Source organism: Drosophila tropicalis, unplaced genomic scaffold, assembly GCF_018151085.1.
Source record: "Drosophila tropicalis isolate 14030-0801.00 unplaced genomic scaffold, ASM1815108v1 contig_381, whole genome shotgun sequence".
Classification (NCBI taxonomy): domain Eukaryota; kingdom Metazoa; phylum Arthropoda; class Insecta; order Diptera; family Drosophilidae; genus Drosophila; species Drosophila tropicalis.
Window position 1 is genome coordinate 121,702 of NW_027172842.1, and position 72,089 is coordinate 193,790.

The following is a 72,089-nucleotide window of genomic DNA, read 5'->3' on the forward strand; positions in this document are numbered from 1 at the left end:
ACAATTAATTTCGTTTGACGTGGTATCATTATTTCCAAGCATACCAACGGATTTAGCATTAGACACAATCAGGAAAAAATGGACTAAAATACAGGAATACACAAAGATACCAAAAGCTTTATTTATGGAATTAGTAAAATTCTGCATCCAAGAGAATAGATATTTTACCTACAAGGACCAAACATTTATACAATTAAAAGGAATGCCGATGGGATCTCCGGCCTCACCTGTGATTGCGGACATCGTTATGGAAAATCTTCTGGACACCACAATGGATAAACTAACCAGACCACCAAGATTATTGACGAAATATGTAGACGATATTTTTTCAATTATACACCAAGATGACATCGATAAAACACTGGACACCCTAAATTCATTTGAGAGGAATATAAAATTCACTATGGAGCTGGAAGACAATGGAAAACTGGCGTATTTGGACTCTTTGGTCATCAGACGAGGAAACGAATTAAAACTAAAATGGTACAGGAAGCCAACAGCATCAGGACGAATCATCAATTTCAACTCAAAACACCCCAAGACGATTGTTTAAGAATAAACATCGTGTTCATCTGAAGCGGCTTCACCAAATCAGATGCACTAAAGAAAACATAATACAAATGTACTTTTGTCACAAACAAGTAATCTAGCATATAACTAGAATTACAATCAGCCACACACGTTGTGGAAAAAACACTTGTAATTCTAAACTAACCCAAAATATCACAACGGCAGGATGTCAAGTGGCCAAAGCCGTGCCCAAAATAATAATAATTTTTAACCCCCGAAATCTTGGGTTTGAGTCTCATTAGAATAAGATATTTTAAGAACAATTGTTACCTCCTAGAGCCTAAGATTCCCTATATAAACTCCATACTTTTGTTAATAAAATCAGTTCATATTTTGAATTCAACGAATGAAGATTGGGTTATTCTTCTCCTCCGGAATCCCTATTCATTTTGGTCCTTCGAGCCGGATAGATCATGTTTGGTCCTTCCAAAATAAGAAAGAACTCTGTAGTTTTCCCCCACCAGTGGTAAGAGACTCAGAGGTTCAATCAGCTCCTTAAGAGTTTGAGATCTAATGCAAGTGTAAATGCTTAGACCAGCTAAAGGTAGCAAAATAAATAACTCTTGTTTTCCCCACCAGTGGTAAGAGACAGAGTATAAAATTAAAGCAAAATATTGCTTAATAAATAAAAAGTGCGTGCGACCGAGTATATAAAGGCAGTTTGGCTAGTCGAGCAACTGCAACAATTTCGGCGGCGGTAAAAAAAAAAAGAGAACAATATAAAGTTCGTGTATGGCGTATTCGAAGCCCTAATATCGAAAAAAAAAAAAAAAAAGTGGCTGGCAGTGTATGTAGTTGCAAGTCGGCAACTACCAACAGCAGCAGAGCAACAAGATAGATAGTTGCAAAGAAGAGGCTGGAAAAGTGCCAGTATAAGAAAATCTGGTGCGAAAACCGGCACCGGTACCGCCTGAGCCCAAAGGCCCTGGACAACAGCAGCTGAGCGACGAAACAGTAAAAAATAAATCGGCGAACTCTACCCATTGGCGGACAAGCAGCAGCAAACAGGATCATCAGATAAGATATAAATTAAAATAGTCATAAGTACTTACATCAACCTACATATTTTAATATTATCATTATAAATTAAAACAAAAATGTTCCCTACCAAAATCGAAAAATTGTTAGCGAAGCAGCACGAGTTGCATAAAAGGGTAAAGAAGATAGAAGAAATAGACGCTAGTAAGTTCACTAGCAAAGTTCTTAATGAATTAAGAGACATACAGAAGCAATGGATTAGTTACAATAACCAAATGCTAGAGAGTGGAGCAACCGAACATATCTATTTTACAGATGGAAAATATGAGGAAGGCTTAAATATGATTAATAGATTAATAGCCAAAGGAGAATCAATCAGGCAGGGCACTGTTGATTCAGAAAACATTGAAGCAGATGCAACGATGTTAGAGGAGTTTGATGACAGCAGCGGAGAGTCGCGGGGAAACGCGACCTCCAGTAATGAGAATGCTAAGGTTAGCCAGGAGAAGTTGCAAGAAAAGGTTCGTCAGCTGCAGGAATATTTGGACATGGTGAGCAAAGACTTACGTACGATAGACAATAGAACAGGTGAAATGTATGTTAAAAAAATAAAATTCTTGTTCAGGAAGGTACAGATGTGCCAAGCTTATTCAGTTGAGTTTATAGGTAACGATACGTTTAAAGAGGTCATAGAAGAATTAGAGTTCGACCTTCAGAATACCTTGGTAGCATTAGAAGAAAAAATAAACGATCAGAAAAATTTGAAAGTTGAGAATGTTACCGTGAGAGGCGAACTACCGGTGTTGCCAAAGATTCAGGTACCCACATTTTCTGGAGAACCTAGAGAGTGGGACCTGTTTGTAGAATTATTTACGGAGTTAATTGAAAAAAGAGAAGATTTAAGTCTTGCTCTTAAGTTCAATTATTTGAAATCCGCGTTAAAGGGCGAAGCAAGGAGCATGGTAGCTCATCTATTGTCAGGTTCAGCTGACAATTATAGTGCCGCTTGGGAACTGTTAACCAAGCGGTATGAAAATAATCGGAGGGTGTTTTCCGAACAGTTAAATCGGATCGTTGATTTACCGATGATCAACAATGAATCCGCAAAGAGTGTAAAAGGAGTGATTGACATAATTAATGAGTCAATACACTTAATTAAAGTTAAAACAAATTTATCCGATGAAGTTGACTTAATATTTGCTCAACTTATACTTCGGAAATTTGATAGAGACGCTCTGCAATTATTCGAGAGTCAGATAAGAAAAACTAGGCAGATACAATTGCTATCGGATGTCATGGAATTCTTGGAACAAAGATATTGCTCGCTTAGTGCCGTGACAAAGGAAGAGAAAAAACCTTTACAAAAAACGTCGGTTGCAGGTTTCAATGATAGTTGTCCGATCTGCAAAGGCCCCTGGCATAACGCACTTCAGTGCTATAAGTTTAAGGCGCTAACACCTATAGAAAGGCTGGAAATAGCCAAAAACGTACAATTGTGCACACGATGCTTGAAGCATTCAAGCAACAAGAGATGCAATAATGTAATGGTCTGCTCATTTTGCAGCAGAGGACACCATACGTTACTCCATTATGAAGAAAATCAGGAGAGCGTTAATACCTGTGTAACGGCACAACGAAAATTGTTGGCCACAGCTCTAATACAAATTAAGAAAATAAGTGGAGGGTTTCAAACATTAAGAGCTTTGATTGATAGTGGTTGTCAGAGTACTATATTATCTGAAGAAGCCGCTCAAATATTAAAGTTACGTAAAATTAAACAATATACAGAGATAAGTGGCGTGTCCTTAATAAAAGCCAAAAAATCAAAATATAAAGTAAAAATAGATGTGAAGACGCGAAATCCACGGGATAAACTTCTTAAGGTTGAGGCAATTGTTTTGCCAAAGTTAATAAAAGCTCTTCCGTTAAAAATAGCAAATGTGGATATGTCAAAATGGCATTCCTACGTACTTGCTGACCCCACCTTTAATAAACCTGGTAGGGTTGACATGATAATAGGGGTAGACTTATATACCCAAATCTTAAAAGGGGGAGTTAGAAAGATAAATGGCTTACTAGGTCAAAATACTAAATTTGGTTGGATCGTCTCGGGATGCACCAAATCAAATATGAGTAAATCCATAGTGGCACCAACAATAGATGTCACAGTTTTTAAAAAGCGTTGGGAGAAGAAAAAAGGTAAATATGAAAATATTTACAACACAAGTCCTAACAAACTCAACAACAAAACAAAACAAGAAATAACCTTTCGGGCCCCGGCAGGACCTCACCTTAGGGGTAAGATAAAAGCTGAGGTAAAATAAATAATTTGTGAAAGTAAAAAGAAATAAGTTTGTGTTCCCCGGCAGGACCTCAGTTTGGAGGTCAAGTAAAATCTGGGGAAGAAAAAGTATATATCCCAAAGCCAGTAAAAAATGAGAATATTCAGTTGGCAAACGTTAAATTAAATAATGATCATTTAAAAAATAGTGTCATAATAAATGCAGGTAACAAATTGTCCGAACCTATAGTACAAAAAAGGCAGATATTGCAAAATGTTCATAAAGGGGCAACATTTAAACAGAATAAACGCTCAAAGGTCAGCTATCAGCGAAATGTCAAAACGGTGGAGCAAAAGCCGAGAGGTAGAAGTTGCTGGTCTTCAAAATCTCCACCGTATAAAAAGGCTAGAAGTCAACACAGTAATACAGATCGGGAGTGGGTAGATATCCCGAAACAAAAATGGTTAAGCATCGGGCGATATTAGTAAACAAATTTGGTAAATCATACAAAATAATAGGAAGTCAGTTTAGAAGAAGGATAACATTGATTTGCTAGGGTTAACTTTTCTCATGTAGCTCGTCATGCTTCTTAAACAACAATTATCTTATTATTGACAATATTAAAATTAACCTGTAAGACAACTACTATAAAAATAAATTCCAAAACGTCACATTTGGCGGCCCTTTGCAGAATGTTTAAGAATAAACATCGTGTTCATCTGAAGCGGCTTCACCAAATCAGATGCACTAAAGAAAACATAATACAACTGTACTTTTGTCACAAACAAGTAATCTAGCATATGACTAGAATTACAATCAGCCACACACATTGTAGAAAAACACTTGTAATTCTAAACTAAGCCAAAATATCACAACGGCAGGATGTCAAGTGGCCGAAGCCGTGCCCAAAATAATAATAATTTTCAACCCCCGAAATCTTGGGTTTGAGTCTCATTAGAATAAGATATTTTAAGAACAATTGTTACCTCCTAGAGCCTAAGATTCCCTATATAAACTCCATACTTTTGTTAATAAAATCAGTTCATATTTTGAATTCAACGAATGAAGATTGGGTTATTCTTCTCCTCCGGAATCCCTATTCATTTTGGTCCTTCGAGAAAAAGGAACTCTGTAGTTTTCCCCCACCAGTGGTAAGAGACTCAGAGGTTCAATCAGCTCCTTAAGAGTTTGAGATCTAATGCAAGTGTAAATGCTTAGACCAGCTAAAGGTAGCAAAATAAATAACTCTTGTTTTCCTCCACCAGTGGTAAGAGACAGAGTATAAAATTAAAGCAAAATATTATTGCTTAATAAATAAAAAATGCGTGCGTCTGAATTTAAAGGCAGTTTGGCTAGTGGAGCAACTGTAGTAATTTCGGCAAACGGAGTGTTTTGGTGTTTGGCGTTTTCGAAGCCGTAATATCGAAAGTATAACAAATATATTGAGTGTGTATGAACACTAATATCGTTGCAAACTCTGTATGTAGTTGCAAGTAGGCAACAAAGATCAGCAGCAGAGCAATGAAACAAGTTGCAATTAGGCAACAAAGGATAGCAGAAGAGCAATGAAATAGTTGCAAGGAGGCAGCACGTTAGCAGCAGAGCAACAACATAGTTGCAGAGACGAAAAGGATGGTGCCAGGTGGCCGCAGGAGCAGATCGGAGTGGCGAGCGGAGTCCGAACGAGCTTAAGAAGAGGCGAGCGGAGGCAAAGCATGGTTTTTTAACAATTTAAAGGTCGATTAAATCAAAAACTAACTACATACTATAAAAATAAACTCCAAAACGCCACATTTGGCGGCCCTTTGCAGAATGTTTAAGAATAAACATCGTGTTCATCTGAAGCGGCTTCACCAAATCAGATGCACTAAAGAAAACATTATACAAATGTACTTTTGTCACAAACAAGTAATCTAGCATATAACTAGAATTACAATCAGCCACACACGTTGTGGAAAAAACACTTGTAATTCTAAACTAACCCAAAATATCACAACGGCAGGATGTCAAGTGGCCAAAGCCGTGCCCAAAATAATAATAATTTTCAACCCCCGAAATCTTGGGTTTGAGTCTCATTAGAATAAGATATTTTAAGAACAATTGTTACCTCCTAGAGCCTAAGATTCCCTATATAAACTCCATACTTTTGTTAATAAAATCAGTTCATATTTTGAATTCAACGAATGAAGATTGGGTTATTCTTCTCCTCCGGAATCCCTATTCAACGATGATAATAAATACAGCAAGGAGCTGTATCCAACGGATGCTGAACATTTCGGATAAAATATACCATGAAGAAACGAAGATGGAAATAATAAATATTTTAAAGGACAATGATTTTCCGGATAACGTAATCAGGACATTATTTAAAAAACATAAATCCACCATTGACAAAACTAAGAATGAAAAAACATATATATCGGTCACTTATGTACCAAAATTATCGGAAAGACTATCACATTCGGATTGTTATGACAAAGATAGAATAAAAATAGCACATAAACCGGACAATACCCTCAAACATGTATTCAACAAAACAAAATCCAAAATAGAGATGACTAATAGAAGCAATGTGATATACAAAATCCCATGCAATGGACAAGGAAACATACCGTGCAATAAGATATACATAGGGACGACAAAATCAAAATTAAAAACTAGGATTTCCCAACACAAATCGGACTATAAAATGAGGCATTACACAGACACACCAAAAACAGCACTAATGACACACTGTCCAACTAGTGGCCATGCACCGAATTTCGAAGAGACGACAATATTAGATGAAGAGCGGCACTATAACAAAAGGTTCACGATGGAGATGCTATATATCATCAATACACCGAGCGCCACACGACTTAACTTTAAGACTGATACTGACAACTGCGCTCACATATACAGACATTTACTTGACAAGAATTAGTTCGTAACTCCACGTCAAACGGTGCTGACGTGTTAAATAATGTATGTTACAAAAGATTTTGTTGAATGTCACATAATTGTTAAATGTTCTTGTATTTTATTGTAGTTGCCCTGAGACGGTTGCCGCTGCGCAACCGAAATATATCGGAAAATAAATAAAAATAAATAAAACAATGTTTCATTTTTATTTGGAAAAAATGACCTAAAGCCTGATCAAAAAAAAAAAAAAAAAAATTTTATATAACAACACAAAGGTCGCTAAAACTACCACAATGATATTTATAATTAGTTAATTTTCTGATTTTTTTTTTTTTTTTTTGGCAATCTAATGTGAATAAGGACGTTTGTTTTGAGATTTTCCACTAGCGCTGAAGGGAAAATCAGGGTGGGTAGAGAGCGCGGCTGTAAAAACACCTATGCAGCCAACACTAGGACTATTTTCTTCTATTCTTTTCTCTCTATTCTATATCGAGTTTCAGCACAGGGACTTTATTTAAAGTTGCTGACGTGTGATTGGGTGAAACACATTTATCAAAGAACCACCCCAGCCGATTGTCTTGCTAGCCGCATTAAGAGTCCCGCAGATGAATCGTGTTAACATCAAGATAGGCTTCACACAATAACGTATAGTTGTCGATTGCAATGGTTGGTGAGCCTTTGTGGTTTTCTATTTATGAATATTTAGTTGTCCATCAACTGCATTGAGTCTTTATACGGTTTATGAGCTACTGTGAGGAACATATATTTGACAATAATGTTCCACCCAACAACATTGAAATAACCAAAAAGAACGCAATTTAAAACCAAGGATACATGGTGTCCGGCAACATGTTGCCAAAGATCATGCTACGCAACATTTCGTTACGATACAACAAGTTCGATCGGACCACATACGATCCAACCAGCAATTTCGTCACAGCGGGAAGATGCGTGGGAGGCACAGAACAGAAAAATCAACGGCTGGAGAGCATACGCACAAGAGAGAGGGCTGCGATGCTCCAATCACAAGAGGGCATGTACCGATTAAGAAAGAGTATGCATGAACATTTGAGAATTCAGCAATACAGGTCAGCACACCGACACTATGCGTGTGCCGATTGAGAACGGGTACCGGTGGATGGAGCTCGCTCTACGAGGCTGAACAAGCAGAGAGACACAAAAGTCCAATGTGAGGGCGAAGCATGTCCAATGTGGGGGGCTGTGTGCATATTAAGTAAAGCCAATATCGTCGATCAAGTTCGATGGGCAAAGGGGAGTGTGTGTAAGCCGAAGAAAGGGGGAATTGGGTATTGGGGAAGCTCTGTCTAAGAGGCGAATAACGTTTTGATGACGTAGACAAATGATTTTAGTTAATGTTGAAATAAATTAACTGAAACCAAATGAACGAAAATCAATATGTTGTTCACATAAAGTAAACGGCCATATAGAAGAGCAATCATGCCCAAAATTAAGAGAACAATCCCACAAGGAGAAGGACATCGAAGAAAACAGCGTCGCCTAGCAACGAGAGAGGACATGCGACCAGAGCAATATACTAGAAAACGATGGAAGCCCGCATAGCAATAGAGGCGCTATTTGGGCAGAGCGGAAGAACAAGGACAGGAATTTAATGGGCGCACAGCAGCCAGAAAGTCGATGCGGCTGTGCAAAGGACTTGTACGGGACTTTCACCACGCATAGCAACAGCGTGGATGAAAGCGATGGGCCGATGGAAATTGACCGGCTGTTTAGCGGTATCACACCAAGTGATTCTGGAGGCCCAGGAGGCCTATATAAGGCGAGCAGCAAGTCAGGACATTGATGAAGTCGTCGAGTCAAGATCAACAACAAGCGAAGCAACAAATCTCTTTTGGCCTTACGAGTAACCTTAAGAATATTTGGCGCATAGCAATCTACGAGTGCGAGCAAGTCATCAAGTTATAAGGCCTTACGAGTAACCTTATAGACTCATTAAACAACCACAAAAATCTAAATATAACTACAAGTACACAGCCAATACAAAACATCAACCCGAATCAGTGTAAAATCATATCTAAACATTTAACCAAAAGTCTAAAGCAGTTATATACATGAATTATTGTGTCGTGATTTATATAAACATTTAACCAAAAACCCAAAACATAGAAATAAACTCCAACATACATTTATATATATTTTGTTATGGAAAGAAGAGATAAGCCGATTAAAAGACAAGTTCACAAAAATGTCCAAGCAAAAACCAGGAACAAGCGCAGCACAGACAGGCGAGAATGGTGAGAGCAAGGAGGCCGAGGCGTTTCATAAAATAAACATGGCTACTCTAACGATTCCCCCATTCGTACCACCAAGATGGGGAAGTGAAGGAGCACTGGACAAAACTATAGAGAAAAATAACCAAAGACGACAAACAATTGAACACACAAAAATGGCGCAAAACACAGCAAACAGGTATGCCAAGGTGGCTAAACAAGTAAGAGAGTGGACGTTTAAGTTCGATGGCAACTCGAAACCTCTGGAATTTCTGGAACAAATAGAGTGGTCAGCGGACATGTACGGCATAGAACTGGATATGATACCAAGGGCGATGCCAGAATTGCTAAAGGACAGAGCTCTAAAATGGTATGTTGCGAACAATAAACAATGACCGTCATGGAAAGAATTTGCAGAATGCTTCAAGAGATATTTTCTGCCAAAGGGATTTTTTACCAAACTGGCCGATCAGGTCAAGGCACGCAAACAAGGTAACTACGAATGCTTTAAGGACTACATGGTAGAAATGCAGACAATGATGAGGTTTCTAAAAATCCCACAATTTGAGCAACTAGAAGTAATTCTGGAAAATTGGTGTGCACCAGACTTGTGAATATTTGTTCGGCCACACAACATCACAAATCTGGAGGCGCTGATGCAACTAGCGGAAGAACATGAAATGCTGGAGCAGGAAAGAGCCGAATTCCACTACGAAGAGTTCACAACAGCCAAGTAAATCACAGAGGGATAAACAACTACGGACCACAAGAAATACAATGCAGAAGATGTCAGGATACCAGTACGCAAAACCAGAATCGAGCACATAACAACATACGAGATGGAAGAGTCATGAATCCGAACCAGGCATGCCAGAGGTGCGGTGAGGCAGGACACTGGGCCAGCGAATGCAACAATAACCAACTAATTTTCTGCTGGCAATGCGGAAAAATCGGAACAAGAACGAAAGAATGCTGTTGGAGATCGGGAAACGGGCTTCGGTTCCAGCCTATGAGGTAAGAACAGGAACCAAACCAACCAGCACCTCAAAATTGATAGGCCAGGTAATAAGGGAGGAGGACCAACTGTCAGCAATGATAGAAGTAGCAGGAATAACAACATAACATTTCTCATCATGCCAGACGGAATAGATGCCTTAATCTTAGGATGGAATTTCTTAAGGCTGATGAACACCGAAATAGCATGCGGAGGCCACAGGATAAAAATTCCAACGGTAAAGAGAATGCAGGGCAGGATAACCGAACGCATATCAATCATGGTGACTCAGAAGGAAGCGCAAGCAGAAATACACACGTTTCTAGAACACGAAATGATGGAGTTGGCGAAAATCAAGGGACCGTCAAAAGTGGGGATACACAGGATCACAATGAAGGACGACATCCCGATAAAACAACGATATTATCCGAAAAACCCCAAGAAGCAAGCGGATATCAATGCGAAAGTCGATGAGTTGCTGAATCTAGGATGCATAGAACCATCACAAAGCCCATACAGTAATGGTAAAGAAAAAGCAAACGGGCAAATGGAGATTATGTGTGGATTTTAGACAAATCAACGCGAAGTCTATAAAGGATGCATATCCGATGCCACGTATCGACTATATACTAAATCAATTGCGTCAGGCAAGGTTCATAAGCAGCTTGGACTTAAAAGACGGGTATTGGTATCTACACTCAGCTTCAGCAACGTTTCAACGAGCACTAGACCAAGTGATTGGCCCAGAGATGATGCCGAACGCATTTGCATTCCAGGTCGACATAGTAATCGTGAGCAAAACAATAGAAGATCACAAACAACACCTGAAAGAAGTATTCAGAAGACTAAAAGAGGCAAGCCTATGAATAAACTCAGAGAAGTGCCAGTTCTTCAGAAAGGAATTAAAGTTTCTGGGGCACGTAGTGACAGAAAATGGTATAGCCACGGACCCGGACAAAGTAGCAGCAATAGCCCAGCTAAAACCGCCAACATGTGTGAAAGAACTACGCCAATATTTGGGTGTACCGTCATGGTACAGAAAAAAACAAGGTGGCACTGAAATAAAGACCATCAGGAAGCATTCAACGCAGTGAAAGAAAAGCTGACGAATGGAATAGTGTTAGCATGCCCGGACTTCACAAAACTGTTTGTTCTACAGACAGACGCAAGCAACATGGGACTAGGAGCAATCCTCATACAGAACACCGAAGAAGGCGAGAGGGTCCTATCATATCTGTCTAGAGAACTAAATTCGTAGGAGAAAAATTATTCGGCAACTGAAAAAGAGTGTCTGGCGCTATCGCCAACCATACTATTATGGGCCGTACGAAAACTGAAGGCTGAACAGCATAGATAGTCCCACAGGCAGAATAGCAAGATGGGCATTGAAACGACAGCAGTACGACTTTAAAAATATCATATCGGAAAGGCAAGCTGAACATAGTAGCAGACGCCCTGTCGAGGCAACCAATGGAGAGATGCAACCGCATAACAGACAACGGCGCTAGACTACGACAAGCCAATAAGGAGTGTGAATGGATTCAGGACTTTAAAATATTATATCGGAAAGGCAAGATGAACATAGTAGCAGACGCCCTGTCGAGGCAACCAATGGAGAGATGCAACCGCATAACAGACAACGGCGCTAGACTACGACAAGCCAATAAGGAGTGTGAATGGATTCAGGATATGATGGAAAAAATCAAGCAACAGCCACAGGAATATCCAGACTATATGATAGAAAACAGCCAACTATACAGAAACATACCACACAGAGCAGGACAAGAGGAAGTGGTGGCATGGAAAATGTGTGTGCCAAAGAGTCTACGACAACAAATAATGGAGGAAAACCACTCGTCAGCGACGGCCGGGCATACGGGCAGTCGGCGAACAATTGCTAGGACCGCCGCAAGATACTACTGGCCGGGAATGCAAAGAGACATCAGAATCTTCGTCGGGATTCCCTAATCAACAACAAGCGGCAGGAAAATAGCTAACACAAGTACCGGAGGAACCATGGGCAACAATATGCGCGGACTTCGTTGGGCCATTGCCCAGATCAAAACACGGAAATTTTATGCTGCTGGTGATTATAGACCGTTTCTCGAAATGGACAGAAATCATACCCATGAGCAAGGCAACGGCGGAGAACTTAGTAAAGGCCTTCAGAGAAGGGATTTTAACAAGATTCGGGACACCAAAAATAGTTATAACGGATAATGGAGTCCAATTCACGAGCAGGATCTTCAAGAAGATGCTAGAAGGATGGGGAAGCAGCCACCAATTAACAGCGCCATATACGCCTCAGGAAAACCCAACCGAACGAGTAAATAGAACTGTCAAAAAAATGATTGCCCAATATGCAGGAGACAACCAACGGAATTGAGACGAGTGCTGGACAGAAATTACATTGGCGATAAACACACGCCAATCTCAAGCAACTGGATTCACGCCCGCATATGTGGTGCAAGGCCGAGAACCAAGAATGCCGGGAGCCATATATGACAGCGTCACAAATGGCACAGGAAAAGAGAATGCAACAACAGAGGAAAAAGTTAACCAGATGAAAGAACTTTTCGAACTCATCAGAAGGAGAGAGACTGCGGCACAAGATCAGGCACGTCATTATAATTTGAGACGGCGCACAGTGGGGCCTTCTGGCATTTAGCATTGCAAAAATCATAGCGTTTAAACCAATAAATCGATTTCAAAAATGTAAAAAGCATATGATAAAGAATACCATAAGCTTCAAAATGAATGTTTGTCAAAAGTGCTGGGTGTTCGTGGTGCTGTAATATTCAAGGTCAAAGTCAGAAAATATTTCCAAGTATGTTTTTCCTTTAAAAATGGATCGAAACCCGATTTTTTTCAATCACAAATGGAATTTTTCATTGTTTTAGACGACTATGTAACATTTTTTAATGTTTTAATTTGATTTTTTAACATAATTACAAAAAGAAAAAAAATTTTTTTGTAATTTTTTTTAGGTTAATTTTGAAAATTTGCTATTGATTTCTGATTTTCTTCAAAATAATTTTCAATATTTACATCAGTATCTAATAAACTCAACATTTCGGGACTATAGTTGCTATTTTCCAAATCCTTTCGTGATCGCACGTGTCTCAGTGATGCAATAAGTGGGTCCGAAGAGGCTGCTAGCATGTTAAAAAGGTCTTCATTTTGTCTAACACGATAAGTTTTTAATGTATTAGTGTATCTGAACCTTTTGTAGTCCTTGTTTTTACATTCCTGTGCTTCTTCGGATAGCTCTCCAAGTGGTAAACACTGATATTCTATTAAATCCTTTCCGTGAGCCAAAATCCTATGTACCGTTGGGGTAAGTTTTTTTTGCGGATACAATTCAGTCAAAAGATGAGCAGTCTTTGAAGTATATTCGGCAAATTTTTCACCATTTACCATTTCCTTGCAATTTATAACATTTAAGATAACAGCCAACCGTTTAATGATCTCTTGACTAACCCCTGTTATAAAAGATGTCACTTCATCATTTTCAAAAAATCTCCTTGAAAGATTTCCATCATTCGTGTTTCGGTATTACCCTTTTTGTATTAATTAGGTAAACAACTTAATATTTACATCCAATTAGGTAAACGGAAATAAAAACGACCAACCCACAAATAGGACAAACTTTTCATCAACTTAAATAACAAGTCTTGTCAATAATAAGTCTTGTCATTTTTTCCAAAGCAGGTAATTAGCAATTTATCATTGTAGAAAGGCATATATGTAAGGTAGTATTTGCAAAACAGCATTACGCAATGTTATCATTTAAATACAAAGAAGCTACAGGCCAATACGCATGCGCTCTTCTTCTTCCTTAAACCTGCAGCGCATTTTTTTAGGCGAGGTTGCCTTAGTTTTATGGCTTACGCATCGCTGTCGCAGGTCTCCGCATATTGGGACTATATACATCTGATAGGTAAATATTTCACCTACCTAGTGTATGTAGTCCGGTATTGATACTCGTTGAGTCTTGCTAGTTTTATTCCATCAAAGTTCAAAAAATGCCAATATTTAGTACATTTTTTAAACGCTTCTAGTTCAATAACTATTTAAGTAATTATTAAAATTTATGAAACATGCTATTAATAAAGAACATACTTTTCAGATAAAACCAAAAAATCCAAGATAGATTGTTGAAATCGCCCAATATTCAGTTTTAAAGTTGCGATTTTTTTTAAAAATTATCATTTTTTCCTTTTCACTAAAAATGTCTCAACTTTGGGCGCCTCTAGCACCCATAAATCTCAACCGATTTAAAAAATTTTTCGGATTCATAATCTCTGAAGTATTTCCTATCGATTGCATATATAATTTTTGCCAAACGCGATCATGAAAAAACGTATTTTTGCAACGCTATCCGAGCAGAGGCCCAACTGTGCGGCGCGAATGGAGACTGGCAATTGGATCTACGGTATGAGCAAAGGAGCATCACCTGTCAAACGCAGCAGAAGGACTTGCTGCAAAATTAGCACCCAAATTTGGAGGGCCATACACGGTTCAAGGGTTCATATCCCCAGTCATATGCAAGCTACGACATGAAATCACAGGAAAAATTAAACAAGCACACATTAGCCAGCTAAAACAACAACCAGAGGATTTAAATACAGAACAGCCGGCAACAGGTGTCCAACAACGAGAAACATATTCAAGCAACAATGTACCAAACACCAAGCAACATGTACCCAACAACGAGAAACATATCATGTACTCAACAACGAGAAACATATCCAAGCAACAATGCAGCAAACACCAAGCAACATGTACCCAACAACGAGAACGGAGCCAAGCAACAATGTTGCAAACAACACGCAACATAGAATGCCGACCAAACACAATATCGTAAACAACGATATTCAATCAACATATCGTTTTTTTTTTTGTGCTGAAGGAAATGATAAAGAAAAGAGCGAGGATGAAACAACGGGATTAAGGAGCTACAAATACAACAACAAATGGACAACATGTTAGTGGTAGTGAGTTGACCACCAAGACTCTCCCTCTGCCGAACACAAAGCGCAATACATGGAAGCAAGCGGGGAAATCAGAGCCAGGAAAACGGTACTGGGAAAGTGTACCAAAAATGCGAGGTTCCCATGAACTCAAACAGCACCGGCCCAATTACTAAGATTGAAACAGTCGCCGAGTAATCGTCACATAAAGACAAAAATCATAATAAATATTTAACAAGCAAAATGAACCATCTCAACGGAAATAATGGCCAGGATGAAGACGAGGCGTGGCACCACGGGTACGAGTGGCATGTGGTGGCCGGCACGGTGGCTACGGCTACGTTTCCGAGGAGGAGTCCGATGACGAGGGGCCGGTTGAGCTGGAGCCGGTCATTGTCATTTCCTCGGATGAAGATGAGGATGAGCACGAATGGAGTACAGGGAGACAGCGGCTACAGCAGCGAGGAGAGTGCCACTGACTCGGTCATTGAAAACCGAAAGCAGGGGGGCACTCGACGAGCTGCTGTGACGGGAGGTGGATGAGGTCATCGAGCAGGCGGAGCGAGAGGCACGGTAATTCGCTCCAGAAGAAGGTGGGAAGTGTGAGGAACATATATTTGACAATAATGTTCCACACAACAACATGGAAATAACCAAAAAGAACGCAATGTAAAACCAAGGATACATGGTGCCTGGCAACATGTTGCCAAAGATCATGCTTCGCAATATGTTGCTGCAATTAAAACACGCAACATTTCGTTATGATACAACAAGTTCGATCGGACCACATACGATCAAACCAGCAATTTCGTCACAGCGGGAAGATGCGTGGGAGGCAGAGAACAGAAAAATCAACGGCTGAAGAGCATACGCACTTTTTCCTTAATTCACGAAGTCTCTGATTACTTTCTTCCTGATCCTGATCAACAACAAGCGAAGCAACAAATCTCTTTTGGCCTTACGAGTAACCTTAAAAATATTTGGCGCATAGCAATCTACGAGTGCGAGCAAGTCATCGAGTTATAAGGCCTTACGAGTAACCTTATAGACTCATTAAACAACCACAAAAATCTAAATAAAATTACAAAAAGTACACAGCCAATACAAAACATCAACCCGAATCAGTGTAAAATCATATCTAAACATTTAACCAAAAGTCTAAAGCAGTTATATACATGAATTATTGTGTCGTGATTTATATAAACATTTAACCAAAAACCCAAAACATAGAAATAAACTCCAACATACATTTATATATATGTACATAAATTATTGTGTCGTGATTTCACTGGGGCACAAATTAAAATTTGTTGTGCCGAACCTCGCCCTAAAGATTGAAATTATCCTGAAGGACGAAAAAGGATCGTTACACTACTTTTAGCCCGGAGCAGAAAAATTATGAACATTTTGAGGATCGGACCACTATATCATATATGTAGTTATGGATGAAACATAGATGAAAAAAATTGGAGTGTCTCTCTGAAATTTACTAATATAATAGTTTTGGATACAAAATAGTGAGCTGCATGAATGATAGGAAAAAAAATCAAAGAAGCTAACATCGGCTATGCAAAAGTTAATATACCCTTGCAGTCCTTGGCAATAATATTTTTACATTTTGAAATTTCTTTCCCTGCAACTCAGTTCATCAATATACATATGTACATACAAACAAAGCCTCCCTGCAGTTCGTGTCTGCGGAGACTCTCCGTCGAGTTTCCGGGGACATGTCCGATGTCTTGGGGGACATAGCGGCGACACGCTCATTTAAGTTGCGGCGACATTTAACATTAGATGGCCTAGCAATAAGGACAATCGGGACAACTGAGCGACATAGTCGACGGTATGTCCGCGGATGGTTTTTCGAAAATGTATTGAGGGACATTTGCAAAGAAATTTCCTCTGAACGTCGACGGTACGTCGGCAGGTCTTCTTTGCGTTCGTGTCAGAGGACGTTTCATCGACATTTGCTTTGAATGTCGACTGTTGATCGACGGATCTTCTTTGCATGCGCGTCAGAGGACGTTCCATCGACAATTGCGTTAAATGTCGACCGTTGGTCGGTGGGACTTTTTTAATGCGCTTCAGAGGACGTTCCATCGACAATTACATTAAATGTCGATAGTGTTGTCCATACAAAAATAAAATACAAAATACAAAATTTTCTTTTTATTAATTTATTCATTTATTAAATTTTTATTTAACAGCAAGGGTATAACAATAAACATAAACAATAAATTATGTATCTTCTAATGCCGCTGGCTGTACTCCTTGAGACATCTGCAACATAAAAAATTAAAATTTGTCACTTCTATTTTTAAAATTTAGAAACTTTATTTGAATTATTTTGAAATGCATGCAAACTTACCTTTATAAATTTTTAATAATTTAAATATTTTCGCTGTAATCTTTCACACTGAAATCTTTGACAACTGTCTTGTACGCAAATTTAAATCAAATGCAAAGAGAAACGAAAATTACAAAGCGACGCGTGCCGAAATGGTAAATAAAAACAACAATGCAATGTCCCGTTTGAACTTTGTTCTTTTTGTCTTCCTTTTTGTCGCGTGCCGAAAACACAGAGTATGCTTGGCCATAACCGACGATGCATGTAAAATTATGTGAAATTTACATATGTTTCACATCAAAAAAACATGCTTATTTAATGATCAATTTATGTATAAGTAACAAGTTATTGACAAATTATGTATGTATATATAAAAATAATATGTATATGGTAATAATGTTCAAATTTTTCCCTCATCCATAAGTAACAAGGGTATGGAAAAGCCGTCATAAAAATAAATATTATTTGATGCTGCATTTTTCCTATTCTTGGCTTTTTTTTTTTGTGGCAATTTTTTTCAAGAAATTGTGTTTGCTCAACTCTTTTCGGTAGCCGAAGTGTTTCGATGACGACATTGGATAGTTCGGGCACCGTCGGCTGGTCTTTGCATGTCGACGCCGGCAGAATTTAATTCTGCCGACTTCGGTATAGTCGACGATGCGGCGACATTGTCGACCGGGGACATTTGGTACTGGAGGGCTACTACGTCATCATCAACGCTACATAAACTGTATGTGTATGCGTGCGTTGTTTTGCTTAGGGAATGAGGGAAAAAGAATTTGTGTAGTATGAAGAAAAAATTGTTTTGTTTGTATAATGATGAATTGAGTTGCAGAAAACAAATTTTGAACATGTAAAATTATTAATGTCAAGGACTGCATGGGTATATAAACTTCGGCATAGCCGAATTTAACTTCTTTGATATTTTTTTCCATTTCCAGCAGGTTCGCAGATTCTCTTATACATAATTGTTTTGTGCAAAAGCGCCCTCTGCCTAATTTTGTTAATGGCGTTTTCGTAAAAGAATAAATGTAGAATTGGATTAATTCCGGTTATTTATCGCAATATTTTTTAAGAATGTGTTTTCCTTATTTAGTCCTATTTTATTAACAATATTTCTTTGTGTTAAGAATACATATATTTATTTATTATTATAATGGCCTTGGTGATAAAATTAGGTGTGCGATGTGATCGAGGCGAGAGTACGATTGCGAGATAGTGCTGCAAAAATATCGCAGCAGTATCGATATTTCCGAAATTTGGAATTATATCGATTCGGGTTTCTTAAGATCGATATATCGAAAAACGACGTTGCTCTCCAAACTCTGGCAAAGAAATATTTATGCATTCCGGCAACATCTGCCGAAAGTGAGCGAATGTTCAGCAAAGCTGGATTAACCGCCAATTCCAAACGTGCTTCCTTAAAGCCAGGAAAAAGAAAAAGCAACGGGTTTTGTCTTAATTTTCTTTGTGATCATTATTTCTAATCAAACTGAAATGAAGGCAATAATATTTTATTATTTTAACCGTTTTGGTTTATTTAAGTTTGTAAAAAATGATCTCAGTCAATCTGCCATGAAGGCAATTATATTTGATATTTTTGTTAAACATTTTAACCGTTAAGGTTAGTATAAGTTGTTTATAATTAATTATCTTTTATAATTAATTATATTCTTTTAATATAAATGAATTCAATATATACGGTTAATATATTTGTTCTGTTTTTGTACTCCTGCATCCATTTAGGAATAGTAGTACGTCATAAAAATAAACCATTTTCTAAAAAAATTATAAGTAAAAAAATGTCGATATATCGATAATATCGATTTTTTCTCTCAGAATATCGTAAATATCGATACTTCAAAATATCGATTATTTTGCAGCACTATTGCGAGTGCCTTTGGATCGACACTTCTGCTTTATTTTTCAATGAGTGAGTCGACCAGATAGGTACGGCCGCTGCGTGTCGTTCTGTCTCGCTCACTAGGCACTACACGATTGCCATGATTATGCCCGCCTGACATTTCCTACATAAATTAACTGTCAAACAACCATTTTTAGCGATCGCTTAATGCAAATGCAAAAAAAATTAAAGTTTATTTTTAGAAATGTTTTATTTTAAATCAATGACATAACAACTGCAATGTAAACTTGTATTTATTTTCTGAAAAATAGATTTGTAAGTATCGATGGCAAAAGATTTAAAATTCCGATGAACAGCTAGATGTCTGTCTCGTTTGGTGGTTGCCGGAAGAAGAAGGAAGCCACGCTCCAGTGTGCCCTTAGGTCGCATACCGATATATGCCTTAATACTTAACCATCGATACTTAAAATGCTAACAATCGATACTTAGAAATATTAACAATCAATACTTAGAAATACCAACAATCGATACTTAGAAATACTGACATCGAGATATGTGTAAACATTTAACATAATTCCCATAGCTTTAATTTGGAGGCCTCTAGTACCCCGTCATACGGCAGTTGGGTGATCTGGGAGCCATCCACATCCCGGATAACATATCGGTCATTCGGAAGTTTTTTGTGAACAACGTATCCGTCACGTAGCTCGAAATTTGCTATTTCACATTTCTCTAGATCATCTCGGAATTTAACAATCTCCGGGTCACGGTTCTGAGTTAACTGCAGTTGGAAGTCGAGATTTAAATCTGTAACCTTCCTATTCGGTTTCTCGTTGCGCGCCATAATTTTTATATAATCGGTTCTCCTATCACAGCGACGATAAAGCTATCGATAACCAAAAGAAGGCGGTAGGTGAATTGCAGCAGATTCGAGATCCTCTGGTTCCGTAGCTCTTTTCGGGGTGGGGGGGTTGTTTGCTGAATCTCTACCTTTAATTATAAAATTTAATTTTATTAGGATCTCTACTGAAACTAACTTTAAATGAAAATAGAAGGACTAGCAGAAAATACTTACGAAAACAGTAGGGAATTCATGTTAATAAAAAAAGACAAAAGAAATGATGGTGTATCCTGTTGTTCACAAGCTAGCGGTTACTGAGGTCTAGATGTAGATGGACCTTATCAGTTCTATACCCTCCCAACCATGAATCTTTATTGGCATTTGTAAAGATTCCCAAAAACTGATCGATATCAACTCATGTACCCATATCACTAGGAATATTAATTAGAAAGCTTAAGCAATCATATTCAAATTCATTATAATTTCAGATAGAAGCATTTCTTGTTGTACACAATAAATTTTAAAGAAATATTTACAGACTAATTTTAAACAGCTGGTCTGGTATGACTCAACATTTTGAGATTCCGAACTTTCAGACTTGCAAAACAATGGAACGCAAAGTTAATTAAACTATTGAATAAGAGGGGCTAAAACTAGCAGTATAAAAGAGAGCTTACTAGTTACACATTATTAATTATTGTAGAAGATTATAGAATAGAAAAAAAAATATAGAAGGAATATTAAATGAATTCAGTTAACATCTTTTCTTGTAATTATTCATCTTATTTCAAGTTCTCTTTTATCTTTTTTTTTTTTTTTTTAAATTCTTTAAAGTTATTTTAAATTTTCAAGTCGCACTAATTCACTTATTGCTTTTGATTGCTCTTCAAGTCAAACATTATTTACGAAAATCATTTTTTTTTTTTTTAATTTAACTATCTGGTTGATCACAAAACGCTGAAACAGAAATTACATCAACAAATCAGAGTATCAATTGACTACCATCCTCCATAGTTCGCAAAAACTTGGTTGAAAGTCGCCGAATTGATACTGCTTAATACACTAGGCACTTACCCCATAGTTTATTCGCTGAAAGGCCTTCCATCGATGCACTGGGGAGGGTGTTTATATGATGATTTCTCCTTCGCGCTTTATGACCACCATTAAACTCCGTTCACTCACTTTGCTTTTACATTTACTCTATTTTACGTTACTCTCGACTTGAATTATTTAATATAACCTTAACGAGACTTTAATTGATTCAATATTTGACTTATTTACATTATCTTTCTTTTTTTTTTTTTTTTTTTTTGTTTAACTTGATTAGGAATTAAAATTTAATAATAAGATCAGAAATGAAAATATCAGGACTTAAAGATTTCGTTCAAAACGAGGTTAATTTAAAAAAAATTTGTAGGAGCTTTCGAGGTGGTCACATGTGTTAGGTAGGCCACTGCCTTTAAAACCTTGCCGTACAAAAAATCCGGTTCACCGAAGGTTAGGACACCTTTCGGGAAATGAGACACTTTGGCCGCACCGTAAGCCTTAACTTAGAAACGTTGTGGCACTGCCGGTGTTATGTTGGCGGTGTCTTTTCAATGTCCGAATGCCAATTCCAGAAGGCAACGACAACCGAAAATTCGGATGCACGTGCTCCGGCACCAGAAATGGGTATTTGAAAACTCGCCGGTTTTCCAGAAAATAATCTTCCCAAACGAAAGCTATCAGGAATATTGGCCAGAAAAAGTAAAGTTTCCAATCTAGGATATAGAGTAAGATGCAGATGGCGGCGGGGTAAAAATTCTAATTAACCTACATACCTGCTATGATGTATAACCAAAGATTTGGACTACAGCTTTTTTTTTTTACACACTTTTCTCTTTAGAATTAAAAATGAAAATGAAGCCTAGCAAAAAAATGAAGCGCGTTGCCACCTCAAGAAAAACGATAGATCATTTATCGCTATCCCCATATTATGCGTTTATCGATCGATCGATACCAATATTTTTATTTATTGATTGATCGCTATTGGCAAAGTGGCGCGTAAAGTCGTTAAGTTTAAAAATTTGAAAGTTTAAATTAGCGCACGCTACACCACCCGATAATATGCAACGTTAGGCAGCATATTAGTGGGAATTAGTTCCGTATATCCTTGGCGTGAAATGTTCCTACTTCTCTACCTTGCATATTTTCTAACAAATAAAAGCAGTTTCCGAGCTTCTTTTTGATTCGACATTTTATGAATTTAGGGGCTAATTTAGCATTGAAGTTTTGAGAGAATTTGCTTAACGCGAAATTTCTGCGAAAAACTTCTTGGCCTTCTTTAAAAGAGACAGACTTACTGCGAAGATTAGACTGTGCTACATTTCGATCATATGCTTTCTTAATGTTTTCTCTTATATCCTGTCGCAAAAGGTTTAACTGGTCAGTCTGATTGAGCGGTGTTATGGGCTCTTGTAACAACTTTAATTCCTTTAAAAGTTTATAATCTGATCCATGAGTAACCATGTCCAGTCCGAACAAAGCTTTAAAGGGTGAGCAACCTAAAGATTGATGCAACGAGGATCGCAATGCACAAGATATACTCGTTAAATGTTGATCCCAAAGCGTTTGATCCTGATTTTTTAAATACGAACGGATCGCAGCTAACAGAGAACGATCAACACGCTCAGCTGCGTTGCTTTGCGGAGAATATAAAGCGGTATACTGATGTTTTATGCCTAGTTCAGTAAGAAAAGAATTAAACGAATTTGCCTTAAATTGAACACCATTATCACTAACGATGATTTCCGGTACTCCAAAACAATGAAATATCTGTTTTAACAAAAATTCTTGTATATCCTCCGTGCGAAACTTATTCAGAGGTTGTAACCAATGATATTTACTGAAATGGTCAAGAACAATTAATAAACCGACAAATCCATTTTTGCTACGAGGGTAAGGACCAAGTAAATCGATATACAAACGTTGAAAAGGTCTACAAGTTGGAATATGCTGTCCCATAGGTGGTCTAAGCGTATAATTTGGTGCTTTGGACTCCTTACAAGTGTCACATTAACGAATATAGTCCCGCACATCCTTTACCATACCAGGCCAAAAAAGAGTTCTACGTATCTTGTCAACAGTTTTCTGCATACCTGAATGTGAAGAGGTGTGGCTATCGTGAGCTTGTTTTAGAACATGAACTCTGAGTTTATCCGGCACCCATAGTTTCCAAGAAAGCTTCTCTTGATAAGAATCTCCATTGGCATGTTCGGTTCGAATATACAAATGTTTATTTACAATTTTGATATCTGGGAATTTGTCTGGATTTTCAGTGATTTTCTTCTTCAGATACATATAACTATCGTCCAAAAATGCTTCAGAGTCAAGATCTATTATCGGACCCATTTCTATCGCCTCTATCGAAAGGTTGGGCAATCTTGATAACGCGTCAGGAATCAAGTGTTCTTTTCCTTTTCTATGCGACATATTAAACTTAAATTGTTGTAAGCGAAAAATCCATCGAGCTAATCTCCCAGAAACATTTTGTTGACGCATTAGCCACAATAAACTAGAGTGATCAGTAACTACTTCAAATTCTTGCAATTCCAAATAACACCTAAATTTTTCTATAGCCAGTATAACGGCTAAACATTCGCGTTCAGTAACACTATAGTTGCGTTGGGCACGACTTAACTTTTTAGACATGAAAGCAATAGGCTTCTCTTCCTCTGCGTCTGATAATTGGACAAGTACAGCGCCAATACCATAATCGCTGGCATCACAATGTAAGAAAAATTTCTTATTAAAGTCCGGGTTTTGTAGAATAGGGGCAGAAGTTAATAGATCCTTCAACTTATTCATAGAAGCTTAAGCTTCCGGAGTCCAAACAAAATTTCTTTTTGTTGACAACAGTTCCGTTATAGGATAAGTGAGATCGGCAAAATTCGGTATAAAACGGCGATACCAACCGCAAACTCCAAGAAATCCTCTAGTTTGTTTCAAATTCCTAGGTGGTGGCCAATTTTTAATACATTCAATCTTTGACGGATCGGTGCAGATACCTTTACTGTCTATTACATATCCTAAATAACTAATGCTTGCGACACAAAACTGACTTTTCTCTATGTTAATGGACAGATTAGCTTTCCGAAATTGCTCCGCAATTCTTGCTAACACCGAAAGATGAGATGAGAAATCCTCTGAAATTATACACAGATCATCTAAATAGCAAAATACACAATGGCGAAGGTCAGCAGGGACTACTTCATCCATTAAACGACTCATAGTAGATGTGGCATTACAAAGGCCGAAAGGCATAACTGTGAATTGATATAACGGTCTTCCTGGTACTGTAAATGCAGTTAGAGGTTTGGATGCTTCCGTTAATTCTATTTGCCAATAGGCATCCTTTAAATCGATTTTGGAAATAATATTTGCCTTGGGTAATCTTGAAAAAATACTGTCAATGCTGGGCAAAGGATAAGCATCCTTAATTGTGACTGCATTTAACTTGCGAGCGTCTAAGCACAGTCGCACTTTATTGGGCTTTATTACTGGTCGAATAGGAGAGCTCCAGGCGCTAACAGCTGGTTCGATAACTCCTAGTTGAATCATACGATCAATTTCTGTGTATACTAATTTTTCAACAGCGGGACTAATAGCGTAAAAACGTTGTTTTACCGGTTTGGCTTCGCCAATCTCGATATGATGTTTTATTAAGGACGTACGTCCGAGATGATGACTTGCATTGGGAAACATTTGCTTGACGGCTTCAAGCTGTCTAATTTGGGAATACGTGAGAGAATAAGAACTAGGGTCAGTCTTTAACTTTTTTTCAGAACCAATCTCGATCGAACTAATTATAGACGGTGCAAGTTCGAAAATTCTCCAAAAATCATGACCTAATATTAATCTTTTCTTCAACGTAGGAATTACAAATAATTTTAACATTCTTTCCAATCTACCGTACCGTACTATTACTTCTAACATACCAATCACATTTTGGCCGTTTCCGTCCACTGTGCGCACTTGACCTTTAGTTTTTACAAATTGGGGAAAATGTGAAAAATCTGTTTGTGCTAAATCCGAGCCTATACAACTAATGCTGGCACCGGTATCCAATAAACCTAATTCTGTGAACGTAAGAAATGAGACTTCTGCATAGCTCCTATTATCGTTGTCGTTTCTAAAAATTGTTGCAACAAAAAGTTTCTTGGTTTGTCTTGCGTGATCATAATATTTCCTTAGTCTTAACGTGCGTTTAGACAAGGGTTGGTCAGATCTGAAAATTCTGTCTTTAACAGTAAGGTAATGTTGTAAACGCTCAGGATATGACAAAAATCTTAGTGGGAGTTTTTGAGACTTTCGTACGTTTACTTTGTGATTCACAATGTTGATACTTTGTTGAACGTTTTCCGAGTTTGATGTAACTATTGCGGGAGCATCTGACGTTCTCTGGATGCACCCTTCGGTCGGTTTTCCGCTAGCCTTTTTATACAATCTTGACATTGAGGCTTGTAAACATTGGCCGCGCCGCAACCGTAACAAAAAATTGTGCGTTCCTCTAGACAGTTTTGCCAGGTGTGACCGGCTTCGCGACAATTCCAACAAACGAACTTCCCTTGCACAGCGGCAACTTCATATTCCTCGTCTGGGTCTGGAACTATTTTATTATCTTCGGTTTCCCCCTTCTTGAATTTCAAAAATTTGTCTGCGTCCATTCGCTTTGGTGTTAGAAATTACTTTTACTTGAGGGCTGAGCTCTTGTGTTAGATTTTCTTGCATCTGTACTAATCTACGAAGGTGACCTATTGATGCGATGGATTGATATAGTAACTTTTGTCGTATCTCTGGCAACAGGTTATTTTGTAAAATTTTCATCAGCTCCTCTTCCTTAAACTTTATACCGAACTTGTCAATCAAATAAGCTACCTCATCGTAAAAACAAACAAAAGATTCTCCAGCTTTTTGCTTTCTAGCACGAATCATTTCTTTGCTCATAAAATCTGATCGATAGTCTTTATATTGCTGACCAATAGCTGAACAAAACTCGCTCCATACTATTCGAGGGACTTGCTTATGATATCTCCAATACCACTCGCGGGCTTTTCCTCCAAATAATATTTGAATATGTTTACACGCCCCAATAAAATCACTATCAAGAGTTTCCTCCGTTAGGGCTTTTACTCTATAAATAAATTCTTCTACTCCTAGACCTTCCGTAGATCCGTCCATTTCTGCATTACATTTGCAATTTTTGCATTTTGAACAGTTGTAGGGCAGGGCGAACTTATCAGAGATCGGGTTTGGACCGTGTCTAATGGGACTTTTCGCTGGCCTAAATTCATAGGTAACGACGATACTACACGAGAAACTGTTTGTTCTATCATATTTTGTATGACCGTATAATCGATCTCTCGATTAGGACGAGTATTATTACCACGATTTGGTCTTGCTCTTCGCTGATTAGGCATGGTTCTAGGTAGTTGCGGTTCTGGTTGATTACTACTGTGACTGGCATCTAAGCATGATGCTGGTGCTTCGCTAACTGATATAGCTGGTTCGTTGAGCTGTTCTGCTCTGTCTCTTGGGACTTGACTTAGCTGTTTCGTAAAATTACGAGTCCATGCTCGAGAAGTGCTGGGTGCCAATGACAAATGTTTTTCCTTCGCTTTTGGTGAACAGTTGCCTACTACGAGCTTTATACTAGACACATTTATCTCACTCTCACAAATTGGGCAATGCTTTTCCTTTTCTAGTAGAGCTTCCAAACAGGATTTATGAAAAATGTGTTTACAGGGAGTACAGAAACATGTTTGCGTGTTGTCCAAAACCAAGGAACAAATTTTGCATATGTCTTCTGCTGGAGTGTCCGTATTTTCGGGACTCTGATGAACTGGAGACATTCTTTTTTTTTTTTTTTTTTTAATTATTTTCCTAAAAGTGACATGACTGGATACATGATTTGAAATCGTAACTAGCTAAATGAACCTAAAGAATATTGGTAACTTTATTATTTTTGTTTTGGGCTATTGCATCTACAAAATTGTTTCTTTTAGTCAGGCTTTGGCCTTTTGAATTTTCTGATCGGCAAGGCTATACTATCTGTATTACCAAGATCCAGACACCAGAACATTAAATCATCCAAGTCTTACTATAAAACAATTTGTTCGTGTTCTCTTCGATTTCTTTAGATGTTCAGCTGTCGTAACATGATCTAAAATCCATTCAGTACTGATATCGAAACATCCAATATACAATAATCTAAATTGTTAAGAAAAGTTTGAACGACTTTACTAAACGAGTGCTAAATTATCGAGGACCTTAACTAAACGAGCAATTTGTGATACAGGGTATTGAAATTCTTGTTTACATTCATTTTTTACATTCAACATCGGCTTCGCCAAGCAGACTTAAACCGTGCAGGTTCATTTATCCGCGTAAGTTAAACCATAATAAAGTCTAACAAAATCGACGAAAAATTTGAAACCTCATGTTTTGATCTTAAGACTTTCCTGATATACTTGAACTCAACACTTTATATTACTTATGGTAGAACTACATACTTCTAAGGTGGTCTGCTGTCAAAATAACCACATGCCGTAACTTAAAAAAACTTCTTGTCTATATCTAATATTGTCAAGAAGTTGAGTATGCTTTTATCCTGCCCCACACGTTGGGCGCCAAAAATTTTATGTAACCTTCCTATTCGGTTTCTCGTTGCGCGCCATAATTTTTATATAATCGGTTCTCCTATCACAGCGACGATAAAGCTATCGATAACCAAAAGAAGGCGGAAGGTGAATTGCAGCAGATTCGAGATCCTCTGGTTCCGTAGCTCTTTTCGGGGTGGGGGGTTGTTTGCTGAATCTCTACCTTTAATTATAAAATTTAATTTTATTAGGATCTCTACTGAAACTAACTTTAAATGAAAATAGAAGGACTAGCAGAAAATACTTACGAAAACAGTAGGGAATTCATGTTAATAAAAAAAGACAAAAGAAATGATGGTGTATCCTGTTGTTCACAAGCTAGCGGTTACTGAGGTCTAGATGTAGATGGACCTTATCAGTTCTATACCCTCCCAACCATGAATCTTTATTGGCATTTGTAAAGATTCCCAAAAACTGATCAATATCAACTCATGTACCCATATCACTAGGAATATTAATTAGAAAGCTTAAGCAATCATATTCAAATTCATTATAATTTCAGATAGAAGCATTTCTTGTTGTACACAATAAATTTTAAAGAAATATTTACAGACTAATTTTAAACAGCTGGTCTGGTATGACTCAACATTTTGAGATTCCGAACTTTCAGACTTGCAAAACAATGGAACGCAAAGTTAATTAAACTATTGAATAAGAGGGGCTAAAACTAGCAGTATAAAAGAGAGCTTACTAGTTACACATTATTAATTATTGTAGAAGATTATAGAATAGAAAAAAAAATATAGAAGGAATATTAAATGAATTCAGTTAACATTTTTTCTTGTAATTATTCATCTTATTTCAAGTTCTCTTTTATCTTTTTTTTTTTTTTTTTAAATTCTTTAAAGTTATTTTAAATTTTCAAGTCGCACTAATTCACTTATTGCTTTTGATTGCTCTTCAAGTCAAACATTATTTACGAAAATCATTTTTTTTTTTTTTAATTTAACTATCTGGTTGATCACAAAACGCTGAAACAGAAATTACATCAACAAATCAGAGTATCAATTGACTACCATCCTCCATAGTTCGCAAAAACTTGGTTGAAAGTCGCCGAATTGATACTGCTTAATACACTAGGCACTTACCCCATAGTTTATTCGCTGAAAGGCCTTCCATCGATGCACTGGGGAGGGTGTTTATATGATGATTTCTCCTTCGCGCTTTATGACCACCATTAAACTCCGTTCACTCACTTTGCTTTTACATTTACTCTATTTTACGTTACTCTCGACTTGTGTTGGCTAACGGCTGCGCCCTTGCGGAGCCCCAAACTGCTCGTCTTATATGATGCTGCCTTCGGATGATTTCCACCGAGGCGGCTTCGAGGCACTTGCGATTGGCAAGAAATGAGATGACCAGGTTGACTTCAATCGGTTGCTTTATTTTCTTAACCTAAAACTATAGTACAATTGTCGGCGGGCACAGAAGGTGCAACCGCATCGACCGAGATTAATTTCAAGAGTAAAAATCACGTGCAGCAAATCACGCTGTCTTTTACAAAATTCAAAGTTCTGGAAATTTCCATAGAAGAAATAAGAAAGAAAAGAATTGAAGTAACGGATCTCCAAGTTTGTCACTTCAAAGTAACTTGTGCTGTTCTTGGTCTCTCTCTCTCTCTCTTCGTTCGTTTTCTCTTTTTAGCAAAGAGAGTCTGGCTTCAGTTGCAGCTTAAACATTCTCCCCCCTTTGATGATGACGATCTTCATCATCAAATTCACGTCTGGAAGACTCCTGCGAAAAGAAATCTGAAACGAGAAAGTAACAATTTAACGCTTAGGTGTAGGAATGGTGTCATTCTCTATCCAATTCTCCTGAATAGGCAATGGACAGAGTTTGGCTACCGGTCGTTTCATGAGTCCTTTGACTGTCTTCAAAGTCACCACTCTCACTAGTCCATCGGGTCCTGCATGTGTCTCCATAACCCGACCTAGAGGCCATTGATGAGAAGGGAAACGTTCGTCCCTGATGAGCACTATGCATCCAACTGTTAGATTTTCCTTGGTCTGCAGCCATTTTGGTCTCCTTTGTAATCGTGATAAATATTCCGAGTTCCATCTTCTCCAAAACTGTTGTGCATAATATTGACAATTCTTCCATCGATCAATCAGAGTAACTTTAGCCAATTCCGGAGCAGGAGGTGCTAAAGGCGCTTCACCCATCAGAAAGTGACCGGGTGTTAATACCATTAAATCGTCAGGATCATTTGATAGGGGACATAACGGTCTTGAATTTAAGCAAGACTCAATCTGTGCCAACACAGTTGCCATTTCCTCGAATGTTAAAACTTGTTCTCCGAGAGTTCTCTTCAGATGATACTTCATGGACTTCACTCCAGCCTCCCACAATCCACCAAAGTGTGGCGCTGATGGTGGGTTGAAATGCCAGTTGATTCCTTTTCTCAATAATGTTGGCGCAATATGTTTCGTAATGTACGAACAATATGCCAGTTTGTCCACTTGCAATTTTTTGTTGGCTCCAATAAAATTAGTACCGCAGTCACTATAAACGTCTGTGCATAGGCCACGTCTGCCAATGAAACGGTTAAATGCTCCTATAAACGCATCTGAGGTCAGATCTCCAACTGGTTCCAAATGAATGGCCTTTGTCACTAGACAAACGAACACAGCAATATATCCCTTCTGGGATACACGTCCTCTTCCTTTGCAGGGCGAAATATTTACGGGTCCAGCGTAGTCCACTCCAACGGATGAGAATGCTCTAGAAGGGCGTACCCGTACTGCTGGTAACATTCCCATTTTCTGACCTGCAAATTGAGGCTTCATCTTGAAACATGTGATACATTTATGAATTCCAAACCGAACTGCATTGCGTCCATTAACAATCCAGAATTTCTTTCTTATAAAATTCAGCGTTAGTGAGGTTCCACCATGCAAGGTGCAAATATGACTGTAAAATATGACGAGATCTGTGAAAGGATGTTTATACGGTAATATATAAGGATATTTTTCATTTATGGGCAACAGGGAATCTCGGAGCCTGCCTCCGAGACGTAAAACACGTTCGTTCGAATCAAAATACGGATTAAGAGACAGGAGTACGCTGTCCTTCGCTATTACCCTGCCTTCCGATAGCGCCTTCCATTCAGAGTTAAAACAATCCTTCTGCACCATCCTAATCAATTCACGTAGGCCCTCTTCTAATTCCACAATTGAGAGTCCAGATCCTCTTCGTTCTGCCACAGATGTTCGACAATTATATACGAAACGTTTTATATATGATATAATCCAGACGAGTCGTGTATACGATGAATACTTCCTGATAAATGCTACACTTGGCATTTCTTCCACTGATATCTTATGGCACGTCACCCTTTTGACTTCAGTGTCAACAACCGACAGCGAATCCTGATCAATAGCATTACAAGGCCATTCGATGTCCGATCCTTGTAGCCATGATGGCCCATGCCACCATAATTCACATGATGCCAACTTGGTTGCACTCGTGCCACGGCTTAGATAATCTGCAGGGTTATCTTTCGAGGCGACGTGTCTCCATTGCCTTTCGTCTGAGATTTCCAGGATTTTGTTTATTCGATTGGACACAAATACCTTCCAGTTGGCAGCTCCACCACGGATCCAACTGATGGTTATCATAGAATCTGACCAAAAAATAGTGTTCGAATAATTAATGTTAATTCTTAGATTCTCTTTTAGATACTTATACATTTTGGCTGCTTCAAGCGCAGCACATAACTCTGCGATAGGTATGGTTAGTTGTTGTTTAGTTGGCGATACTCTCCCCTTTGACAATAGCAACTCTGTGTGATACTTATCCTCTCCAATTGGGAAGCGCAAGTAAGCCGTAGCTCCATATGCTCGTGACGAGGCGTCACAAAACAGGTGCAATTCAGCCACACCACCCGGTAGCCCCCATGTAACATGCCGTGGTATTCGTATAGTTACTATGTTTGGTAACTCTTTTACGAATTTCTCCCATTCTCTCTTAATAGTGTCCGGTAGTGTGCTATCCCAGCCAATTTTCTCCTTCCACAGTTGCTGCATGAGAATTTTGGCAGTAATCATTATCGGACTAAGCCATCCCATGGGATCAAACAGTCGTGCAATTGCTGATAGTATTGTCCTCTTTGTCGGTGAGCTCATTGGTGGAACGACATGCAAAGCAAAACGGAACTCATCTTCTTTGGGACTCCAGTATAGACCTAACGTGCGAATAGTATCATTACCTTCCATGTGTAACAATCCGCTTGATTCTCGGTGCTCAACTGGTATGTTCTCTAATAGCTTTGTGCAATTACTCGCCCACTTCCGTAGTTTGAATGTACCCCTACGAAGCATTCCAATCACTTGGTTCTTGACATCCTCCGTTTCTGCAATACTGTCGCCACCAGACAGTATGTCATCTACATACATTTGATGATTTATAACATCCACCGCCAGTGGATACTTCTCGCATTCATCCATAGCTAATTGTTTCATAACGCTCATGGCTAAATAAGGTGCGGAGCTCGTTCCAAACATCACCGTTGTGCAGGCATATTCTTCCACATAATCACTTGTGTCCGGATTCCATAGAATACGCTGGTACTGCGCGTCGTCGGGTGGAATATTAATACATCTGTACATTTTTTCAACATCCGCCATAAATACCCATTTTAGCCCTCGCCAATTGAGAATGATTCCTTGAAGATGTACGTGCAATTTTGGACCTATTGCTAGAATCTCATTAAGCGATTTTCCATTACTCGTCTTGCTCGATCCATCGAAGACAACTCGTACCTTCGTAGTTGATGACGATTCCTTTATGACTGGGTGATGCGGTAGGTAGCAATGATCGACTCCCCCAATGCAGGATTGCCCGTCTTACTAGCCCGTGACGTTACACGTTCCATTTGACCCAGCTCCAGATACTCATTTATCGTGCCAACATAAGCGTTCTTCAAACTCGCATCGTTACGCAACCGTCTGTCCAGAGAATGTAATCGTTTTAACGCGCTCTTATATGATTCTCCAATTACCATTGATTCGTCCAAGTATGTTAGAAAAGGAAGACGAACAACATATTTCCCAGACGGCATTCGGCTATGTGTCTTAACGAAGAAATCTTCGCACCAGTTATCCTCTACTGAAACCCCACGTGGCTCCTCGTCGAATTGTTCTAGCTCCCAAAACTTACATAACAATTGTTCAAGTATCTCATCAGCTTCCTTCCTTCGTACCGTTATGGTGTAGGACGATCTCCTACCAGCTTCTTGATTCGTTTTTCCTGATACAATATATCCCAAATGCGTATTTTGCGCCAGAGGCATACCACGTATTCCTCGATGCACTTCTCCCAACATCAGCTCATCGTAAACGTCATTTCCCAACAAAATATCAACTCCTTGTGGACTGAAGAAGTTAGGGTCGGCCAACGGTAAGCCCTTCAGATGAGTCCACTCTTCAAACGGCAGTCGTTTGATTGGCATGCGCTTACTCACTAGAGGTATTACTGACGCGAGCAGCTTGTATTTCGCATGTGGGTTGTAGATTGATCTTATGACTAGCTCCACCTCTGCTGCCGCATCTGTAATTTTTGTATCTGCTAATCCAGTAATCGTGATGTGAGCCTGTTTGCGCCGTAAACGTAGCTGCTGAGCTGCATTCTCTGAAATGAACGAAACTTGTGAACCTTGATCCAAAAACGCTCTAAACTGTAAGGGATAGCCTTCTATCGACTCTACCCACACCATTGCTGTTGGTAATAAAACCTCGTCTTTGTGCCTTACCGCAGTTTCTGTTGTACTCTTTCCAATTAAAGCATTCGCAGATGCTGTTGGGATAACTCCCTTCCTTAGTGTGCCAAGCGGCCTCTCGCATCCTGATTTGTCTACATGAAGTAGTGTATGATGCCGTCCTTGACATTTTTCACAATTTACCGCACTGTCACATGCATCTATTCGGTGATTTGGTCTAAGGCATCGAAAACACAGTCGATGCCTCACTACACACGCCTTTCGTTCCGATAGCCTCATCTCCTGGAATATCCTGCATACTCCGATAAGGTGTGCATCCCCTTGACACACAATGCATAGGTCTGTCTCTCGAGTAACAAATGAAGCCTTTGTGTAGTTCTGGTTAGCTCGTAACCCATGTACACCTGGCTTTGCATTCCGATGTCTATCCCGTGATAGAGTTCCCTCGATATTACCTGCTGACGCCGTAATCATTGTTCTGTACTGTGTTTCAAGATACTGACTGAGCTCCTCAAAGCTCGGCAGATTCTGCGTTGAAGATATTGACCGCTCCCAATCCACTCTTAATTGATTCGGTAATCTCTTCATCATGTAGTACACTAAAATTTCAGACTGTTGTCGCACATCCACACCAGTCTTCTCCAATGAATTCACACATGAGCGGGAAGTTTGCACAAATCTTCTCAAACTTTCCGCATCTCCATATTTTATTGGTAATTGCTGATCGAACACATCCATGTAATGTAAAAATAACACTCGTTTGTTATCATACAAATTTATCAACATTCTCCAAGCCACTTCATAATTCGCCGCTATTAGCGTTAGATGTTCAATATCCTTAGCTGCGTCTCCAACCAACGAATCCTTCAAATAATGAAAACGATGTAAGTCCGTCAGCTTGTCGCAGTGGTGTACTCTTGTTAAAAACACCTCTTTAAACGCCGGCCACTCAATAAATTTCCCGCTGAAGGTAGGCAGTTTAACTGTTGGGAGTTTCACTTCCTCCAAACATGGTCCCATTTGTTCATGCACCGTCTGATGCAAACAAGACTCATCAAATGCAGTCGACGACGGGATTCTCCGATCCTTATGTCTCTGCAACTCATTTCGAATCTCAGCTACTCCCATTATGTAGGTTTCTTCAAAATAGTCTCTGATGTCTTTGTCAAAATATCTGCCCTTTATTTCCGCATTATCTCGTTCTTGAATCAGTTGGTGATGATTGCGCTGAAAATCTGCGTGAAGGGGAGGCAATCGAGTCCAATCTGGCTTCCAGATGACTCTCGGTATGTCCCGACTCCTCCGATTTATACCGCGCCAATGACTTCTCCAGCGAAGTGAGCAATGTGATTTGCTCCGTAGCCAACGGTAACAGTTTTTCAGCCATAATGAACACCTACCCAAACACATCAACGTTAAATTGTACTCACCCGAATCAGTCTATCCACTGGCAATCACACTCTAAATCCAATCGCCAAGATCATTCCTCCCGGGTTTCGGCACCAAAAATATGTTGGCTAACGGCTGCGCCCTTGCGGAGCCCCAAACTGCTCGTCTTACATATATGATGCGGCCTTCGGATGATTTCCACCGAGGCGGCTTCGAGGCACTTGCGATTGGCAAGAAATGAGATGACCAGGTTGACTTCAATCGGTCGCTTTATTTTCTTAACCTAAAACTATAGTACAATTGTCGGCGGGCACAGAAGGTGCAACCGCATCGACCGAGATTAATTTCAAGAGTAAAAATCACGTGCAGCAAATCACGCTGTCTTTTACAAAATTCAAAGTTCTGGAAATTTCCATAGAAGAAATAAGAAAGAAAAGAATTGAAGTAACGGATCTCCAAGTTGTCACTTCAAAGTAACTTGTGCTGTTCTTGGTCTCTCTCTCTCTCTCTTCGTTCGTTTTCTCTTTTTAGCAAAGAGAGTCTGGCTTCAGTTGCAGCTTAAACAACTTGAATTATTTAATATAACCTTAACGAGACTTTAATTGATTCAATATTTGACTTATTTACATTCTCTTTTTTTTTTTTTTTTTTTTTTGTTTAACTTGATTAGGAATTAAAATTTAATAATAAGATCAGAAATGAAAATATCAGGACTTAAAGATTTCGTTCAAAACGAGGTTAATTTAAAAAAAAATTTGTAGGAGCTTTCGAGGTGGTCACATGGGTTAGGTAGGCCACTGCCTTTAAAACCTTGCCGTACAAAAAATCCGGTTCACCGAAGGTTAGGACACCTTTCGGGAAATGAGACACTTTGGCCGCACCGTAAGCCTTAACTTAGAAACGTTGTGGCACTGCCGGTGTTATGTTGGCGGTGTCTTTTCAATGTCCGAATGCCAATTCCAGAAGGCAACGACAACCGAAAATTCGGATGCACGTGCTCCGGCACCAGAAATGGGTATTTGAAAACTCGCCGGTTTTCCAGAAAATAATCTTCCCAAACGAAAGCTATCAGGAATATTGGCCAGAAAAAGTAAGGTTTCCAATCTAGGATATAGAGTAAGATGCAGATGGCGGCCGGGTAAAAATTCTAATTAACCTACATACCTGCTATGATTTATAACCAAAGATTTGGACTACAGCTTTTTTTTTTTTTACACACTTTTCTCCTCAGAATTAAAAATGAAAATGAAGCCTAGCAAAAAAATGAAGCGCGTTGCCACCTCAAGAAAAACGATAGATCATTTATCGCTATCCCCATATTATGCGTTTATCGATCGATCGATACCAATATTTTTATTTATTTATTGATCGCTATTGGCAAAGTGGCGCGTCAAGTCGTTAAGTTTAAAAATTTGAAAGTTTAAATTAGCGCACGCTACAAATCGTCAACGTATGCGGCGGTTTCTCTTCTGCTTAAAGCTTCGGCATGGGGCATACTGACCCCCGAGCGGTGTACAATGGTGTAGTTCTAATTTTCTAACAGCAGGGCCCAGCGAGCAATTTTCGCGGAATGCCCGCCATTTCTCAGTGTCAGCGCCAGGGAATTACAATCCGTCACGATTTTGATCGGAATGAACTTAAGGTACGTCTCAAAACGTTTCAAGGCATACACGATAGCTAAAGTTTCTAGTTCATAACTGTGTAGTTTCGATTCGGCGACAGACACTTATAACATTTAGTGGCTAATGTCGCCTTTGTTTGAATATCTGAAGAGCAATTTTGATCAGGGGCTGCCCATAGCTTTAATTTGGCGGCCTCTAGTACCCCGTCATACGGCAGTTGGGTGATCTGGGAGCCCTCCACATCCCGGATAACATATCGGTCATTCGGAAGTTTTTTGTGAACAACGTATGGGCCACGATACCGTCTGATAAGATTTTTGTTTGTACCTGCCGAAGTGTCTACATTCTTAATAACTACGAAATCCCCTTCGTCAAAACTAACGGCAGGGGGTGATGCTTCGCATAATACTCAGCATTATATTCTTGAGACTTGACAATGTTGCGGAAGGCCAATCTCCGGACGTCTACCTCTGAGGCATCGACCTCCGCTGTCCTCTCACCCAACCATTCGGTTAGTTCATCTACTACAACACCTCGTTGTTCCACCCCGAATAGGAGTACGGAAGCGGCAAATTTTGTCGTGGAATGGACGGAGTTATTCAATGCAAATTCTATGTTCGGCAATTGTTGCACCCAATCCGCGTGGTCCACCGGTTCTGTCAGTTTACCCAGCATGGGACCCAAGACACGGTTAACCCGCTCGACTTGGCCGTTGGCCCGGGGTGAGGCAGTGGCATTCTGCACATGAATTATATTATTGGCCTTTAGAAATTCTGCGAATTCGGCCGAAGTAAAGCAGGTACCGCGGTCACTGATAATTCGTCGAGGTCTACTGTAATTTGCAAAATACTGGGATTTTAACGTCTGACATACTTCACGCGAATTAGTAGTGGCTGCAGGGTACAGCTTCACAAATTTAGTGAACGCGTCAATGACAACCAGAAGGTATTTTTTCTTAGAGCGTATGGACGGAAGGGGACCTAGATAATCAATATGACTGGTATCAAACGGCAGGGGCACTTTCGGAATACTGTGTAGCGTGATGCGGTTGTCTTGGCCGGAAGCGGAATAATAAATACACTTGAGGCAGTTTTTAATATAATTGTTGACGTAGGACTTCATACACGGGACAGACGGTACACCACTCCGTCACGTAGCTCGAAATCTGCTATTTCACATTTCTCTAGATCATCTCGGAATTTGACAATCTCCGGGTCACGGTTCTGAGTTAACTGCAGTTGGAAGTCGAGGCTTAAATCGTCAACTTATGCGGCGGTTTCTATTCTGCTTAAAGTATCGGCATGGGGCATACTGACCCCCGAGCGGTGTACAATGGTGTAGTTTTAATTTTCTAACAGCAGGGCCCAGCGAGCAATTTTTCGCGGAATGCCTGCCATTTCTCAGTGTCAGCGCCAGGGAATTACAATCCGTCACGATTTTGAACGGAATGAACTTAAGGTACGTCTCAAAACGTTTCAAGGCATACACGATAGCTAAAGTTTCTAGTTCATAACTGTGTAGTTTCGATTCGGCGACAGAGGCTGTCTTAGAGAAGTAAAACACTGGGTGAAGTTTACCGTCGGTTTGTTTTTGGAGTAGCACTGCTCCGAAGCCAGTTGAACTAGCGTCACAGTGTAACTCTGTGTCAGACCTCGGGTTATATATGGACAACACGGTGGGTTCAACTAGTTTCGACTTCAGGGTTCGGAAGGATTCGAGGCACTCCTCGGAGAAGACGTATGGGGTATCTTTTCTCAACAATCGGGACATTGGACACGCGATCTTGGCGAAGCCAGGTACAAATCGGCGGAAGTACGAAAACAAACCTAAGCAGCGCTCTAATTCCTTGCTATTCCTTGGTACTGGTAAATCTCGTATCGCCTGAAGATGAGCTGATTTAGGCGTGATACCAGCAGAATTGGCCAAGTAACCCAAGTACTCTAATTTCCTATACGCAAAACGGCATTTGGCCACCTTCAGGCATAGCCCATTCACTCTTAACGTATATAGAATTTCCTTCATCACCTCCAGATGTCATCCATGTATATCACTAGCTGACCTTGGTTTATAAATTTCTTAAGGACAAAATAAACAAATCTAGCGAACACGGAAGGGCCATTACAGAGTCCGAAGGGCATGCGTACATATTCAAACTGGCCGTCAGGGGTTACAAAGGCGGTATATTTGATTGAATCCGGATGCATTTTCACATGGTGGAATCCATTCTTCAAGTCCAAGACAGTGAAGAATGATTTACCCCCCAGATGTTCGATGTTCCGAACAGTAAGTTTGTTCAACGGGCGGTAATCTACACACTTCCTCAGGGTGTTGTCTTTTTTACGTACTGGGACAATCGCGGCAGCGTAAGGGGAACTACTATGGCGAATAATGCCAGCTTTCAAGAGATCATCACAGATGCGTTCGTGGTGCGACAGACGGCGGGGACGGCAGAAAATGGGAGTTCGGCTAGTCAGTTCTATCTTCATCTCATAATTCACGGCCTTCACTAGCTCAGGGGCAACCTGTACATATGCAGTGGAAATCATAGACCTTAAGTGTGTGGCTTGCTCTTCCCGTAACGTGGGCTCTATGTCAAACTCTAAGTCATTGACAGCCGGGACCTCAATAGCATTAATAGCCAGAAGTGCATCATCCAGTGTTTCCGGAGGTACAGCAGAAGTTTTCGGAAGGGGAGAATCAGACAACAATTCGGCAGATACAATCTCATTCCTATCATACGACAGTATCACTCTCTCTTCCCTAAATGTGTCAAAGGACTTCAGAACAGCAGTGAAATTCATATTTATATATTCAGTCGGTTTATTCATACCTATCAAAGTTTTGTTTTCATATTTAATTTGCAGCCTTCTCGGCTTCATTAAACGTTGGGCCAAAGAATTTGATGATCCCTATGTAACAAAGGTTTTATACACTTCGTTAGTTCGCCCTACTCTAGAATATTGCTCGCCAGTGTGGAACCCGCAATATGATGTTCACCAGCGTAGTATTGAATCGGTATAGAAGCAATTCCTTAAGTTTGCGCTACGCGGTCTAAATTGAGACCCGGGTCTTCGCCTACCTTCTTATTCTGACAGACTTCTTCTTAATCTTCCTTCACTTTCTAACCGTAGGCTTGTTTTTGGCATTCTCTTTCTCCATAAACTAGTCAACGGCGAAGTCATTTCTACCAATTTACTAGATACGCTATATTTTTGTGTTCCCTCACGTCGGACCAGAAACTTTTTTCCTATTCACCTTAGTAGATGTCTGACTAACTACTCTCTTCACGAACCTTTCGTGTTCTTTGCCAATCTTTTAACAACCTTTCTCACCTTATCTCTCCTCATCTTTCTGTCACTTCTCTTCGCGCTATACTTTTTAATCATCTACAGCGAAACCAATGAAAATATTCTGGACTTGGATTGGCTGCAACTCATCCCTGACCACATTGGCTGTGAATCGGGGCATAGCTGGCACCTTGTGCAAATAAAACACCTCCACCGGGTCGGGGATGTTCAGTTGTGTATAAAGCTAAGCTACCTTCTTCATTTAATTACTATCTGTCTTTAGCTTAAGCTTTTTCGTCGACTGCTGTGTTAGTTGACGTAAATAAAATAAATAAATAAATAAAATTTCTTTCAGTTTACAAAGTCTAATATTAATTTTATACAGGAGATCTCTGCCACTAATCATCGGCAGTTCGGTTGCTTCATTGGGTAAAACTTCAAACGTATGGATGGTCTCCGTGCCGCGGAGGTGAATTCTACAAACAATTTGGCCCAAAGACCGAAGTTGGCTATTTCCTAAACCACGGCAGTTCAATCTACTGGGTCCAAGACGGCAGTTGGGGAGGACTTTATAAACGTGGCCCACTATGCCACACTTGAAGCAGGAATTTGGAGGTCTTATCGGTTTCGGGCATTGGCTTTTGTAATGCCCCCCATCCAGAGCAGTTAAAACATCGGGTTTCACTTGTGGCAGTGCTTGAGGATTTATTTCCGAACGACGAAGCAGCTGTTGTTGGCTGTACTTTCAAGCTGAGACTTTGCTTGGAGGCAGCCGCCTGCATACGGAAACGCTCGTATCGTTGCAGTAGAGGCTTCAGTTCGGCCACCGTGCGTGCTGAATACAGCATGCCGACTCGAGTAGAGTTATCCCGCAATCCATCGATGATCATATCGACCAGCTCGTTCTCCGGAATCGGAGCGTTCATAGCAATCTCCTGCCGGCTCCGCAGTGCGTGGTACACCTCTTTCACACTGCGCGAGCGTCCAAACTCTCGGAGGAAGATCGCTTTGAGTTCTCCATAGCTGTGCACCGATACCGTGTGCAGCAACACCGCTGCTGTCCCCTCCAGCATGCGACGGCATGCAACCAAACGTAGGCGATCATTTAACTGTAGGATTTCAAAAGCATCCTCCAGATCGTTCAACCATTTATTTACGTCATACGCAGTATCCGCTAAGAATCGGGCCACCATGCTACAATCACACTCAAGTCACTGACTGGGGGAGGCGGGAGCAGCCGGTGTGATGGCGGTGGCGACAGACGGCACGGAGGGTGTGAGGGCGGGCATTTCTTCCCATTAGTCCGCAGCCCAGGGAACGTCCAGGCAAGTGACGGGTGCGGCCAGCGAGATAGCAGCCCGCAGACACGTAGGCGGCGGACACCCCATCAGTGTGCACAGCAGAGGCGGGTGCGGCAGCGGCGGGCACAGCAAAGGTGGCGCAGCGGGTGCAATGTCGGCAGCGGTTGCCATGGCGGCGGGTACGGCAGTGGATGCGGCGGGTACAGCAGTAGATGCGGAGGCAGCGGCGGCGGGTGTGGAGGTGGCCAGCCTGGATGTGGAGCGTGTGGCCTGCCTTGTACCGAAATATGAGTCCCTTCTGAAATGTAGACTTGTATTTATTTTCTGAAAAATAGATTTGTAAGTATCGATGGCAAAAGATTTAAAATTCCGATGAGCAGCTAGATGTCTGTCTCGTTTGGTGGTTGCCGGAAGAAGAAGGAAGCCACGCTCCAGTGTGGCCTTAGGTCGCATACCGATATATGCCTTAATACTTAACCATCGATACTTAAAATGCTAACAATCGATACTTAGAAATATTAACAATCGATACTTAGAAATACCAACAATCGTTACTTAGAAATACTAACATCGAGATATCTGTAAACATTTAACATAATTCCTAAATAACTGGCATCTTACAGCAATATTATCCAAATGTTGCAATAAAAGCTGCGAGAAAACTAACAAACAACATTTCTGTGACACCCTCCATTTGCTTTTGGGTTGGTTTTAGGTTGTTATCGCTTCCTGTGAAGGTCTTAGATAATTATTAATTAATTAGTTCAATTTATTAAAAATATAGGTATGCATACAATTGAAAACTATTTCCAAAAAAAAGGGGAGGAAATTAGTCTGTACAGACACAAACAAAACAATTTTTGTAACAAACATACATATATTACATTTAATCAATCATTAATTATCATTACACTGTGATAGTCGAAAAAAAAGACATGGCAAAATTCGATGGTTTCACCCTATTTCGGGTCCTGCGAATCGAACTGCATAATTAGTTTTTTAAGTTATCACGATGGTTTCATACAAAAATTTTTGCGGAAGTTTTTCATCAAAGTTGCCATTTTTTCGAAAAGGATGTTTTTTCATTTGCTTCTAAAATATTCATTCTTTTTACAAATTTTCTTTGGCAAAGTTTCTTAGAATTGAAAGAGCTACAAATATTGGGAAGACATCTAGCCTCTAAATCAATCCGTTCCCGAGCATTGGGACAAAATGTAAAAAAAAATCTAATCTTGACCAAATTTTTTTTATGTTTTCTTTCTCGCATTTTGCTAAAATTGATATTACTCCATTTGAAGCTTGATCATTATATAACAATTTATTTTGCTCAATAGCAGCAGAAGAGACACCAGACCTATCTAATTTACGATTTATAATATAACCACATAATCAAATTGAATTTTTTTTAGATATGTTAACAAAATTAAACTAACTGTAGTTCTTTAGTTTTTGACAAATATTTATACAGTCGGTATATTCTGGTATCCCAATGACAAATGAAGCACATGTTTTTCGTGTAACCCGCTTGCAAGCCAGTGAGTAGAGCAACAACTTTTAGGTCAGTACATATTTTCCATTGATGTTTTCTATACTGAACACAATCCAAAATTAGTTTCATAGAATCGTTAAACAATCGCCACTCCTTTAGTATGTACGTGCAATTCATATGTTCCATTAACCCAACGATATTTTTGCAGTATGCAAACGTATTATTGCCGTTTATTTCGAAAAAGTCCAAAAGTCTCTTCCTATACCCGTACACTTTTACATCCTTAGACAAAACGTTAACAGATCGTAAATAATGTGCTAAAGAGTTCGCTTGCCTTTGTGACAATTTTAGTTGTCTTACCATCGTATATAATCGAGCTGGGGATATCTATAGATGTTGACAAGTTTTATCGATTTGGGATAGATCATACGTTGAAAGTAACTCTTCAGGTTCGGTGACAAATGTTGGCGAATTATACCTTTTTTTTGGGCTATGACATCTTTGTAATTGTAATACACTCCGAATGAGATACTGTGCAGATTGAACACTTTTATAGACCATAAAACTCTTCTTTAGTTTTGCGAGTTTATTCAGGCATGCGTAGCAGTTATCCTTATGATGCCATTGTGAATCTATCTAAATCATTGGAATGTCGAAACCCATTTTTGGGCGCAACCTTTTTGACCAATTTTGCAAAGTTTTATTGCATTGTGGGCTCGTAAATTTTCCAAACACGTAGCAAAATCCGGCAAAACTTGTGGGACACTTGTTCGCAAGTCAAAAAAATGAAGCAAGTAAGTCGACTCATTGACTTGGGTATACCATACACCAGGTGAAACAAATATTTCAAATTTCGAAAACCAAATGTATGTCTATTAAATTGTTTTTACATGCTTCTGCTATCTCGCTCACTCTACAAACACACGAGCACTCTAGCGCCGCTACTAGCCAACGGCCAATTCTGGCCTTGTGGACCGCTTAGTAAAATACGTTCATACGCATTCATTTCTAGTCCGATTTCAATAAAATTTGGTAGTTTTGTAGAAATAGATAAGATTAATTAGTCTGCCGAATTTGAATGCGATAAAAATCCTGATAAAAATACAGGTGGAAATCGGTTTTTTCTTAATTATGGAGGCGGAAGTAGGCGTGGCAAAATATGAAAAATATATATACTCTGCGCGCATACTAAGCCAGTATACATACTAAATTTGGTGACTTTAGCTTTGTTCGTTTTTGATAAAATCAGTTTTGTTTAATTTGCGGGGGCGGAAGTGGGCGTGGCAAAATTTTTAAATAGCCAGTTTCTGCGCGTCTATTAAACTAGTCTGCTTACCAAATTTGATGTCTCTAGCTATTACACTTTTTAAGAAAACCAGTTTTATGTGATTCCTGGGGGCGTAAGGGGGGCGTGGCAAAGAGTTTGAACAATTTATTTCTGCGCGCAAATTAAGCGGGTATACGAACTAAATTTGATGTCTCTAGCTGTTATACTTTTTGAGAAAAATAGTTTTATGTGATTCCTGGGGGGCGTAAGGGGGCGTGGCCGAAATTCCAATTAATTCTATATATGTATGTACATAATACACTAGTATACATACCAAATTTGGTGGCTCTAGCTCTTATAGTCTCCGAGATCTGCGTGTTCATACGGACGGACGGACGGAAGGACAGACGGACATGGCTAGATCGACTCGGCTGTTCATCCTGATCAAGAATATATATACTTTATAGGGTCGGAGAAGCTTCCTTCTGTCTGTTACATACATTTTGGCGACTTTAATATACTATTTCACCCTATGGGTGTATGGTATAATTACGATTAACATCTATGCTTACACGATCAGTAGAGGTAATTTTTGCTCTAGCTGTAGCTATTTCAATTCTAAGAAACTTTGCCAAAGAAAATTTGTAAAAAAATCATTTTTTTTATTCATATATTTTAGAAGTTAGAAGCAAATGAAAAAAACATCCTTTTCGAAAAAATGGCAACTTTGATGAAAAACTTCCGCAAAAATTTTTGTATGAAACCATCGTGATAACTTAAAGAACTAATTATGCAGTTCGATTCGCAGGACCCGAAATAGGGTGAAACCATCGAATTTTGCCATGTCTTTTTTTTTTTTTTTTTTTGAAAAAAACTATCACAGTGTAATGATCCCGATTCTGACCAAAATTCATCAGATGAAGATTATGAAGAACAGAATGGACTAAAGGTTGTTGCTTTAGAAGATGAATATTTTGAACCTATGTATATAGAACTGAGTAATTTTTATAACATACTTACTATTTCACTTATTTTAGATTTTCCAAAATGTATAATTTTTTTTAGAAGGACTAGGAACGCCTAATCACCAGCCCAGGGAGATAACTGCCAAACTCAATGAATTTTTATAAAACTGTTTTTTTTTTCTTTTTTAATTTCAAATTTGAATTCTTTTAAAATTGTTTTTTTTTTAAATTTAAAATTTAAATTTTGTAATATAACCTTCAAAGCTTTATAAATAGTGCTCCAAATGCCATGTAACTGAGTAGGACACTAAACAAACATAAAAAATCATAGCTCGCAAATAACTGTTGACACTTTTCCATTGTCTGCAAATAAGTGTCTTTGACTGACACAATAATAAAGACTCAGACAGAAACTGTTCTTGTCGCGACTGACTTAGCTCGCTCGCGCTCTGATCGAGACAGTCATTTCTGTTTTCATTTCGCTCAAGTCAAACACTGATCGATTGCTTGAGTTGAATGAAGAAAATTGTCTTTTGCGTATGTATGGGTAAACGGGTAAACACGCGATTGATGCGTTCTTACCCTCCAGTACCAAATGTCCCCGGTCGACAATGTCGCCGCATCGTCGACTATACCGAAGTCGGCAGAATTAAATTCTGCCGGCGTCGACATGTAAAAGACCTGCCGACGTACCGTCGACGTTCAGAGGAAATTTCTTTGCAAATGTCCCTCAAAACATTTTCGAAAAACCATCCGCGGACATACCATCGACTATGTCGCTCAGTTGTCCCGATTGTCCTTATTGCTAGGCCATCTAATGTTAAATGTCGCCGCAACTCAAATGAGCGTGTCGCCGCTATGTCCCCCAAGACAGCGGACATGTCCCCGTAAACTCGACGGAGAGTCTCCGCAGACACGTACTGCAGGGTATTTACATGTACACGGTAGGCAAAGATCATTTCTGTTGAGTTTTTTGGTCAAACTGTCTTTTGTTGAGACTCTTTGTGTGATCAAAAACCTTTTTACTCTTTACGCCAGGGCCCGGCACAAAGAGAGCGCTAGAAAAATGTAGTTGTATGTGTGCACTTGCTTGTGTGCGTGTGTTGCTTTACACTGCGCAAAATGAAAGTTGACAAAATTTTGCCTCAAATCAAGAAAACGAGTACAGCAGCTAAACTGATGCATGAGAAAGATAGAAAAACAAAGTAGCGATCAATTTTTTTCATGTGTCATCTCTCAACAAAGCGACATAGACCTGCTTGCGTCGAAATGCTGAAGAAAACTAAATCCATCTTGATTTTTTTGTGTGAGGACTTCGGCAGCCGTTCGGTTACACGCATACGACGAGCCGAACGTGTTCGTCCCCCGGGGATATGAGTGCCTGGCTCTGATTTAAAACAAAACAAAAAGTGCCGCTCAGAGAGAGATCGCACAGTGGGGCCTTCTGGCATTTAGCATTGCAAAAATCATAGCGTTTAAACCAATAAATCGATTTCAAAAATGTAAAAAGCATATGATAAAGAATACCTTAAGCTTCAAAATGAATGTTTGTCAAAAGTGCTGGGTGTTCGTGGTGCTGTAATATTCAAGGTCAAAGTCAGAAAATATTTCCAAGCCTGTTTTTCCTTTAAAAATGGATCGAAACCCGGGTTTTTTCAATCACAAATGGAATTTTTCATTGTTTTAGACGACTATGTAACATTTTTTAATGTTTTAGTTTGATTTTTTAACATAATTACAAAAAAAAAAAAAAAATTTTTTTTAAATTTTTTTTAGGTTAATTTTGAAAATTTGCTATTGATGGCTGATTTTCTTCAAAATAATTTTCAATATTTACATCAGTATCTAATAAACTCAACATTTTGGGACAATAGTTGCTATTTTCCAAATCCTTTCGTGATCGCACGTGTCTCAGTGATGCAATAAGTGGGTCCGAAGAGGCTGCTAGCATGCTAAAAAGGTCTTTATTTTGTCTAACACGAGAAGTTTTTAATGTGTTAGTGTATCTGAACCTTTTGTAGTCCTTGTTTTTACATTCCTGTGCTTCTTCCGTGAGCCAAAATCCTATGTACCGTTGGGGTAAGTTTTTTTTGCGGATACAATTCAGTCAAAAGATGAGCAGTCTTTGAAGTATATTCGGCAAATTTTTCACCATTTACCATTTCCTTGCAATTTATAACATTCAAGATAACAGCCAACCTTTTAATGATCTCTTGACTAACACCTGTTATTAAAGATGTCACTTCATAATTTTCAAGAAATCTCCTTGAAGTATTTCCATCATTCGTGTTTCGGTATTACCCTTTTTGTATTAATTAGGTAAACAACTTAATATTTACATCCAATTAGGTAAACGGAAATAAAAACGACCAAACCACAAACAGGACAAACTTTTCATCAACTTAAATAACAAGTCTTGTCAATAATAAGTCTTGTCATTTTTTCCAAAGCAGGTAATTAGCAATTTATCATTGTAGAAAGGCATATACATATGTAAGGTAGAATTTGCAAAACAGCATTACGCAATGTTATCATTTAAATGCAAAGAAGCTACAGGTCAATAGGCATGCGCTCTTCTTCTTCCTTATACCTGCAGCGCATTTTTTTGGCGAGGTCGCTGTCGCAGGTCTCCGCATATTGGGACTATATACATCTGATAGGTAAATATTTCACCTACCTAGTGTATGTAGTCCGGTATTGATACTCGTTGAGTCTTCCTAGTTTTATTCAAAGTTCAAAAAATGCCAATATTTAGTACATTTTTTAAACGCTTCTAGTTCAATAACTATTTAAGTAATTTATGAAACATGCTATTAATAAAGAACATACTTTTCAGATAAAACCAAAAAATCCAAGATAGATTGTTGAAATCGCCCAATATTCAGTTTTAAAGTTGCGATTTTTTTTTTAAATTTTAATTTTTTCATTTTCACTAAAAATGTCTCAACTTTGGGCGCCTCTAGCACCCATGAATCTCAACCAATTTCAAAAATTTTTCGGATTCATAATCTCTGAAGTATTTCCTATCGATTGCATATATCATTTTTGCCAAACGCGATCATGAAAAAACGTATTTTTGCAACGCTATCCGAGCAGAGGCCCAACTGTGGATCGTTTCTGGAGAATCTTTTCGGTTTTGATACGAAGCAGAGCATATGAGAAAAACGATCAACTGTCATTTGCGAGCTATGTAAAAAATGTATACAAACCAAGTTTCACTTCAATAGCTTTAAATTTAGACTTTATGCCAAAATAAACGCAAAAAAAAAAAACACTGTGCTATGTCGCGTTGTTGGATAAATGCACAAGAAACAATTCTTATTTATTTTCTTGCAGCAGATCATCGATTGTGCTGGTTTGAGCGATTGGGCCATATTTTACCCACTCTTCATTTTTCGCAGTGTAAAACACACACATACACTGACTCTCTTTGTGCCTACCCCCCTGCAAGCATTTGGAAGACTGTTTTAACAGAAATCGTCTTGATGAGTCTTTTTTGAGTCCCCTTGACGATTAAAAAACAACTAATCTTCTGGGCGATCGAAAGAAGACTCATAAATGACCCTTCCATATGCTCAAAGTATGATTGGTTTGAAATACAAAAACGAAATGCAAAGCAATCGCCAAATGAGCATGCAGGTGATTAAAATATGATCATTGCTTGGTTTTGCTTTCTTACTATGCACTCATATTCTGCTTGCTTGGCTGATCCAAAAGCGATTCTTATTTAAGCTTTCAATTAGATCTAAGTTAAACGGCACTTTTTCTTCAGCACATGCCAAAATGTGAAAATTTTGTCATTCGATCGAGAAAGTGCAAAGTGCAAATAATATATCAATTTATTTTGAATATCTATTTACCTTTTTTTTGTTATTTTTTAAGATCATATATGTATAATAAATAAAAATTATATTAAAAAACAAATTACTTTCGTTGCAAATTATTGAAAATTTCATTCGAATATGAGTCAGAAATGATTAAATTATGACTCGTGGAAGACTCTTTTATGATTAAAAGTTGACTTGTGGAAGACTCTTTTATTATTAGAAGATGACTTGTGGAAGGCTCTAAAAAAAGAGTCATAAGGGTACCATTTTCTCCCGACGAATGGGCCATTTACAGTCGACGGCATAAGTATTTTGACAAACAAAATTTTCAGAGGATATGTTAAAGTTTTTTTTTTAAAAGACCATAAAAAAGAAAAGAAATAATTTTGGTGAAAAGATATGAATATCCGCAGTTTATTTAACTCAAAAAAGAATTCCTAAAATAAACATTAATAATCAGAAAATTCGAAGTAACAAAATGCATGGTGACAAAAGTATTTTGACAAATGTCAAAAATAATAAAAATGAATACAATTTTACGTTTCAACGTATTGTTTTCTATGTTCAATAAAAAATATACCCTCCTTTAGCATTTATTACTTTTTATAGACGTCTCGGTACCGAATCTACCAAGTTACGGATAAATCCAACGAAATGTGTCTCCAGAGCTCTCCAACCTCAGAAATAGTGTCCTGTCGTGTCCTTTCGAGATCAGCACAACGCTGTCGCTTAATAGGTTTTCAATGATGTTCACATCAGGACTTTGCGGTGGCCAATCGAGTACATTTACTTCATTTTCATTAAAAAAACTTGTTATCATTTTTGCCTTATGGCATGGCGCATTGTCCTGCTGGAAAAAAAGGACTCTCCGATAAGTTTATCCCCTGAAGGCAAAGCATGATCTTTAATGACGGTAAAATATTTGTCTTTCGTCATGGTTCCATCGACGGAAACCAAATCTCCTACGCCGTTATAAGCAACGCATCCCCAAAACATAACTGACCCACCCCAATGGCTAACTTTTTCACAAATCGGTCTTCTTTTTTTGATGTGTGATCTTTGGCATTCTCACATAAACTTTTTTTTGGAGCAGTGGAAGCTAAAGGAGCTTGCATCACTCCAGAAAACTTGACGCCAAAACGATTGGGGCTTAGCAATATATTTTTTGGCAAATTCGAGACGTTTGAGTTTGTTTCTGGCAGTAATCTGGGGAATATCTCTGGCAACATACGTTCCAAACTCTGCTTCCTTGAGGCGCCTTCGAATTGACCTTTCGCTAATTATAATATCGGTCGTATCAGCGAGCTCCCGGGCAACTGTTTTGGGCATCTCTAAAGGGTTTTCTTTAAATTTACGCAGAATATAACGATCCGTGGTCTCAGTTGTCCTGCGAGGTCTACCACTTCGCGGCAGGTTTTTGACGGATTGGTATTTTTTAAACTTGTTTATTTGATAATAAACAGTTTGGCGAGAAACATTTACATTTACAGTTACTGATATTTTCTACAGAAATACCAGAGTTATACTTCGCCACCATTTCACACTTGACCATGTCACTTAATTTATTTGCTTTATCCCTTAATGTCGCAAAACAAATAAGTCAAATTTATTATACCCTTGCAAAAAGGGTATATTAATTTTGGTCAGAAGTGTGCAACGCATAGAACGAAGCATCTCCGACCATACAAAGTATATATATTCTTGATCAGCACGACGAGACGAGTTCAACTAGCCATGTCCGTCCGTCCGTCTGGATCAACGCAAACTCCTAGACCGTAAGAGCTACAGAGCTCTTTTGCACGTAGGCTTGTATATACTGCAGGGGTTGTATATCTTGGATTCAGCCGGAACGGACCACTATATCATGTAGCTCCCATACAAACCCGAAAGTCACGAACAGTGACTTTTCTCAATAACTTTGTTATTTTCTATGTTATTATCGTGAAACTTAATATTAATTATTTATTACGCTTATAAACGACTGTGCCAAATTTGATCAAGATCGGATGACTATATCATATAGCTCCCATAGGAACGATCGGTCGAAAACAGTGACTTTTGTAAATAACTTCGTTACTTTTACCGCGATTGCTTTCAAATTAAACATTTGTTAGTTTAATATATCTGTTAATGACTGTGTCGAATTTGATAAAGATCAGGTAACTATATCATATAGCTCCCATAGGAACGATCGGTGGAAAACAGTGACTTTGATCAATATCTTCGTTATTTCCTATGATTGTAGGCCATTCTTTCGCAAACATAAGCCTTTTTAGATAAAACGTTCTTTCACATTGATGGCTAATATGTAAGGAAAGAGTTACCAAAAAAGTTGCGCGGTCGAAGTTAGCCCCGGCCCTCTGGTTTTTTATTTCATTGAACTAAATATTGAACAATAATAACCACGTGTGATAATTGTTTACTCTTGAGCAGATTTTTAAAGACAATACTGAGAATGTCAAAATACTTTTGTCCACCTCTCATCAGCTAACGAAAGACAATAAAGCAAAAATTAAGAAAATGCATAAAGCAATTGAAGAAAAAAAATTTTCATTCTGCTTTATTATTAACTGTTATATGCATTTCTTATAAAATAGGAACCGTTAACTACTCAATTTCTTCAAAACAAATCGCTAAAGAGAGCAACAACTTTTGTCAAAATACTTGTGCCGTCGACTGTATGATCAGAAAATAAGCGCAAATATGACTATTTTCAATCGTCGCGCGACTCATAAAAGACTCTGTTAACTTCAAAAATGCTTGCAGGCCTGATGTAAATGTCTTAATGCACATTAAGCTCTCGTCGATGTACTGAACATTAACACCAAGCACTCCGCGGTGCACCGTGTGGCCGGATTGACTTTGAGGCAGAGGATTCTGTTTCTTAAGGCTTCGACCTTTGTTTTCTTAATTAGGCTACATTTCTCTTCGACTAATCTTATAACATTCCTTAAATTAACAGATGTCTAGTCCTTGAAAGTGCAATACAGTAGAGCTGGGAAACTATCGATAAAGGCGCCATTCGATATTTTCGATGTTTTGAGAGCAAAAATTCGATACTATCGATAGTGCTACTTTCGATAATGCTTTTGACAAAAACTTAGAATCATTTGCATTTTTTATCAATAAAATAAGCAACCATAAATTTATTTGTATTGGTCACAGAAGCGTTTCTTCTCAAAACGTAGTAAACGGTGATGTTGTTTTTGATGTATGTATTTAAACAAACTTTGCTAATATTCTCGTTCGTTTTTTGAATTCGCTCTATCATGTAAAAATCACTGTTCCATTGAGTAGGAACTTCTTGTTTAAGACTGTATTTTGTTTCTCCATCTTGGCAGTCTTTCGGCTTTTTGTACGCTGTCAAACTGGACTTAAAATACGCCACTGCACAGTGGTTCCGCCCATAGGCCAAAATTCGAAAACATCATCACAAAATATTAAAAAAAATTCACACTATTTATCTCATAAATGTCCATTCTCAAATAGTGCAAACTGCTTTTTGCTGAAATTCTAACGGTTCTTTCTAAAAATAGAACCAAAAGCTTGAACACGTGTTCATATTTTACGCACAGCTGCACGCTTAACGGCATTAATCTGTAGCAACGTGAACTTGCAATTTGTGTGGTAAACGATTGAGTGCTCCTAAATTAATTATTTAAAATGGAGTTTCAAGTTAAAGGTATTTACTTTTTACTAAAAAAATAATAAATCTGAATTATTTTTTTTAACTCCAGTATAATTATTGTTTAAAGAAACCTATATGTTTGTAACGTTTTTGTGAATGTTTTTTATGTTTACTTAAACTTTTAGTTGTGTTCCACAATTTACCCCAAAATGTCTTCTATTTCACATTATTTATCTGTGTTTTAAGATAATAAAAGTGTTTAAGTTACTTGCCGAAATTCGCCGATGTGCTTGCAATCTTTAATATACTAACTCATCATCGTCTTGTTTTTCAAGGTTAAATTTGCCCAGCGAAGCCTCTGTGTCGTCTTGTTATTGTGTTGCTGTGTTTTGTTACTTCTATCGTGTTTGTCTACAATTTTCAATGGTCATTTAATTTATGTTGTTTTTAAATAATTCCAATTATTTTTTAATATATGTATGTTCTTAATTTTTTATTTTGGAAGGCGATACGAAACACTGTGTGATTACACGCCTGAATGTACATATTTCATTTATGGTGCACAAAAATAGGTACTAAAACCGAAAAACAACAACAATTAATCAGTTCTGTGCAACTTGAAATTGAGAAGGAGGGCTACGAAGCTGACTTAAGCCAATTAATGAAATCAATTGGTTTCATATGCAAGAAGCTTGAAGCGTTTTGGACATATTACAACCGCAAAAAATCATCCGTTCTCCAATATAAATGCGCTTGGTTGAATGAAAATGTGTCAATTTTAGTAAATTCATCTAAGCCAACATCGGAAAGTGCTCAACGTGGCCGTCCTAAACTCGGTTTTTCGGAATCTTCAGCGAGAACAAAACGACGACGTATAGCTCAGCTGAACGAGATCGATGAATCTGCTGTTTCTGCTTTGCGCAATGACAATCAAACGCAAAATTTATTGCCAGCAGATCCTATCGAAGTTACTTCGCTTTTAATGGAGACCGGCATGTCAAAAAACCAATATTTGGTGATAAGGGACTTCGTTAATAACAAAATATCCATTGATTTTGTTCCAAGCTATCAAAAAAAAAAAGAGATATCCGGATAATATTTCTGTGGACGAATCTTACGCCGAAGTCGAGTTGCAAAATCTTTTGGACAACACAGCATCGAGCATACTGGAACTTCAAGCTGATGTTGTCAAAACAGCCTGTGAGGGTTCGGTTGATAATTTTATATTAATTGGAAAGTGGGGATTTGATGGAAGTACAGGTCATAGCGAATATAAGCAAAAGTATTCCAATGACGGCTTGGAGGACAAAAGCTTATTTGTTACCTCATTTGTACCTTTGCAACTCATTTCAACAGTTGACCAAAAATTTTTTTGGAAAAACCCCCGGCCTTCGTCAACACGTTACTGCAGGCCAGTTCGATTCCAGTTTAAAAAGAAACGAGCGAAGTGTCACTGGCAGAAGAAAAAGATTTTAAGGATAAAATCAAACTTTTAAAGCCGACTGAACTATCTATCAACAAAAGAAATATTAACGTTAAACATAGTTTACAACTGACAATGGTGGATGGAAAGGTCTGCAATGCTTTAAGCGAGTCGTCTTCTGCCAAGTGCTATATATGTGGTGCCAATCCAACACAGATGAATAACTTGGCCGTTTGCTTAAAAAAGTCGCTTTGAAGAAATATTTTGAATTTGGTCTTTCGCCTCTTCATGCAAAAATACGTTTTTTTGAATACTTTTTGCATATATCCTATAAGTCCGTCATTAAAATGTGGCAAGCTAGAGGAAATGAACAAAAACAAAAAGTCATGGAAAGAAAAATCAAAATTCAAAAGGATTTTCGTGAAAAACTTGGTTTAATTGTAGACAAGCCCAGAGATGGAGGTAGAGGCTCATCAAACGACGGAAATACGACAAGAACATTTTTTTCCAATCCAAGGTTGGCTTCCGAAATAACAGGAATAAATGAGAATCTCATCTATCGGTGTGCCACCATACTTCAAGCTCTATCATCGGGGTATAAAATTAATGCCGACAAATTTAACGCATATGCCCTCGATACTGCCAAGGATCTCATCAAAGAGTATTCGTGGTACTATATGCCAGCTACGGTGCATAAAGTTCTTATTCATGGATCTGCAATAATAGAACACGCAATTGTTTCTATTGGAGAGCTTTCGGAGGAAGCTGCAGAATTAAATAATAAAGAATTAAAAAAATGTAGACTTAATCACAGCCGGAAAATGTCACGCGTTATTACAAACACAGATATAATACATTCACTCCTTTTACGGTCCGACCCATTTATAACCGGTCAGAGAAATGTTCCAAAAAAAAGATAACTCAAAGTTATTTGACTCTGTATATAGCTAATTAGAGGATTCGTTATAAATATTTTTAAAAATAATTATAAGTTTTGCTTCAATTTCACAGAACTAAATTTTTATCTTTTTTGATTAATTTATTTATTTGGTTATGGGTGGGATATGGGGCTTAGCTGGCGTGCGCTCCAATAAATCACCTTCATCTTTTTGCCACTAAATTTAAATATTTTTTGTAAGCCTTTGTGAAAATTTTAACATCCTACCACCACTAGAAGTATTTTTGGCCACCAGCCCCATATAAGCGCAACCAGTGTGCACTGTATTCTTACACTTTGTTAATATATCGGCCAAGTAATTCAAATTTTTGACAGCCCTGCACAACTTAATTAATCGAGTGAGCAAAGCAGGGAACATTTTTCTTTTTGAGCAGTTCGCATGCTTTCAACATTGCACTTGCATTAACTGTTACAATTGCAACGATTTTGGTAGAAGTTTTCCATTTGTCAAAAACAGCTTAAAGTGTTTCTTTTGTTTTCTTGCTGTGTGATTTGTCTCACTAATTAGTTTTTTGTTGACAAAACTGCACTTTGCAGCTTGAATTCTTTTGTAACAAATGTGCAAGTCACCGTTATACATATATGCTTCATTAGCCACAGACGTCCACAGATCTAGAGCTCAGGGAGCCAACCATCTTTTGTTTTTCGCCTATGGGCATATACAAATACAATAAAAAATATCAAAGAAGTTAAATTCGGCTATGCCGAAGCTCAAAATATGTTTTCTGCAATTTCATGGGGATACTCCAATTTTTATGAAATTTTTTTGAAAATGTGTCTTGTATAGCTATGTTATATAGTGGTCCGATCCTGACAATTTTCATACTTAATCTGCTCCAGATAAAAAACAGCACACAAAAAAAATTTCAGCCCGATAGCTCTTAAGATGGCTGGGTAAAATTCATACGCACGGACGGGTATAAAAAGTAGAATTATTTTATTTATTCTTAAATAATTGTGTGACATGATTATTATATGTAACATAGTGTTTGTTGGGTTATATCGATAGGCAGATTTTTGTGGGAAATATTTTACATGCAAAGAAATGCTTCTGGGATATATGTACATACCAAGCGTCAACAAAAGCGAAAAAGAAAGAAAAAATATTCCAAAGTGCAATTAATATTGGTAAATTTTGTGTTTACAAGTAGTTTTAGATAAAAATAATTAGAATAATTACTTTCTTGCAGGCCATCAAATCGATCCACAACGTCAATGGAGACGGCAATTCCATTGGAGCAGCGCTTTTAGCGGCGGAAATTTTTCTTATAGGAAAGAAATAAGTAGCAAGTTTTAAAATTACAATAAGCAAGAATTTTGAGTATACACTAATTGTATATTATTGTTATTTTTCAGGATTAGCCCCATAGGAGGACCCAGAACAAGGATTGCATGCATCGCGGCCCAAAGGAGGACTCTAGACGAGGATCGCATCCGTCCCTGAAGAGCAGCAGCTCCGTAGACAGGCAGCTGGTAAGCGATCTTTAGCCGTTTTGGTTGCAGCAACACAAATAAGGAGAAAAATAGAAGTGTTGTTTTCTTATTAGTGCTTTTTTCTCTTTTTTTTTTTCCAGATTTGGCCCAAGTGGTGTACTCTCAGACGAAAGGAAGCGTCAATTAAGAAGGATGGGACGGTCCTTTTTTATTGCGCCCCACATGGGAGGTACATCTGGTCCACCTGGAGGCCCGTCTGGAGAAAGTTGACTGAAAGCGGGAGGGTCGAGATTGCACTAGAATCAACTGGGTGAAAGTGAGTAAAGAAAGGATTAACAGTTTTGTGCACCTTCTTGGGTGGTAATATCTCTTTTTTGTTCGTTTTAGCTTCTGAGCTATGATCAATCTCGTGCAGGAGCTCGTTTTCGCTTTGCTCAAGATTTTTTGAGAGCTGCTGGTCAGTATAGATAATACTTTCCCCAGGCTTGAGCAGAGGCAAGATTAGCCGCTGGATCTGAAGGGGCTGGTACTTTATTCGCTCTTCTATGTTTTGCTTCTTTTTTGTTTTTGGAGCTCATTTTTAGCATAGCTCGCAAATGACAGTTGATCGTTTTTCTCATATGCTCTGCTTCGTATCAAAACCGAAAAGATTCTCCAGAAACGATCTCTCTCTGAGCGGCACTTTTTGTTTTATTTTAAATTGTTTTTTGTCAACCGCTTTGCATTGACTCATTCGTGTGACGCTCTCAAATGAGTGTCGCGTAAAGAGTAAAACGATTTTTGATCACACAAAGAGTCTCAACAAAAGACAGTTTGACCAAAAAACTCAACAGAAATGATCTTTGCCTACCGTGTACATGTAAATACATACATACATACATATACATAAATTTAAATAAGAACGCATCAATCGCGTATGTTTACCCATACATACGCAAAAGACAATTTTCTTCATTCAACTCAAGCAATCGATCAGTGTTTGACTTGAGCGAAATGAAAACAGAAATGACTGTCTCGATCAGAGCGCGAGCGAGCTAAGTCAGTCGCGACAAGAACAGTTTCTGTCTGAGTCTTTATTATTGTGTCAGTCAAAGACATTTATTTGCAGACAATAGAAAAGTGTCAACAGTTATTTGCGAGCTATGATTTTTAGTAATTTATAGAGGGCACTATCAAAGTGGGCCGTAGCCTCCTGTTTCTTTCGCTGCTCTAGATGAATGACTGCTTGGGCTTGTGGAGTCTGCTGGTTTAGCTGCTGTGTCACTACATGGATATGATGTGTAGAAGCTGCTGATGGTTGTTGTCGATTCGCGGTTGCTGCTGACGAGTGTTGAGCTGCTGGTTTCTGCTGCTGTGATAGGTGAGTATTAATTTGTTGAGACGATGGATTTACTACAGTTGTGTGAGATGCTGCTTGTGGCTGTTGTATTAATGCCGTTTGTTGCTGTGCAAGTACATGCAGATTTATTGGACTGGCCGCTGCATGCTGTTGTCGCGTCACCTAGAGGTGAGGAGCATGTTCCATCACTTGCTGCTGTATTGGAGCCGATGAATTTAAACGATCTGAGGCTGCCAAATGCTGCTGTAGTGCTATCGCTTGTTGTTGTTGCTGTGCTGTAGTTTACTGTTGGTGCTGTTGGGCCACTATGCCTTGATGATCTAGAGTTGCTGCTGATGCTGGGCCACTGCATCAGAAAGGTGATGTGTGGCTGATTGGTGCAGCTGCGGTATGTGCAAATTTGTTTGTAACTCGACTTATATTATTGGCAGTTTCGTGAGGTGTTCCCAATTGTTGTAAGTTTTCTGTCGTAATTTGCGGAGCAGATGCTTGGAGATTTGCTGTGCTGGCTATGAAGAGTTACTGCCGTGACGCCTGGAGCTGAGAGGCATGTGCTGTGAGCTGCTACCCTGCTGTTTGTTGCTGCTGCTGCTGTTGTTGTTGAGTTGCAGTATTTGGAGGATCTGGAGTTGATGATTGCTGCTGCTAGAGGTCAACAGCTGTTTGTTGCTGCTGTTGCTGTAGAGTTGCAGCATTTGAAGGATCTGGAGTTGATGATTGCTTCTGCTGGGGGCCAAAAGCAGATGAAAAGTTCTGAGCTGATGCTACATGTTGCTGTTGGTTGAGCTGGTGAGTGATATATATGTGGTGAGTTCCGAGCTGCTAACATTTTTTGCTGTTGTGTAGAGTATCTGGGCCAGGAAAGCCTTGTAGGAGTAAACGGGTTTTCCAGGATTTTTCTCATTTCCACATTTGTCCTTGGGTGGAGATAGGCAATCGCACACATGCCGAATCATACTTGTGTTCCATAGAGTTTACATTGTGTTGTCGCGAATAAAAGCATTTGTGCTAAATAAGTCTGAAACCGTAATATTTCTTACCAGCTTGTTGTGCGCTCCACAGATTTGTTTAAACAGAGTTTCCGAGATCACGCTGCCTCATACTGGATAGGTTTAGGATAGGTACAATAATTTGCTTAAAAACAGTGACTTTGCATCGTGTGCTAAGTGAGCTCTTTTCCCCGATGAGCCATTTCAGGCGGTGATAAATGGCTTTGGCTTGTACACATAGATGAGTTGTGATTTTTTAAAATCAGCCTACTATCTATTGTGACTCCCAGATATTTAAATTGACCAGCATTTTTTATAGGCTTTCCATCAATATTTATTAGATGAGATCTTAGAGCCGGAGAAATGTTTCGTTTTGTGTGTAGGACATGAACAGTTTTCTCATTGTTTATCGTGAAGCACCACGTTTTTGATCATCTAGTGAATTCACTTAGATATTTTTGCGTTTTCCTGATGGCCATGTAGGCGTTTTTATTAGCGGAGACGACTATCGTGTCGTCTGCGAACGTTGAGAGTAGGATCTCGGGGTCCTTTGTGGCTTTACAAAGGAAGGCATGTTTGAAAATATAATCTGGTGTTGACATGTCAGTGGAGTATATGTATATTGAAAAGAAGGGGGCTCAGGACACTGCCTTGAATAAACAGTATGACAGGAGTTTGGCCAATTTGTTCAACAACCCCAAAAGCTTCGGTAATATCTACAATTACGGTAGAGCTGTATTCCTTTTGATCACGTCACTTTTGTACGAATTGAGTGACTCTTGCAAGTTGGTGCTTAGTGCTGTGATTTTTTCGAAAACCAAACTGATGGTTTGGAATGGCCCTGCGAAAGGTTGAGCACTTAAGGAGTCTCGTTGCCAGCAATGTCTCAAAGATCTTAGAAAAGCCTGAGAGTAAACTTATAGGTCTGTATGATTTTACTTCTGAGGCACTTGTTTTTTGGTTTTAAGATCATAACTATAGTCGCAGATTTTCATGCTAAAGGAAAATAACTATGCCGGAGGATATTGTTGTAGACATTCAGGAGAAATCAAAATGCTTTGATAGGTAGGACTTTTATGAAGGCGTTGTCAATGCGGTCATGTCCAGGCGTTTTTTTGTTGATTAATTTTCTAATCTCTTTGAAGTTCCAGTCATGTGATGGGTCTTGCAAACAGTGAGGCGGACTGGAAGCCCATGTTAGAGTACTTTGTAAGAGAGAAGAGTCTGCCAAAGCCGCCCACCCGGAGGGAGGGGTATTGATCATAAGCCAGATTTATGAATACCGGGACGTGGTCCGAGGAAAGTTCTGGTAAAGAGTAAGTTATTAATCTGTCTTTGTGAATTCCAGAATAGATGGAGATGTCGATAGCAGATGTATTTTTAGACCTGTGATGAGGATAATGAGTAGGGCTTCCTGTTGCAAGGATCTCTAGCCTCTTGTCAGCATTTACTGGATCGATCAGGGCTATACCTCGCTTGCAGGACCGTATGTTGCCCCATCAGCAATGCTTAGCGTTGAAGTCATCTGCTAGAATGAACTTTGGACCTCGGGAAGAGCGAATATTCATAAAAAGGTATTTGAAGTCCGTTTGGGACCATTTCAATACAGGCTGGCTGTAGATCCCTGCCAGCGTTATGTATTGGCTACCACCCAGCTTAATAAAAATCAATGCGCATTGGTGAAGATCGTTTTCGATGGCTGGAACCGCCATGTGTTGAACGCAACTTCGGACTAGGATTGCTGCACCGCCCTTTTTTCTGCCAGAGGGGTGGCAGGCAAGGTAAGTGAGGTAACCTTTGATTTTTAGTTTGCTGTTTACTGAAAGTTTGTGTTTTTTTTATCGATGCGCGTTTCCGTGTGCGATTTTCAGGTGGGTTGATCTGGTCATAAAAAGAAGGTAAGTAACTAAAGAATAAGAATAAGAATAAGCTGTGAGTTAATTAATTTATTTATTCTGAAATTAAGCAACTTAGAAATGAAATCCGGCATCGTTGATGAACTTTGTGACGGCCTCTATTTGTTTCTGGAGCTCCCTCACCATGGTTTCTGCTGCTTTGAGGGCAGCAGGCTTGTTTCCATCGAATGGTAAAAGAGAATCTGGATATTTAGGAGCTTCCTTAGGAAGATGATGCGGCTTTACAGGAGTTGGCGTTTGGAATTTCCTATGGACGACCGCCTTCACCACCAGCTGGAGCGGCTCAGTCTTTTGGCGTGTGTCGCCTCGCTTGAGGCTGGGTGATTGAACGGCTTTTTGGACGATCTTTGTCCTTCTTGCAGGAACTAACGGAAGTGGACGGCGCATTTAGGTGCCTCCCTTTCTGCCAGGAGTATTGGATGAATCTTGGCACGCTAGATGGCCAAATAAACCTATGAACATATTTGAACTTGAGCTTGAACCTAGATTAGACGATTTCAACAGCAGTATCCTCAGCCTAAAATATTTTGGGGTCCAATCCATCAAGGTTGAACTCCAGAGGAGGAAAGTGGAGCTCCCGCAGTGCCACAGATGCCAAGGCTTTAATCACACCAGAAACTATTGCAGCTACTATCCTATGTGCTTAAAGTGCTGCAAATCCGGCCACGAGCCTAAAGACTGCAACCTAGAATGAATATCCAATCCAGTATGTGCAGACTGTGGAGGGCAGCGTGTGGCCAGCTGGAAAGGATGTCCGTTTTACAAAGCCGAACTGAGAAAATCCCTTAAGGAAAAAAGAAGATTACGATCTGCAAGGCAGCAGGAAAACTTAATTCCTTTCCTGAAAAAATAAACACAAACGATAAAACAAATTAGTTTTGCGGACAAATTCAAAGGGAAACAAAACTTATCTGCTTCAAGAAGTCCATCTAGCGTGCCAAGATTCATCCAATACTCCTGCCAGAAAGGAGGCACTTAAATGCGCCGTCCACCTCCATTAGTTCCTGCAAGAAGGACAAAGATCGTCCAAAAAGCCGTTCAATCTCACAGCCTCAAGCGAAATCGTAGTCCCAGCCAAAGAAAAAGTGAGAAACCGGCTCGTCGCTTGCTTTTTCTCACACCAATCAGGCAACTTCAGAGGCAAGGCAACACACGCCAAAAAGACTGAGCCGCACCAGCTGGTGGTGAAGGCGGACGTCCATAGGAAATGCCAAACGCCAACTCCTGTAAAGCCGCATCATCTTCCTAAGGAAGCTCCTAAATATCCAGATTCTCTTTTACCATTCGATGGAAACAAGCCTGCTGCCCTCAAAGCAGCAGAAACCATGGTGAGGGAGCTCCAGAAACAAATAGAGGCCGTCACAAAGTTCATCAACTAGGCCTGAGTTCATTTCTCAGTTGCTTAAATTCAGAATAAATAAATTAATCAACTTACAGCTCATTTATGTAATGAATTTATTTGTACAAATAGAGTTTTTTAAAGTTAGATCAGTTTACAGAAAACGATTAGTTCCAATGGGGTTTACAAATTATACTTAATTATATAAAACGTTTAATATTCAACTTATAACGACTTGACTTTTTTATACCATACACCCATAGGGTGAAATGGTATATTAAAGTCGCCAAAATGTATGTAACAGGCAGAAGGAAGCTTCTGCGACCCTATAAAGTATATATATTCTTGATCAGGGTGAACAGCCGAGTCGATCTAGCTATGTCCGTCTGTCCGTCCGTCCGTATGAACACGCAGATCTCGGAGACTATAAGAGCTAGAGCCACCAAATTTGGTATGTATACTCGTGTATTATGTACATAAATAGAGTTAATTGGAATTTCGGCCCCCCCACGCCCCCCAGGAATCACATAAAACTGTTTTTCTTAACAAGTATAACAGCTAGAGACATCAAATTTAGTTTGTATACCCGATTAGTTAGCGCGCAGAAATTAATTGTTCAAACTTTTTGCCACGCCCCCTTACGCGCCCAGGAATCACATAAAACTGTTTTTCTTAAAAAGTATAATAGCTAGAGACATCAAATTTGGTCTGCAGACTGGTTTAGATAGACGCGCAGAAACTGGCTATTTAAAAATTTTGCCACGCCCCTTCCGCCCCCGCAATTAAACAAAACTGATTTGATTAAAACAAACAAGCTAATGTCCCAAATTTGGTATGTATACTGGCTTAGTATGCGCGGAGAATTTATATATTTTCACTTTTGCCACGCCTACTTCCGCCTCCAGAATTTACATAAAACCGATTTCCTCTTGCATTTTTATGATAGCTACCGACATTCAAATTCGGCAGACTAATTAATCTTATGTATGTCTACAAAACTATCAAATTTTATTGAAATCGGACAGAAACATGCAAGATATTGGCGTATTTAAACGTATTTTATGCGCACAAGCCCACTTCCGGCCCCCGCAAATTAAACAAAACTGATTTTATCAAAAACTAACAAAGCTAAAGTAACACCAAATTAATAGACATATGTATGTACTGTGCATTTGGTATTCGGAGAATTTGAAATATTTGTTTCACATGGTGTTTGCCACGCCCACTTCGACGCCTCCAGTTAATTGCTATCAAAAAACTGATTTTTACCTTTAGTTTTTTGACTTCTATCGCATTTACAATTTTGGCGAGGACCTAATTTATCTTATCTATTTCTACTTCTCTCAAACTACCAAAGTTTACAAGAACGATCGGAACCTAGCAAACATGTTAAATATCGGCCGTCATGAAATTAGTCATTTTACCCCGCTACGACGGTCCACAAGGCCAGAATTCGACGTTGGCTATGTAGCGGCGCTACGAGTGCTCTTCGTGTTTGTAGAGTGAGCGAGATAGTTACATCAGTATAAGACATGTAAAAACAATTTAATGGAGACATATCATTTGGTCTTCGAAATGAAGAAATATTTGTTTCACCTTTGTGTATGTATACCCAAGTCGACGAGTTCGAAACTATACTTGGTCTTGCATGTCAGTGGAGTATTTTTTTATTTAAAAAAGTCAGCCTACTATCTATTGTGACTACCCAGATATTTATAGGTTGATCAGCATTTTTTCAAATAGGCTTTCCATCAATATTTCAATTACGATGAGATCTTAGAGCCGGAGAAATGTTTCTTTTTAGGTTGTAGGACCCATGAACAGTTTTGCTCATTGCTTTTTATCGTGAAGCACCACGTTTTTGATCATGCCCTAGTGAATTGAGCACTTAGATATTTTTGCGTTTTCCTGATGGCCATGTAGGCGTTTTTATTAGCCTGAGAGACGACTTATCGTGTCGTCTGCGATTTTACGTTGAGGCAGTAGTTGATCTTAGGGTCCTATCTAGCTTCACATGATTCCATGAGGAAGGCATGTTTGAAAATATAATCTGGGATTTTGACATGTCAGTGGAGAAATCATATGTATATTAAAAGAAGGGGGCTTTTGAAGGACACTGCGGTCATTTCCTGGCGTTTTTTTGTTGATTAATTTTCTAATCTCTTAGAAGTTCCAGTCATGTGATGGGTCTTGCAAACAGTGAGGCGGACTGGAAGCCCATGTTAGAGTACTTTGTAAGAGAGAAGAGTCTGCCAAAGCCGCCCACCCGGAGGGAGGGGTATTGATCATAAGCCAGATTTATGAATACCGGGACGTGGTCCGAGGAAAGTTCTGGTAAAGAGTAAGTTATTAATCTGTCTTTGTAAATTCCAGAATAGATGGAGATGTCGATAGCAGATGTATTTTTAGACCTGTGATGAGGATAATGAGTAGGGCTTCCTGTTGCAAGGATCTCTAGCCTCTTGTCAGCATTTACTGGATCGATCAGTGGGCCTTTTACTGCTAGCGTTTGCCTGCAGGAAGTTTGAAGTCCGTTTGGGACCATTTCAATACAGGCTGGCAGTAGATCCCTGCCAGCGTGATGTATTGGCTACCACCCAGCTTAATAAAAATCAATGCGCATTGGTGAAGATCGTTTTCGATGGCTGAAACAGCCATGTGTTGGACGCAACTTTGAACTAGGATTGCTGCACCGCCCTTTTTTCTGCCAGAGGGGTGGCAGGCAAGGTAAGTGAGGTAACCGTTGATTTTTAGTTTGCTGTTTACTGAAAGTTTGTGTTTTTTTATCGATGCGCGTTTCCGTATGCGATTTTCAGATGAGTTGATCTGGTCATAAAAAGAAGGTAAGTAACTAAAGAATAAGAATAAGAATAAGCTGTGAGTTAATTAATTTATTTATTCTGAAATTAAGCAACTGAGAAATGAAATCCGGCATCGTTGATAAACTTTATGAGGGCCTCGATTTGTTTCTGGAGCTCCCTCACCATGGTTTCTGCTGCTTTGAGGGCAGCAGGCTTGTTTCCATCAAATGGTAAAAGAGAGTCTGGATATTTAGGAGCTTCCTTAGGAAGATGATGCGGCTTTACAGGAGTTGGCGTTATGCATTTCCTATGGACGACCGCCTTCACCACCAGCTGGAGCGGCTCAGTCTTTTGGCGTGTGTCGCCTCGCCTCTGGAGTTGCCTGATTGGTGTGGAAAAGCGAGCGACGAGCCGGTTTCTCCTTTTTCTGGCTGGGACTACGATTTCGCTTGAAGCTGGGTGATTGAACGGCTTTTTGGACGATCTTTGTCCTTCTTGCAGGAACTAACGGAGGTGGACGGCGCATTTAGGTGCCTCCTTTCTGGCAGGAGTATTGGATGAATCTTGGCACGCTAGATGGCCAAATAAACCTATGAACATATTTGAACTTGAGCTTGAACCTAGATTAGACGATTTCAACAGCAGTATCCTCAGCCTAAAATATTTTGGGGTCCAATCCATCAAGGTTGAACTCCAGAGGAGGAAAGTGGAGCTCCCGCAGTGCCACAGATGCCAAGGCTTTAATCACACCAGAAACTATTGCAGCTACGATCCTATGTGCTTAAAGTGCTGCAAATCCGGCCACGAGCCTAAAGACTGCAACCTAGAATGAATATCCAATCCAGTATGTGCAGACTGTGGAGGGCAGCGTGTGGCCAGCTGGAAAGGATGTCCGTTTTACAAAGCCGAACTGAGAAAATCCCTTAAGGAAAAAAGAAGATTACGATCTGCAAGGCAGCAGGAAAACTTAATTCCTTTCCTGAAAAAACAAACACAAACGATAAAACAAATTAGTTTTACGGACAAATTCAAAGGGAAACAAAACTTATCTGCTTCAAGAAGTCCATATAGCGTGCCAAGATTCATCCAATACTCCTGCCAGAAAGGAGGCACCTAAATGCGCCGTCCACCTCCGTTAGCTCCTGCAAGAAGGACAAAGATCGTCCAAAAAGCCGTTCAATCACCCAGCCTCAAGCGAAATCGTAGTCCCAGCCAGAGAAAAAGTGAGAAACCGGCTCGTCGCTCGCTTTTTCTCACACCAATCAGGCAACTCCAGAGGCAAGGCGACACACGCCAAAAGACTGAGCAGCACCAGGTGGTGGTGAATGCGGACGTCCATAGGAAATGCCAAACGCCAACTCCTGTAAAGCCGCATCATCTTCCTAAGGAAGCTCCTAAATATCCAGATTATCTTTTACCATTTGATGGAAACAAGCCTGCTGCCCTCAAAGCAGCAGAAACCATGGTGAGGGAGCTCCAGAAACAAATAGAGGCCGTCACAAAGTTCATCAAGTAGGCCTGAGTTCATTTCTCAGTTGCTTAAATTCAGAATAAATAAATTAATTAACTTACAGCTTATTTATGTAATGAATTTATTTGTACAAATAGAGAGTTTTTTAAAGTAAGATCAGTTTACAAAAAACGAATAGTTTCAATAGGGTTCACAAAATATACTTAATAAATACAACGTTTAATATTCAACTTATAACGACTTGACTTTTTTAACTTATTTTTACCGACGACTTTTGACTTCTATCGCTGACAACTTTTCGACGACGACGCTACTTCTCGATTCACTGCAACTTTCTGACTCTTCTCTCAATCGCCAGGGCTACAAAAACGACCAGCACCCCAGCACACATCTTATATTCGGCCATCCTGAAATTAGTCATCCGACCCCGCAACGAACTGTGTACGCCGAATCCCTACCAAGTCTCCAACTTTATATATGTTTTCCATATTTCGTTTTGAATAGATTGTTTCATTAGTAATTTCCCGTTTGGCAGAAGCTCTCATCGACTGTCTCTCTTCATCAAATTTTTCGCATACTTCCTCCTGTAACAACTTAAGAATAAGATTCTCTGGCCCATTGTTCATTCGAATACCCAGCATTAGGTCAAATGGCGATCTCTTTGTTGAGACATTGACATGAGAGTTAATAGCTCTTTGCACATTTGGCACATACTTAAACCATTAAGCCGGTTCATCCGCAGACAGTTCGGAAATAATTGTAATAATAGATCTGTTTACACGATCGATCTGACCGTTGCGCGTTGTTGGACGTCGTGGATAGCGACTGAGACAATCCACATGTGACAATCCATATATGACTGAGCTGATGCTACATGTTGCTGTTGGTTGAGCTGGTGAGTGATATATATGTGGTAAGTTCCGAGCTGCTAACATTTTTTGCTGTTGTGTAGAGTATCTGGGCCAGGAAAGCCTTGTAGGAGTAAACGGGTTTTCCAGGATATTGCTCATTTCCACATTTGGGTGTCCTTGGGTGGAGATAGGCAATCGCACACATGCCGAATCATACTTGTGTTCCATAGAGTTTACATTGTGTTGTCGCGAATAAAAGCATTTGTGCTAAATAAGTCTGAAACCGTAATATTTCTTACCAGCTTGTTGTGCGCTCCACAGATTTGTTTAAACAGAGTTTCCGAGATCACGCTGCCTCATACTGAATAGGTTTAGGATAGGTACAATAATTTGCTTAAAAATAGTGACTTTGCATCGTGTGCTAAGTGAGCTCTTTTCCCCTATGAGCAATTTCAGGCGGTGATAAATGGCTTTGGCTTGTACACATAGATGAGTTGTGATTTTTTAAAATCAGCCTACTATCTATTGTGACTCCCAGATATTTATATTGATCAGCATTTTTTATAGGCTTTCCATCAATATTTATTAGATGAGATCTTAGAGCCGGAGAAATGTTTCGTTTTGTGTGTAGGACATGAACAGTTTTCTCATTGTTTATCGTGAAGCACCACGTTTTTGATCATCTAGTGAATTCACTTAGATATTTTTGCGTTTTCCTGATGGCCATGTAGGCGTTTTTATTAGCGGAGACGACTATCGTGTCGTCTGCGAACGTTGAGAGTAGGATCTCGGGGTCCTTTGTGGCTTTACAAAGGAAGGCATGTTTGAAAATATAATCTGGTGTTGACATGTCAGTGGAGTATATGTATATTGAAAAGAAGGGGGCTCAGGACACTGCCTTGAATAAACAGTATGACAGGAGTTTGGCCAATTTGTTCAACAAGCCCAAAAGCTTCGGTAATATCTACAATTACGGTAGAGCTGTATTCCTTTTGATCGAGTCACTTTTGTAGGAATTGAGTGACCCTTGCAAGTTGGTGCTTAGTGCTGTGATTTTTTCGAAAACCAAACTGATGGTTTTGGAATGGCCCTGCGTAAGGTTGAGCACTCGCACACTTGAGTCTCGTTGCCAGCAATGTCTCAAAGATCTTAGCAAAGCCGCCCACCCGGAGGGAGGGGTATTGATCATAAGCCAGATTTATGAATACCGGGACGTGGTCCTTGGTAAGTTCTGGTAAAGAGTAAGTTATTAATCTGTCTTTGTGAATTCCAGAATAGATGGAGATGTCGATAGCAGATGTATTTTTAGACCTGTGATGAGGATAATGAGTAGGGCTTCCTGTTGCAAGGATCTCTAGCCTCTTGTCAGCATTTACTGGATCGATCAGGGCTATACCTCGCTTGCAGGACCGTATGTTGCCCCATCAGCAATGCTTAGCGTTGAAGTCATCTGCTAGAATGAACTTTGGACCTCGGGAAGAGCGAATATTCATAAAAAGGTATTTGAAGTCCGTTTGGGACCATTTCAATACAGGCTGGCAGTAGATCCCTGCCAGCGTGATGTATTGGCTACCACCCAGCTTAATAAAAATCAATGCGCATTGGTGAAGATCGTTTTCGATGGCTGGAACCGCCATGTGTTGGACGCAACTTCGGACAAGGATTGCTGCACCGCCCTTTTTTCTGCCAGAGGGGTGGCAGGCAAGGTAAGTGAGGTAACCGTTGATTTTTAGTTTGCTGTTTACTGAAAGTTTGTGTTTTTTTATCGATGCGCGTTTCCGTATGCGATTTTCAGGTGGGTTGATCTGGTCATAAAAAGAAGGAAGCTGTGAGTTAATTAATTTATTTATTCTGAAATTAAGCAACTGAGAAATGAAATACGGCATCGTTGATAAACTTTATGAGGGCCTCGATTTGTTTCTGGAGCTCCCTCACCATGGTTTCTGCTGCTTTGAGGGCAGCAGGCTTGGAAGATGATGCGGCTTTACAGGAAATGGCGTTTGGCATTTCCTATGGACGTCCGCCTTCACCACCACCTGGTGCGGCTCAGTCTTTTGGCGTGTGTCGCCTTGCCTCTGGAGTTGCCTGATTGGTGTGAGAAAAAGCGAGCGACGAGCCGGTTTCTCACTTTTTCTCTGGCTGGGACTACGATTTCGCTTGAGGCTGGGTGATTGAACGGCTTTTTGGACGATCTTTGTCCTTCTTGCAGGAACTAACGGAGGTGGACGGCGCATTTAGGTGCCTCCTTTCTGGCAGGAGTATTGGATGAATCTTGGCACGCTAGATGGACTTCTTGAAGCAGATAAGTTTTGTTTCCCTTTGAATTTGTCCGCAAAACTAATTTGTTTTATCGTTTGTGTTTGTTTTTTCAGGAAAGGAATTAAGTTTTCCTGCTGCCTTGCAGATCGTAATCTTCTTTTTTCCTTAAGGGATTTTCTCAGTTCGGCTTTGTTAAACGGACATCCTTTCCAGCTGGCCACACGCTGCCCTCCACAGTCTGCACATACTGGATTGGATATTCATTCTAGGTTGCAGTCTTTAGGCTCGTGGCCGGATTTGCACTTTAAGCACATAGGATCGTAGCTGCAATAGTTTCTGGTGTGATTAAAGCCTTGGCATCTGTGGCACTGCGGGAGCTCCACTTTCCTCCTCTGGAGTTCAACCTTGATGGATTGGACCCCAAAATATTTTAGGTTGAGGATACTGCTGTTGAAATCGTCTAATCTAGGTTCAAGCTCAAGTTCAAATATGTTCATAGGTTTATTTGGCCATCTAGCGTGCCAAGATTCATCCAATACTCCTGCCAGAAAGGAGGCACCTAAATGCGCCGTCCACCTCCGTTAGTTCCTGCAAGAAGGACAAAGATCGTCCAAAAAGCCGTTCAATCACCCAGCCTCAAGCGAAATCGTAGTCCCAGCCAGAGAAAAAGTGAGAAACCGGCTCGTCGCTCGCTTTTTCTCACACCAATCAGGCAACTCCAGAGGCGAGGCGACACACGCCAAAAGACTGAACCGCTCCAGATGGTGGTGAAGGCGGTCGTCCATAGGAAATGCCAAACGCCAACTCCTGTAAAGCCGCATCATCTTCCTAAGGAAGCTCCTAAATATCCAGATTCTCTTTTACCATTTGATGGAAACAAGCCTGCTGCCCTCAAAGCAGCAGAAACCATGGTGAGGGAGCTCCAGAAACAAATCGAGGCCCTCATAAAGTTTATCAACGATGCCGTATTTCATTTCTCAGTTGCTTAATTTCAGAATAAATAAATTAATTAACTTACAGCTTATTCTTATTCTTTAGTTACTTACCTTCTTTTTATGACCAGATCAACCCACTTGAAAATCGCATACGGAAACGCGCATCGATAAAAAAAACACAAACTTTCAGTAAACAGCAAACTAAAAATCAACGGTTACCTCACTTACCTTGCCTGCCGTCCCTCTGGCAGAAAAATGGGCGGTGCAGCAATCCTAGTTCGAAGTTGCGTCCAACACATGGCTGTTCCAGCCATCGAAAACGATCTTCACCAATGCGCATTGATTTTTATTAAGCTGGGTGGTAGCCAATACATCACGCTGGCAGGGATCTACTGCAAGCCTGTATTGAAATGGTCCCAAACGGACTTCAAATACCTTTTTATGAATATTCGCTCTTCCCGAGGTCCAAAGTTCATTCTAGCAGGTGACTTCAACGCTAAGCATGGCTGATGGGGCAACATACGGTCCTGCAAGCGAGGTATAGCCCTGATCGATCCAGTAAATGCTGACAAGAGGCTAGAGATCCTTGCAACAGGAAGCCCTACTCATTATCCTCATCACAGGTCTAAAAATACATCTGCTATCGACATCTCCATCTATTCTGGAATTCACAAAGACAGATTAATAACTTACTCTTTACCAGAACTTTCCTCGGACCACGTCCCGGTATTCATAAATCTGGCTTATGATCAATACCCCTCCCTCCGGGTGGGCGGCTTTGGCAGACTCTTCTCTTTTACAAAGTACTCTAACATGGGCTTCCAGTCCGCCTCACTGTTTGCAAGACCCATCACATGACTGGAACTTCAAAGAGATTAGAAAATTAATCAACAAAAAAACGCCAGGAAATGACCGCATTGACAACGCCTTCATAAAAGTCCTACCTATAAAAGCATTTTGATTTCTCCTGAATGTCTACAACAATATCCTCCGGCATACTTATTTTCTTTTAGCATGAAAATCTGCGACTATAGTTATGATCTTAAAACAAAAAAAAAGTGCCTCAGAAGTAAAATCATACAGACCTATAAGTTTACTCTCAGGCTTTTCTAAGATCTTTGAGACATTGCTGGCAACGAGACTCCTTAAGTGCTCAACCTTTCGCAGGGCCATTCCAAACCATCAGTTTGGTTTTCGAAAAAATCACAGCACTAAGCACCAACTTGCAAGGGTCACTCAATTCCTACAAAAGTGACTCGATCAAAAGGAATACAGCTCTACCGTAATTGTAGATATTACCGAAGCTTTTGGGCTTGTTGAACAAATTGGCCAAACTCCTGTCATACTGTTTATTCAAGGCAGTGTCCTGAGCCTCCTTCTTTTCAATATACATATACTCCACTGACATGTCAATACCAGATTATATTTTCAAACATGCCTTCCTCATGGAATCATGTGAAGCCACAAAGGACCCCGAGATCCTACTGTCAACGTTCCCAGACGACACGATAGTCGTCTCCACTAATAAAAACGCCTACAGGGCCATCAGGAAAACGCGAAAATATCTAAGTGAATTCACTAGATGATCAAAAACGTGGTGATTCACGATAAACAATGAGAAAACTGTTCATGTCCTACACACAAAACGAAACATTTCTCCGGCTCTAAGATCTCATCTAATAAATATTGATGGAAAGCCTATAAAAAATGCTGGTCAATATAAATATCTGGGAGTCACAATAGATAGTAGGCTGATTTTAAAAAATCACAACTCATCTATGAATAGGGATTCCGGAAGAGAAAGAATAACCCAATCTTCATTCGTTGAATTCAAAATATGAACTGATTTTATTAACAAAATTATGGAGTTTATATAGGGAATCTTAGGCTCTAGGAGGTAACAATTGTTCTTAAAATATCTTATTCTAATGAGACTCAAACCCAAGATTTCGGGGGTTGAAAATTATTATTATTTTGGGCACGGCTTCGGCCACTTGACATCCTGCCGTTGTGATCTTTTGGGTTAGTTTAGAGTTACAAGTGTTTTTTCTACAATGTGTGTGGCTGATTGTAATTCTAGTCATATGCTAGATTACTTGTTTGTGACAAAAGTACAGTTGTATTATGTTTTTCTTTAGTGCATCTGATTTGGTGAAGCCGCTTCAGATGAACACGATGTTTATTCTT

The 72,089-nt window shown here is 39.4% G+C and overlaps 1 protein-coding gene and 2 long non-coding RNA genes across 4 annotated transcripts; 2 read left to right on the plus strand and 1 right to left on the minus strand.

Annotated features, from left to right (window-relative positions):
- Positions 1-29,465: 29,465 nt before the first annotated feature.
- LOC137572526 (uncharacterized) lies at positions 29,466-32,303 on the minus strand. Its single transcript, XM_068284268.1, has 3 exons — positions 31,489-32,303; positions 31,269-31,318; positions 29,466-30,625 (listed from the first exon to the last, which is right to left on the minus strand). The coding sequence occupies exons 1-3, from the start codon at positions 32,301-32,303 to the stop codon at positions 29,466-29,468; spliced, it is 2,025 nt and encodes a 674-aa protein (XP_068140369.1).
- A 23,621-nt stretch (positions 32,304-55,924) lies between these two features.
- On the plus strand, positions 55,925-57,964 carry LOC137572536 (uncharacterized). Its single transcript, XR_011031699.1, has 6 exons — positions 55,925-56,041; positions 56,143-56,318; positions 56,390-56,528; positions 57,191-57,362; positions 57,465-57,700; positions 57,773-57,964. It is a non-coding gene; the product is annotated as an uncharacterized lncRNA (long non-coding RNA).
- A 6,166-nt stretch (positions 57,965-64,130) lies between these two features.
- On the plus strand, positions 64,131-68,591 carry LOC137572533 (uncharacterized). 2 transcript variants are annotated; one of them, XR_011031696.1, is made up of 4 exons: positions 64,131-64,312; positions 64,402-64,428; positions 67,982-68,414; positions 68,571-68,591. It is a non-coding gene; the product is annotated as an uncharacterized lncRNA (long non-coding RNA). The 2 variants fall into 2 exon arrangements; XR_011031697.1 differs by lacking the exons at positions 67,982-68,414; positions 68,571-68,591 and adding an exon at positions 66,216-66,260.
- The last annotated feature ends 3,498 nt before the right edge of the window (positions 68,592-72,089 follow it).

Bases quoted from the DNA above. Each gene is read 5' to 3' on its own strand.
- LOC137572526 (XM_068284268.1), bottom strand. From the start codon at position 32,303: ATGTACAGATGTATTAATATTCCACCCGACGACGCGCAGTACCAGCGT. The intron at 31,319-31,488 runs GTATCACACAGA...TTTTTTGGTCAG, and splicing joins TTCCCAATTGGAGAGGATAA to ATTCTATGATAACCATCAGT. The intron at 30,626-31,268 runs GTATTTGTGTCC...ATCCTTTCACAG, and splicing joins GTGGAGCTGCCAACTGGAAG to ATCTCGTCATATTTTACAGT.